Here is a 72,089-nt window from a genome sequence, read left to right as displayed (position 1 = left end):
TATCTATTTAGATCTTGTATTAAATGTAACAACTCAGTATTGAAAAATCTTATGAAAGATTCTCAGAAAACAACAGAAAGAAACCATATAATCGAATTTGGCTGAAGAGAAAGGATACGGATACTAACTAAAAGGAGAGATGAATTTTGGACGGTGGAAGAAGAGAGTGGCGGATCTTCTACTGACGTCATATGTAGTGTAGCTAGTCAGTTGATAAAACGTCACAATGCAATACTGTTATAATATTTTGGACCATAATCGGGTATGATCTCGCATAGTTGGGAGATTCTATTTATAAACGATGCTGCTGGGAACAGAGAAATCGAATTAATTCCCGTTTTGCTACTAAGCAATCAGAAATCAAAATTGCTCCATAAATATTAAATCTTTCTGTAGCAATTTCGCATATGGTTTTCCCGTCTCAACGCCGGAAGAATCTTTTGCTCTGTGGATTCCAACTCGAGAACTGTCTACTGCAAACAAGTCAACTCCCAGCACTTGTAAAACAACGAACCATCGGAAACTGTTCTGAAACTAAACATGGTTACACTTCTAGAAATATCATACGAAATAAGTTGATGATGAGGTTGCTAAGCAGCAATAATATATTTTCGCATGCATCAAATGATTAATGTTGGCATTTTCCCCCGGTATCTTTATAGTTAGAATTCTTACTAGAAAAGTTGTCGGGTAATTAGGAGTGGAATCACAAGAACGCTGCCAGCATATAAGCGAAAGTGTTTGTATGGATTAAAATGGATTCGAACTTGACTCACTCAAGTTTTCAGCCTATGTCGTTAATTACTTAGCCACCATCACATGCCATATGTTGATTTTGACCATGGCTGAAATGTGCATTTAATTTGATGGTATTTATCGGAAAAAAAACTCATTGTTGCATTCGAAAAGTAACGAATTTGGGTCGAAATTGGAACTGTTACCTCCAAAGTACATAAAACAATGTATTGTTCAAATCTTATGTATAGACACAGCAACACACACACACACGCACACACACACACACACACACACACACACACACACACACACCTATTTCGACCGTGGCTCAAATATGCATTTTATTTAATGGTATTTATCAGAAAATAATATCAGTGCTACATTAGAAAACTTAACAACGAATTTTGGTCAAAATTGGAACTGTTACCTCCAAAATACATAAGTCTGTTCGAATCTTATATATATACACACACAAACACACACATAGCCACAAACATTATATATATATATATATATATATATATATATATATATATATATATATACTTGTTTATTGTTAAATAAACATGCTCACATCCCGCTGCTACAAATAGCCACTTGTTTCAATCAAACAACAGATATCATCAGGCAGCTACTTGACAAAAGTTCAATGAATAATCTTATCTTAAGGTTATTCATTGAACTTTTGAATAGTCAAGTCGCTGCCTGATGATATCTGTTGTTTGATTGAAACAAGTGGCTATTTGTAGCAACGGGATGTGAGCATGTTTATATAACAATAAACAAGTATTATCAGCTCTTTTTATTGAGCACTATCTAACAACCTCGTTGAATTCATTAGTCCATTACTTTTGAATATAAAAAAACCCGAGTATATATATATATATATATATATATATATATATATATATATATATATATGGGGGGGGGGTTAATGGAATTACTTTTTTGTAACTCATGTTTTACAACATATATTGTTCGTACACAAGGAATTCAAGATAAAATTAATAATTTCTTTACGCCTTTCATTTCTCACTATCCATCACAGACTCCTATCCTTTCTTTTTACGTCACTCAAGAACTGATGCCCGATTCATGCAAGGGTTTAAAATGGAGTTTAAAAAATGTTCCTAAGAGGAAAACGGTTAGCAAGAGAACCATTATATACAGACCAGCTATAATTTTGCTAATTAGCACAAAAAATGAAAGTTTTAATGTTTGAAAGTAAGTAATTTTGAAAAGATTATATAAAAATAAATACAGATGAAAAAAAATGAAGTATAAGTATGAAAATGTATTCAGACAGTAACAAAAACCAATGTTAGTTGAAATTTCAAAATTTGTTTAATCTATTTTGCTATCCATATTCGTAGAAGTGGGGTAATAATAATCGGTACTCATGGATATTTTAACTCGGTTTTCTGTGCTATTAGACGAGAACCGCTGGCAAAAATCTAGTTCATTTTAACTATTTAAATAAGTTTGAGGGAGGATGATAAATGTTTACTTTTTAATTTTTTAAATCATTTGGCTGAGAACCTGATAAGTCAATGAGTATTAGAATATTTTCTAAAACTACGATTTTCTTAATAAATTGTTCCAGGCGTCTGAAAAAACATTAAGTTATTACCAAGAGAGGAATCTAATAGACTTGGAGTAATATCCTTTTCTGTAATAGGTTTCTTGTGTACGAATTTTTTTTTAATGTATAGGGTAGAACGATAAATGTGTCGCCCTAAAGAAAACGACATTTCAGCTTTATGTTAAAACTTTTATTTTAAAAATTAATTCAGGAAACTTGATAAGGTAGTAGAGCTGACATCTATTCAATGAAGCCGCCTTCAGCCTCAATCGCCGCCTCGATGCGGGTCCGAAACTGATAAGCTCCGGTCGGCGGGTGGCGATGATCAGGCTGACTTTGGTGTTGTAAGAGGTCATGGAGGTGATGTTCTCGACGTATGACTAAACGAAGTAGTTCAGTGGGTTCGGGTCGGGGACGAGAAGGAGGACCAGTAAGAGAAGGGTACAAAGTCGTAGGACTCTTCTGAAACCAAGGCTGGTGTTCTTTAAACTTGTGGGCCGGCACCAAGTCCTGCTGCCACACCAGGTGATCACCACACCCTTCATCACACCCAGGTACACTTTGGTATTGGTTTTCAAGCTGATTACGAAGATGTAAATTGACATGATCTGGTCGTTACGTTAAATTATACCAAAGACCATAAACGTGTGTCGTCCGATGCGTTGAGTTGTACTCTCAAGAGTGAAACAGTCCGGATTTGCATTTTGAAGGTGCTGGCAATGGTCCTGTTGTCATAATGTGGATTAGTAGAGAGCATGAGTTGTACAGTGGCACTCGCTCGACCATTGTTTTAACATTGTAACAATTTAAGACATAATAGAAGGATACCTATCACTCTTGGGATTTGTACAAAATTGGCCAATTAGGAGATGGTCTGCGGCAGCAGCAACAACAACAACAATAACAACAACAACAAACGGTTTTCATCAAATGAAAATAAAATCACGTCCTCTCTATGGCGGCAATGTTTTCGTTCTGTCCTGTAAATATAGTTACACTTATATTGGAACGGAAAATCTGTCAACTGCATTCAGGACATAAAAGAAAAAAATAGTTTCGTCACAACAACAAAAATTATTGCAACCTTTCTTGAAAAAACAAATATATTAAAACTAAAACTACAAAAAAATAAAAACTTTTACTGCAAAAATATTTTAAAAAATAACCTCCAAAAACAATATTGAAAGGTACATTTATAAAATGTAAAAAAAAATTTAACGGTATAAACTTTCACAAAAGCATTTTTATATTTTTGTCAATAAAGTTTATTATTCAAAATAAATTAGGTATCTTGATTATTTTTGTTAATATGTTCTTATTTTGTTTTGATACAACTTGCTAATTATGTTTTGCGTCTCGTCTGACCTTTGCGTTTTTCGTCAGCTCTCTGTTGAGCCTGCACGAACTTCACGGAAACCCGGGTGAAAAGTTGCATGGGTACTAATTAGTCAGATAATATATATTTATATTTTTTATAAGAAAATAAATACGTCCCCTGTCAGCCATTACGGGGAGATAAATATGTCCCCTGTAATCGCAATTCTCAAGCTATTCACATCGAGGGGAAAATGCCATTTCCCTCAATTTTGCATAAAAATTACTTTTAACTATAAATTATTTTCTACCCGATGAATTCTCGTAATTTTTTAATATATTACTATTTTCGACATGACAAATATTGCTGTTTTAGCTTAAAATAACATTTTTTTTTTTATAAGGATTAAGTTGAAAATTCTGCTGGAAAACTATAGTTCGTAGAAGATTTGTTGATTTTAAAAGTTTACATTATGATATGAATATATATATATATATATATATATATATATATATATATGGGGGGGCTGTGGTTGTGCGCATATTCTACGTAACCTGGTTTTGTAAATATAATGTATTTTCAAAATCTCAGAATAAATTATGCGGTTGTTGATTTTAAATATACATACACGCGCATGAGATTGTTATTAACGTGGAAATTGGTTCCGTGACCTTATTTTTCAATTCTCAAGACTCTTTTGATTAACCGAGAAAAACAACATATAGCCTATGGTATTTGCGTATCAAGTGTGCTTGAAATCCAATCGGCAGCTTATAAGTCTATAGCAGAGAAATAGACAAACAGCTGCTGCATCTTCTCTTTGTGATATTACCAATGATGTTTATTTCTCCAGATCGCACTCGGCATTTAGACGCGATCTTATATTTCAACCCTTAGGCTCAAAACTATGTCATGACAAAAGGAATGTGAGTGTTTGGGTTTTTATCCATTTGTATTTCTTCCTCGTTTTAATTTCAATTAACAAGGGAATCTCGCATATGCAATCACTAGTATCTGTTCTATACGAGAAGAAGACGATTATAATGTTTGCCTACGCTGACTGGTCAGATTTGTAGAGCTTTATGTGTCTCACGTCCAAAACTACATTTCATCTTTCCTTGTCTTAAGATGAGGCAAATAAATACGTAATATATTAGTATTCTGGGATAAAGTCCAAGAAAACTTATTAATGCATTGAAAAACCTGGTTAAGATCATAACGAAGAAGCGCCTAAAACGCGTTTATGTCACTGCTAACAGCTCTTAACAGAAATCTCACTATATATATGTTGCATTGTTATGTCTAATAAGGGATTATAAGAGATGACGTATATTATATATTTGTTGTATTATAACGGAGATCGTGTGTGATCGTCTAGTCAGAGTTAATATCGTGTGTGATCGTCTAGTGGTTCAGGCTATTAAATATTAAATATGTCCATATGCCGTAGTGTGTGTGTCTGTCTGGTACATGTATTTTTCAACATATTTTCTGCGTCTTAGATGTTGGTCAATCTGAAATCATCTCGTCTTGGAAGTGAGACTTGGTACCTGTTTTGGACGAAGATTCAATCACTCCAAGAAAACGAATTGGTTTTATAGTTTATTTCACTTTCCAGATGTCTCGCAGAGGATGGAAAGTTAATCCGTTGTTCTTTTCTATACACGTCAGCGTCCCCCCCAAATGAAGGGAAGGAGACAACGGTGAAGCCGTCCGTTCTCTTATAAGTTTAAACAAAATCTCCACGATTCAGATAACCTTATCACATTACTCACACGCAATCTGATCAGCTGATCCTGACTCCCGGTCAACGTGTCTCAATATAATTTACACACCTCTCTCTCTCTCTCACTATCTCTCTCTCTCTCTTTATCCCTTCTCTAACATATATATATACACATACATATATATCTGTATATATATGTATGTATGTATCTCTCTCTCTCTATATATATATATATATATATACATATATATATATAGTAAGTTATAAAATATATATGGCGATTAAGCTACACTGAATATTCCGCGTTTCATCCACTCTAGGACTCTTCAGGCTTATGCGCGAATTTTGTCGTGTCTGCCGTTTTTATATACGCATCTTCTATTGAGATTTTAGTTAGCCAATCAGCTTTCTAGCATCCACCGCGCCCTTCCTATTGGCCAATGAACATCCACTTATCGAACAAAGTCCTATTTGACCTCGGGTTGACATGTTCCTTTGTGTGTGCTCTATTAAGCCTGGATATGTAGTTTAATGACCTGTTTTACATCTAGGTTAAGTTTTTTGTTGTTTTTTAATGTTAGTTTATATATAAATATATATATATATATATATATACGTGTACATACATATATGCACATATATATACATATATATATACATGCATATATGTGTGATCGTTTATGTATGTCCATGTTTATTTGATTAATTTATTTGTTTATTTTCTATTGTTTTTGTTAGTTTTAAAACTATTTTGTATCGATATCCTAGAGTAAATTTTATCTTGTGTACACAGTTGTTCTCTATTTCTCTTCTACAGTTTAATAGATGTTGGGTTCTTTAACGTACAGGATAGCACATTTTTCATGAAGGCATAATCTACATGAGTCGTCTAGGTCTCTACACGTAGTAGCTTTTCTTATTATTTTCCATTCGACTACCGGCGAATGTCCGCTTTCCTTGAGTTCCCAATATTTATTTGCTAGCGTTGTTTTCATACGGTGATTTTTATTGTTGAATGTACTTTTGTGGTCATAATATAAAGTTCTTAAATCTAAGGACGTCATGCCTACGTAATATTTCTTGTTATTCGGGTTTTCCTTCGCAAATAATGTGGACTGGTAAACTACGCTTTTTGTTAGACATTTATTTTGAATTGGGCAAAGTGTGCGGTGTCTACAGTTGCATTTATCTTATTCGTTATTAGTATTTTTATTTCTAGTATCGTTGTGATTGTCCGGGGTTGGTTTATTATTATTATTATTATTATTATTATTATTATTATTATTATTATTATTATTATTATTATTATTATTATTATTATTATTTCTGCTAGTGTTAGTTTTATTTTTGTCATGGTGTCTACTTTTTATTGTTTATTTTGTTGTTGTTTACATTGTTTTTATTTAATATTTTGTTATAATGTGCTTTAATTATCATCTTTAAATTTTGACAGCAGCTGTAGGATAACTTTAAGGTTTTTTTATTGAAAATTTTGTGTAAGGGGTTGGTTGCGAGAAAATGTTTTTCAATATGATCTAGAAATTTCTAGCCAAGTTTTGTTTTTAACATTTGATTGTATGGGGCCGTATACAAAATTATAGTTCTTTTTCTTCTATTTTTAAATTTATTATAGTTATTGGTGTTTTTTTACTTATATTTGATATCGATATTTTTGTATCCACTATTTTTTAGGGATGTTTCATAGATATTGGTTGATCTGTTAAATGAATTTTCATCGCCTCAGTTATTACTGAGTCTACTTATGATCGCGTAAGGAATCTGTTTTATAATTGATGGTGGGTGATGGGACTTAGGGTTTATGTATATTGGAGTAGCGTTATCTTTTAAGTAGGGTTCATATGTGTTTTTTATCTAAACTTAACGTGACGCCCAGGAAGTTTGTTATTTTTATGTTAGCTGATACGTCTGCTTTTAGGGCTTATTTTTTCATTTTTTTTTGTGTATGATTTTCTTAAAGTTTTCTCCTTTGACTTTGTTGGTGTCTTTTATTATAGCTAGTCCGTCATCTTTAAATAGGCCGATATCCGTAGTATCAAATATGCTTATGAGGGTATATAGAATGAATAATCCCTCAAGATCTGATGCCTCTGCATAATCCCTGGCACCCATCGCCAAATCAAACGAATTTGCCATTTTATTATTTATTCATTGGTTATTGTTATTGATTAGAACTGATTTTCTACATTCTTTTATGATGTTGATTTCTTCCGAGGATATATCAATGTATGCCTCGGCAAATTCTAGGGCAATGTTAAAAAGTTCTTCTCATATAGAGGGATAGAAGTCTATGATGTCGAACTGTATAAACGTACATTTATCTTTGTTTTCTATATTTTTAAACCAGGTGATTGCTTCGGCAGTATTTGCCCACTGGTGTAATTCTAGGTCTTGTTAGATTTGTTTGTTTACTTTAGAAAGTATTGTTTTGCTAATTCTACCTACTTTTAGCTTAGTTGGGTTTATCAAGCGGGTGCTTGGATTATAATTAAAGTTCCATTTGTGGTCTTTAAGCAGAATGTATGCCTCTCTAGGTTTCAATTTTCCAACTTTATCGCTAATTTTAATTTATCGGTAATTTGTTTACTTTCAGTATTTATTATAGCTATGTAGTCGCATTCGTTTGTATCTAGTTTTTCGTAGTTTTTTTGTAATGTTTTCTGTGATTAGTTTGTTATATTCTTGTTTATCTATTTTATAAAAGTTTCTAGTTTTATCTGCATTTACATATATATATATATATATATATATATATATATATATAAGTGAAATTGTCTGGGTGTGTCTATGTGTGTGCATTTCCCTCCCAAACAATTCTCTCAATTTTCAGTGTACAGACTCGATATTTTACAAAAGGGGCATATAGACGTGGGAAAATCTGTTTAATTTGGCTGTCAAGGGGTCAAAGTTCAACGAATTGACAATTGAAAACTCTACCAAACTCATCCGCCAATTTTAGATCTAAACAGTTTTAATTTTAGATGTAGGTTACTTGCACATGGACCCAACTTTTTAATTTGATTTGAGCTAAAAAGAAAAAAAATGTTAAGGAGTCAAAATTGGGGTCAAATTAAAAAAAAATGACCTCTGCGGTCCCTACCCAATTACTTAGCCAATTTTGGGTCTAAATATTTGAAATTTTACATAAAATATAATCAGACAAAAAGCAAGCGTTTTAATCGGTTTGAGGCGAGAATTGAGCTGTCAAATGGGTCAAGGTTCGAAGGATTTCACCTTTGTGATCTCTAGCAAACTATTCAGCCAATTTTGGGTCTAAACCTTGTAAATTTTACATAAAGGGTATTCAGATATGCAGAAAGCTTTTTAATGAGTTTTGGGGCAAAAATAGTGCCTCCAACAGGTCAACGTTGAAAGGGTTTTCCTTTGCAGATGTACCAAACTCCTCCGCCAATTCTGGGTCTGAACACTTGATATTTTATATGTAGGTTATCTGGAAATGAGTCAACGTTTTTAATATGCATTCACATATGCACATGATGTTATGAAAAGGACAGAGGGGCCTAGCAAAGCCGGGTTTAACTCCTTGTATATATATATATATATATATATATATATATATATATATATATATGTATGTATCTATATATATACTTTAATCGCGGTCTCTACATATAAACGCAAACATGAGATGCAACACATAGATATTTCATTCGTTCGTATTTGATTAGATTGTTATGGAAATCAATGCATATTACTTGAATATTGGAGAATATACTACTATTAAATGTGATCACCATAGATAAATGTTAGATATAAAGAGAATGAAACCATTGATCTTTTATTTATACTCGGTTCGTTTGAGAAGATATTTAACGTCTTTGAAACTCTTCAAATCATATCTAATACGACGATAAACACACATGCACCTATATATATATATATATATATATATATATATACGTATATATATATATGTATGTATATATATGTATGTATAGATAGATAGATAGATAGATAGATAGATAGTTGTAAAGATACATCAATGGACAACGATTGAGAAATGTATAGATAGGTAGATTTATAGGTAAATAGATTGTCTAAGATGGGCTAAAATTTAGAAAAACCAATATATGAGGATAAATTATTAAAGCATAATTATACAAAAAACTTAAAGCCATACAGAAACATACGTATATATCTACCTATATATAAAAGAGAACGTGTCTGTGTGTCTGTGTATCTGCCTGTGTGTCTGTGTATATTTTCTACGCAATAACTCTCTCAATTTTAAGTCTACAGACTCGAAATTTGATATACTGGGTACTGAGATTTTGGGAAAATCTTTGTAATCCGTTTTCGGCCAGACATTTTGCTGTTAAGGTGTCAAAGTTTAACGATTTGACCTTTAAGAACTCTACCAAACTCCACAGACAATTTTGGGTATAAACACACGAAATCTTAAATATAGGTGCCTTGGACATGGATCTAACTTAGTAATTTGATTTCAGCCCAAACCAATAATGTTAAAGGGTTATAATAGGGGTCAAAGTTAAAAAAAACTTGACCTCTGCGCTCTCTATCAGATAATTTCTGGTTTAAACATTTGAAATTTGACACAAAGGGTATTCAGAGATATAGCAAGATTTCGGTTGAAAATTTTTTGTACCAATAAATAAATTTATGTATGTACGTTTGTTTTCATGCCTGTCTAAAACTTTTGACAGAGGCGACAAATTTTTACAAGATCAGTATCGTTTTTAAGCTTGACCTTTCAGACGACAAATATCGAAAACTTGGCTAAAAACATTCATATCTTCACTTTCAACTGGGCATTTTTCTACAGGAGGCATCGCTTTTTTCGCCGGTATTTTTGAAAGTTATTATCTCCTTTCGATTGTCTAGCCTTAATTAAAACCTACGTCACTCCTTGTTTGGCGGTGGTCGTTACAGCAAAGACGACAGTTCTTTTTTTTTTTCTTTCGTCTCTTTCCTTATTCGCGGTACGGGTGCGAGCCTGTTTTCTACTACCACTTTTTTTTTATTTTGCTCAATACACACATCAAAACACCTGTGCAACGTTGGACTGAAATGCTAGTATATTTATGAAAGTTAAAGTGTCTGTCTGTATGGCTGTCTGTTTACATTTCCCTACACAATAACTCTTTCAACTTTCAGGCTACTGACTCGAAATTTGATATACAATGTACTGAGATTTGGGAAAATATTTGTAATCAGTTTTCGGCCAGAAATTTAGCTGTTAAGGGATCACAGTTAAAGTTTCGACTTTTGAGAACTCTACCAAACTTCTCCGACAATTTTGGGTATAAACACTTGAAATTTAAGATATAGATTCCTTGGACATAGATCTAACTTAATAACTTGACGAGCCCAAAACAATAAATGTTAAGTGGCCATAATAGGGGTAAAAGTTTTTAATAAATTTGACCTCTGCTGTCTCTACCAAATTACTCAGATAATTTCTGGTCTAAACATTTGAAATTTCACATAACCGGTATTCAGAGATAGGGCAAGCTTTTTAATCGGTTTGGGTCGAAAATTTGAGCTTCCAATATATAAATGTATGTATGTATCTTTGCATGTCTGCCTAAAACTTTCAACAGAGGCGACGGATTTTCATAAGATTAGTATCCTTTTAAAGCTCAACTCTTCAGACGATACATACTGAAAAATTGGCTAAAAACATTAATTTCTTCACCCTTAACTAGGAACTTTTCTTCAGGCAATGGTCGCTTTTTCGCCGATATTTTCGAAAGTCTCTTTTCGATTGTCTCGTCTTAATTTTAACCTATGTCTTCTGGGATCCTCCGACCACATCGTTATACCAGTTAATATAAAAATGAAATTTAATAAGTCTTTAGACGTATATCTCCACTGTATATCGATAATCTATGGCTGACTGGGATAGCTTCCGTACATTCATATCTGACCTACCTCTGCATTACATGTTTAAAAAGGATGTGACCTCTATATTATCAGATCTGACCGAATGGTTAATTGTAGGCATAGATCGATTCATACCATCTAAAATATTCCAACAAAAAACCTAACAGCCAGCCATGGTTCTCCCCAGAATGTGCTGCTGTCATCGCGCACAGAAATCACTTTTTCCATTGCTACCAACGTAATAGATGCACTGAGACTAAAGCTGCTTTCAGGACTGCCAGCAACCACTGTAAAAAAAGTAATAAAAAATGCAAGAGAGCTATATGCTCAGTCCGTTAAATCCAAAGTAGCTGAGCAGCGGGTTGGTTTCCACCAGTTCTGGCAAATAGCAAACAGAATCCTGAACAGAAGCGTGCATTCTATCCCAACCATCATTAATGCACCTGAGCTTATCTCGTCAGCATCAGACAAGGCCAAACTATTTGCCAAGAACTTTGCAGCCAATTCTACCCTATGCGATGAAGGCCATCAACTCACCGTATTTCCTCCTTTAACAGGCAACATAATTTAACTATACAACATACAAATAGCTGTGCGAGAGGTCGCCAAGTTAATCAGGAACCTTGATTCGAGTAAAGCAACTGGTCCTGACGGCATTCCAATTATAGTGTTGAAAAAGTTTCAACCAGAACTTGCCCCCCATACTTACAAAACTGTTTAAGCGTTGCCTTAAGGAGAAGTGCTTTCCAGCACCCTGGAAAACCTCATCAGTATTCCATGTATTTAAGAATTCAGGTGATTAGTAATCTCTCTCTCAGTACAGACCAATAAGTCTTCTGTGTGTCATGAGTAAGCTGCTGGAATCCATATTAAATAACGAAGTAGTCAATCACCTCAGCTTAGTGACTCGCAATATGGTTTCCGCTCTGCTAGATCTACAGCAGATGTGCTAACGGTTATATCTCATTGGATTAGTGAATCTCTCAACAAAGGCTTCCTTTTTAGGGTAATTTCTCTTGACATATCAAAGGCCTTCGAGAAGGTATGACATAAGGGCCTACTTAACAAGATTTCCAGCTACAGTATAACTGGAAATGCTTTCTCAATTATGAAATCGTTTCTCTCTGAAAGCCTCATAAGAGTATTGGCTGATGGGCAGAAATCAGAGGACCACAGTGTTAATGCCGGAGTCCCTCAGGGGTCCATCCTGAACACAACTCTCTTCCTGGTCTACATCAATGATCTCCCAAAACAAATACTTAAATCATTCGTTGACATCTATGCTGATGACACGACAATCTATGGCAACACATCAAAGGCTGTAAATGACAAAGTTCTTTTTGATTCTCTCTCCTCTGATCTTGAGCAGTGGGGAAGAGATGGCTGGTTACTTTTAATGCATCTAAAACCAAGCTCCTATCTTTACATCATCAACGCTCTGATCCCCATCTGGCATCAATTGAAACGGATGGCTCTCGTCTTGGGGAGGATCCATGTTTTGACAAGCTTCTGGGTTTGACCTTTACTCCTGCTCTGAAGATCGCTGGGAAAATGGTGGGTCCTTCTACCGCTCCAGAAAATATCTCACTACTGATGCAATTCTCTATATATATATAAAAGTCAAGTGCATCCAAGGGTGGAGTACTGCTGCCATATCTGGAAAGGAGCTGCTAAAAACAGCCTATCCTGCCTTGACAGAGTACAAAATAGACTTCGTAGCTTAGTGGGGGATACCCTTCTCTTCACTGCAATCTCTTTCCCGCAGAAGAGACGTTGCGAGCCTGTCTTTGTTTTATCGTTATTTCCATGGAAATTGCTCGTCTGAGCTTCAATCTCTGGTCTCCCCTCGCCAATCTTTCACAATAAACACCCGTCTAGCTTAAAACACTGTCAATAATTTTCCCCACTCTTTATCTGTGCCTTAACCAAAATGTAGATTCCATGAACAAAGCTTCTTTCTTAGAAGTGCACGCATTTGGAACTCTCTTCCGTTTGCCTGTTTCCCACCTGATTAATACTTGGATTTCTTCAAGTCCAACATAAACAAATTCCTGATGAACCGCCCCAAGTGTAACACACTTTATCAAATCTTTAATACTAACGTTTACTACGATGCTATCCTATTGATTACTCTACACGCAATAACCCTTAACCCCGAGTGGCTTCCGGGCCTTGATAAGTGATGACCTCAATATATAAAAAAAACTACGTCACTTTCGATTTGGCGGTGGCCGTGACAGCAAAGACGTCCTATTTTTTCTCGTTCTTTTTCTCCTTTGCGGTACAGGTTCGAGCCTGCCTTCCTACTACCACTTTTTTTTTATTGCTTAACACACACCGCCAAACACCCGGGCAACGCTGGGCACCCATGCTTTTATATATATATATATATATATATATATATATATATATATATATATTAAGCTTACTATTTTTCAAAGTTAAGGCAACCAGTGAAATATAACGAGGTTAATACAAGAGTGCTCAATACGAAAGTAGAGCAAGTTACGCTTTCAATTTGTCTTTACATAAGCAGTCCGAAACCTGTTCCTGGCTGTGTAGCAACAAATTACTTTTTATGTAAAGACAAATTGAAAGTATATATATATATATATATATATATATGTATGTATATATATATATATATAAATATATATATATATAACAAAATCAATATTTTTGATGTTGTGTATCTTAATGTTTATTTTTATAAGTACATTGACACGCACAATTCTTGAAAGCAATTGCTTAGTTGAGTAAAATAATTCATCAAATTTCAAGGTGAAACAATAAAATTGTCGCCCTAGAAAAGTCGACATGAACATTTCCGTTTTATGTAAACCGGTTTTCCTTTTTGTTGCAGACCATCTACTATTTGACCAGTTGTATACAAATCCCAAAAGCGATAAGAGTCTTTTATCATGTCTTAAAGGGACACAATGTTAAACAAGCGGGATTCGAGATGCTCTACTAACGCATACTATCTAACCCTCGAAGTTATGGCAAAATGACCATTGTCGAAACTCAAAATGCATCGCTAGATTGTCACGAATAACACGGACGTGCTCAGGGTAATGAAAACAAAGTTTGCGGCCAGAGTTTTGGTTTTTGGTGTGCTTTCAAGTCGGCTTGGAATTCAATACTCATATATACCTGGATGTGTGAAAATGTGTGATGGTCCCCCTGTGCAATCAGATAGCCGCTCGGAGATCCTGGGTGTAGCAGCAGCGCTCGGCGCCGGCCACACGTCGAAAGAAACTCAGGCTTGGCTTCAGAAAGAGTGCTTCGGCTTTATATCCTTCTCTCTCTGTCCCCTTCCTTCCTCGACCTTAATCCGCTGAACTACTTTGTTTGATCATACGTCGAGAACACCACAAACATGACCTCGCACAACACCAAAGCCAGTCTGATCGCCGCCATCCGCCGGGTATTCACCGAGCTCTCGCTGACGCTGGCGGAAAAGAAATGCTCTCAGTTCCAGACTCGTGTCGCAGCAGTGATTGAGGGGAAGGCAGATGATTTGACTATATGTCAGCTCTATTACATAATCAAGTTTCCTGAATTGATTATTTTCACAATAAAACGTTCAAAATAAAGCTGTAGTGGTGTTTGCCTTGGGGCGACGATGTAATACTGTGACGCGTCTGATGTTGAATATTAGGTAAGTACGGCACAAGAAATCGAATCTGGCTAATGGGTTTTATAATTACTGATACTTAATTAAAAAAATAAATAAGAGAGCTTTAAATTACATTTTCTTTTTAAGAGATAAACAGAACAAAAGTCCAAAGTTTTGAACAAAAACTCATCGGTAAACAAAAGATTTTATAATTACTGATACCTAATTCAAAAAATAAATAAGAGAGCTTTAAATTACATTTTCTTTTTAAGAGATAAACAGAACAAAAGTCCAAAGTTTTGAACAAAAACTCATCGGTAAACAAAGATTTTATAATTACTGATACTTAATTCAAAAAATAAATAAGAGAGCTTTAAATTACATTTTCTTTTTAAGAGATAAACAGAACAAAAGTCCAAAGTTTTGAACAAAAACTCATCGGTAAACAAAAGATTTTATAATTACTGATACTTAATTCAAAAAATAAATAAGAGAGCTTTAAATTACATTTTCTTTTTAAGAGATAAACAGAACAAAAGTCCAAAGTTTTGAACAAAAACTCATCGGTAAACAAAGATTTTATAATTACTGATACTTAATTCAAAAAATAAATAAGAGAGCTTTAAATTACATTTTCTTTTTAAGAGATAAACAGAACAAAAGTCCAAAGTTTTGAACAAAAACTCATCGGTAAACAAAAGATTTTATAATTACTGATACTTAATTAAAAAAATAAATAAGAGAGCTTTAAATTACATTTTCTTTTTAAGAGATAAACAGAACAAAAGTCCAAAGTTTTGAACAAAAACTCATCGGTAAACAAAAGATTTTATAATTACTGATACTTAATTAAAAAAATAAATAAGAGAGCTTTAAATTACATTTTCTTTTTAAGAGATAAACAGAACAAAAGTCCAAAGTTTTGAACAAAAACTCATCGGTAAACAAAGATTTTATAATAACTGATACTTAATTCAAAAAATAAATAAGAGAGCTTTAAATTACATTTTCTTTTTAAGAGATAAACAGAACAAAAGTCCAAAGTTTTGAACAAAAACTCATCGGTAAACAAAGATTTTATAATTACTGATACTTAATTCAAAAAATAAATAAGAGAGCTTTAAATTACATTTTCTTTTTAAGAGATAAACAGAACAAAAGTCCAAAGTTTTGAACAAAAACTCATCGGTAAACAAAGATTTTATAATTACTGATACTTAATTAAAAAAATAAATAAGAGAGCTTTAAATTACATTTTCTTTTTAAGAGATAAACAGAACAAAAGTCCAAAGTTTTGAACAAAAACTCATCGGTAAACAAAGATTTTATAATTACTGATACTTAATTAAAAAAATAAATAAGAGAGCTTTAAATTACATTTTCTTTTTAAGAGATAAACAGAACAAAAGTCCAAAGTTTTGAACAAAAACTCATCGGTAAACAAAAGGTTTTATAATTACTGATACTTAATTAAAAAAATAAATAAGAGAGCTTTAAATTACATTTTCTTTTTAAGAGATAAACAGAACAAAAGTCCAAAGTTTTGAACAAAAACTCATCGGTAAACAAAGATTTTATAATTACTGATACTTAATTAAAAAAATAAATAAGAGAGCTTTAAATTACATTTTCTTTTTAAGAGATAAACAGAACAAAAGTCCAAAGTTTTGAACAAAAACTCATCGGTAAACAAAGATTTTATAATTACTGATACTTAATTCAAAAAATAAATAAGAGAGCTTTAAATTACATTTTCTTTTTAAGAGATAAACAGAACAAAAGTCCAAAGTTTTGAACAAAAACTCATCGGTAAACAAAGATTTTATAATTACTGATACTTAATTAAAAAAATAAATAAGAGAGCTTTAAATTACATTTTCTTTTTAAGAGATAAACAGAACAAAAGTCCAAAGTTTTGAACAAAAACTCATCGGTAAACAAAGATTTTATAATTACTGATACTTAATTAAAAAAATAAATAAGAGAGCTTTAAATTACATTTTCTTTTTAAGAGATAAACAGAACAAAAGTCCAAAGTTTTGAACAAAAACTCATCGGTAAACAAAAGGTTTTATAATTACTGATACTTAATTAAAAAAATAAATAAGAGAGCTTTAAATTACATTTTCTTTTTAAGAGATAAACAGAACAAAAGTCCAAAGTTTTGAACAAAAACTCATCGGTAAACAAAGATTTTATAATTACTGATACTTAATTCAAAAAATAAATAAGAGAGCTTTAAATTACATTTTCTTTTTAAGAGATAAACAGAACAAAAGTCCAAAGTTTTGAACAAAAACTCATCGGTAAACAAAGATTTTATAATTACTGATACTTAATTCAAAAAATAAATAAGAGAGCTTTAAATTACATTTTCTTTTTAAGAGATAAACAGAACAAAAGTCCAAAGTTTTGAACAAAAACTCATCGGTAAACAAAGATTTTATAATTACTGATACTTAATTAAAAAAATAAATAAGAGAGCTTTAAATTACATTTTCTTTTTAAGAGATAAACAGAACAAAAGTCCAAAGTTTTGAACAAAAACTCATCGGTAAACAAAGATTTTATAATTACTGATACTTAATTCAAAAAATAAATAAGAGAGCTTTAAATTACATTTTCTTTTTAAGAGATAAACAGAACAAAAGTCCAAAGTTTTGAACAAAAACTCATCGGTAAACAAAGATTTTATAATTACTGATACCTAATTCAAAAAATAAATAAGAGAGCTTTAAATTACATTTTCTTTTTAAGAGATAAACAGAACAAAAGTCCAAAGTTTTGAACAAAAACTCATCGGTAAACAAAAGATTTTATAATTACTGATACTTAATTCAAAAAATAAATAAGAGAGCTTTAAATTACATTTTCTTTTTAAGAGATAAACAGAACAAAAGTCCAAAGTTTTGAACAAAAACTCATCGGTAAACAAAGATTTTATAATTACTGATACTTAATTCAAAAAATAAATAAGAGAGCTTTAAATTACATTTTCTTTTTAAGAGATAAACAGAACAAAAGTCCAAAGTTTTGAACAAAAACTCATCGGTAAACAAAGATTTTATAATTACTGATACTTAATTAAAAAAATAAATAAGAGAGCTTTAAATTACATTTTCTTTTTAAGAGATAAACAGAACAAAAGTCCAAAGTTTTGAACAAAAACTCATCGGTAAACAAAAGGTTTTATAATTACTGATACTTAATTAAAAAAATAAATAAGAGAGCTTTAAATTACATTTTCTTTTTAAGAGATAAACAGAACAAAAGTCCAAAGTTTTGAACAAAAACTCATCGGTAAACAAAAGATTTTATAATTACTGATACTTAATTCAAAAAATAAATAAGAGAGCTTTAAATTACATTTTCTTTTTAAGAGATAAACAGAACAAAAGTCCAAAGTTTTGAACAAAAACTCATCGGTAAACAAAGATTTTATAATTACTGATACTTAATTCAAAAAATAAATAAGAGAGCTTTAAATTACATTTTCTTTTTAAGAGATAAACAGAACAAAAGTCCAAAGTTTTGAACAAAAACTCATCGGTAAACAAAGATTTTATAATTACTGATACTTAATTAAAAAAATAAATAAGAGAGCTTTAAATTACATTTTCTTTTTAAGAGATAAACAGAACAAAAGTCCAAAGTTTTGAACAAAAACTCATCGGTAAACAAAGATTTTATAATTACTGATACTTAATTAAAAAAATAAATAAGAGAGCTTTAAATTACATTTTCTTTTTAAGAGATAAACAGAACAAAAGTCCAAAGTTTTGAACAAAAACTCATCGGTAAACAAAGATTTTATAATTACTGATACTTAATTAAAAAAATAAATAAGAGAGCTTTAAATTACATTTTCTTTTTAAGAGATAAACAGAACAAAAGTCCAAAGTTTTGAACAAAAACTCATCGGTAAACAAAAGATTTTATAATTACTGATACCTAATTCAAAAAATAAATGAGAGAGCTTTAAATTACATTTTCTTTTTAAGAGATTGGCAGAACAAAAGTCCAAAGTTTTGAACAAAAACTCATCGGTAAACAAAGATTTTATAATTACTGATACTTAATTAAAAAAATAAATAAGAGAGCTTTAAATTACATTTTCTTTTTAAGAGATAAACAGAACAAAAGTCCAAAGTTTTGAACAAAAACTCATCGGTAAACAAAAGATTTTATAATTACTGATACCTAATTCAAAAAATAAATGAGAGAGCTTTAAATTACATTTTCTTTTTAAGAGATTAGCAGAACAAAAGTCCAAAGTTTTGAACAAAAACTCATCGGTAAACAAAGATTTTATAATTACTGATACTTAATTAAAAAAATAAATAAGAAAGCTTTAAATTACATTTTCTTTTTAAGTAAGAGATAAACAGAACAAAAGTCCAAAGTTTTAAACAAAAACTCATCGGTAAACAAAGGATGGGGGAAACAATGAACGAAAGTTGAACAGATCGACATTTCATATGAAGGAATATGGTATCGAATGACAGGCGACACCGATAATTTAACGGTTTATACATTTATACGTATATATTGACAATCAATCTAACCGGTGCTGGCAAATTGGTATATAAACACGACAAGTTGCGAAGTCGTGTGATCTTCCCTTTTCTGTTTGCTGAGGTCGAAACGTCGAGCTGACAGACCGCCGGTCGCAAGATGACTGACGTCAAGTAAAAATTAAACATTTTTGTATACATATGTGTATAAATATCTCTTCTTTTCGAATCCAATCATTAGACTTATGTCTTCCAGATTTTTATAAATTTTAAATTTTGGAACTGATTTTATGGGAAGATTAAGGCTTGATGATTTTAATGACAATTGAAACATGTATGCACATATGTAGCCAAGATTGTCAGTATATATGAAATAGACTATAATGCATATACATAGCATAAAAGTTTACAAATTTTGAAATGCAGTGCCAATTACATAAAATCATAATATGCAATTATACACTGATTAACTATTTGTACAGGCGTTTATATGCCAGACGTTTTTAGTTACGTTTTCCTGGTGGAAATAAATCAAATTGTCTGTTTCTGCCGCAGATGACCATTTGCTCCATATAAAGCCGGAATGGATGGTTTATAATATATATATAAAGCTGAATGTGTGTGTGTGTGTGTGTGTCTGTCTGGTCACGAATAGGCTCCTATATGGTTGACTATTTAAAAAACAAAAACTGATTAAATATAATGATAGAAGATGTATCAAGACACAGGAATAGGTCTGTTTGATCATGCAGAACGCCTGGTCCACAAAGTATGGAAACAAAACATTAAAAAATTTAAAAAAAAAAACGTTTACAAGTGTTTTTGATATAGATGTACATAATAATACTTTGGTAAGTATGTTTAACTAAAATAGGGATGGTATAATAAAACCGTGGGGTCTGCGTTCGCGCCTGGCCTCCAAAGAATGGAAATAGGCACAAACTTGAATAAAGACTTTTCCTATCTATCTGCGTAAGTATACGTTGATAATTATGTCTCAGTTGGAAGAAATATGGCATAATAAAATTATGGGGTGTTCGTTCGCACCTAATCTCCATAGAATGTAAATATGCCACAAGTTTAACAAGTTTTTTTTTAATATAGATCCACAGAATATTGTGATAAGTGTTAAAGTGTGAACATATATGGTATAAATTATGGGGTTTATCTATTTTATTTTTCCTTTCATCATATTTTGCTTTGGTTTTGATACCCCCAAATTCGAAGCTATCTATTTTACAACCCTTCCTTTTCATAACCTATCATACTTTCATAAATCAGAGTCCATTTTCTGTAGGCTGTTTTTTAACCCAGTCAACGACGGGTACTTTTGCTAGTGTATATATATATGTACGTATATATATATATATATATATATATATATATATATATATATATATATATACATATATATATATATATATATGTGTGTGTGTGTGGATGCGTGTGGTCGTGGGTGGTGTGTGCATATATATATATATATATACATACATATATATATATATATAGATATATATATATATATATATATATATATATATATATATATATATATATATATATATATAATATGGAGGTGTGGATTTGTATGTGTACCTTCGGGCTGCATCTCTTCCTATTTTGTTAAAATAATATGGACACTTTATTCAAGTAAATATTGAAATGCTGATAATCCAATAAACGTAATTCCTCGAAGATTTTCTCCGTTCAGTCTAAATTTATCTACCAGTTCCCGATGAAAACAGAGAATCTCATATGGAGATTTTTACCTACATTTGTAGACAAACATTTCCATGATTTTTATGGAAATTTAAGTACATTTTTAAGAATATATATATATATATATATATATATATATTATATATATATATATATATAACTAGCAGGTAAACCTAACGCTGTTCAAGATTAGATGTGAATCAACACATGTTTCACCCTCCCATGCTTTAATTTTCATCAAAATCAGTAAAATCGCATATTAGTTTATCAATTAAAAACTCATCCTGCAGTTTACGAGTGAAAAATCTCACGTGTCTCCCCGCTATGACTTAGTCCACAATACATTGCAGTATACATTGCACTGTAGAGAATCTACTGTTGATTTTATAAAATTATCTTTAAATAATGGCTTCTCTAAAGTTTAGAACGCAAAAATAAAGTATCACTGTTCACTTGTGCTCTAAACAGACACATTAACTGTGGATTTTATAGACTTGGTTTTTTCCGCTTGTGCGGTGGGAAAGGTTCCTAAACACACTTGTGATATTTAGTTGTATAAAACTGTTAACTTTTACCAAATCGGACTTCCTTATTTAATCGGCCATTTTATTATCACTTTCCTTATTTATCCGTCGCAATCCCATACAAAACCTACGTAAGAACACTTTCAGACACATCAAGTACCTTCGTGTGAAATTTTAAAAAATTCGGCCCAGCCATTTCCGAGCCCATATGAAAATTACTCACGCATATACACACATAGAGACAAAGTTCTTTTCTATAATAGATAGAGAATGATAGGTAGATAGATAGATAGATAGATAGATAGATAGATAGATAGATTTGTTTCTCTGGAGATAATTCCAGATAAGTGCTCAATTATTAAAGAAAAGCACGAATAATAGTGTAATATTTATTTATGCACATCAGAAGATCAGAACAACATTGGTACCGCCGCCATCCAAATGCAAATAAAAAGAGAAACTACAATTGTTCGCCTTGTTAGCTCTTGTGGTTATGACTGTTGTAATTGGTAAAATTAATTAAAATAATTAAATCAGATTACCAAAATATCGTCAAAATCAACACAACGTGCTATCCGCCATTTGCTTAGCAGGCATAGACAAATAATTATAATTTTGTTCCGGTAAAAATAAGTAACATCAAGCATTTTAGGTTCTCAACCCAGGCAAACGAGGGTTAAAAGTGTTTTCGTTTTATTTTGTCGTTATATTTTTTTTTTTGTTGAAAATTTTGAAAAGTGAACTTTTTCTTGGATCTGGGGCGAAAGAAAGGAAAGAACAAAGATAAACGAAACGAAAACAACATTTACAAATAAAATAAGGAGCAGAAATGAAAGGAAGCGGATAATTGTACTATTTTGTCTGCGAAATATATAAAATATAAATATCGTGGGAATTCATTCTCTCGAAGCGAGTGAAGTCGCCCACATATTACGGGTTGCATAATCTTCCAATATATATATATATATATATATGTGTGTGTGTGTGTGTGTGTGTGTGTGTGAGAGAGAGAGAGAGAGAGAGAGAGATTGTGCGTGTGTCTGTGTATGTATGATTTTGCATATTTGTAAGCATATATATGTATATATATATACATACACACACACACACACACATATATATATATATATATATATATATATATATAGAGAGAGAGAGAGAGAGAGAGAGGGAAAATAAAAAGGAACAAACCGTATTATGTGTTCACCAACGTTTCGTCTTTATTTCGAGACTTCCTCTGGGTGAAAAAAATAACGTATATATATATACGGCATAAATCGCGTTAACACCTCGGTTCTCGTAAGATCACAGGAGTTTAGCAACAGTCAGCCTGTTTAGTACCAGATGGGTGACCATTTAGGAATTCTAGGAGCTTTATATGCTCTCCGCTTATCTCGGCATTTGTTTCTAGTGGTCCTGTACATACACTTCACTTGCCACTGGTATTTAACAGTGTCGACTCAGGAGAGGTGTGGTTGGAGATTGCTCACCTTCTGCCACAAACTTTCACGCGCCGGCACCCCCTCGCGGTTATACATAGTCTGTCAAAGATTGAAGAAGCATATATATATATATATATATATATATATATATATATATATATATATATATATATATATATATATATATATATATATATACATGCGTATATATGTTATTTCAGCTTAATATTTTTCAAAGGTTGAACAAGCAATGATTGTTACGAAGTTCATATAAGAGTGCTCAATACCGATGTAGGCCAAGATATACTGTTTATTTGTTTTATATGAGTATTTATATGTCGCTACACATTCATGGGCATGTTTTGATCAACCGGTTACAAGAAGACTAATTAATGCAAGCAAAAATATATATAATAAATAATATATACATAAAATATATATAATAATACAGTAAATAATATATAATATATCATATAATATAATAATTTATATAAAATGACTATCCGTAATTTGGACGGTATTAATATAGAGCTAAGTATTCTTTTCAATTACTAACCCGACATCACGCATCTAAATATAAATCTAATATAGACCATCTGGCTTCGGTCAATTCGTAATTTCTCTCCTCCATTCGTTTTAACCTACTAATATTATATGTAATTTTGATAAAGTGAATACTTCTAAGAGATTTACTATTATCCATTAAAAAACGTAATATAGTCTTACAATTATTGGCCCCAGATAATGCCGACTATAATACGTTCCCATTTATTGTCCCTGTTGATCGATCGATACATTTGTTCAATCTCGAAAGCTACAGGTATAATTGTGCAACACTTGTCTCACAATTCTTTATCGCACCACTCCTGAATTGGCACTGCTTGAGTTCAGTGGCAAGTTGAAGTGCTAGACGAATGCTGAGATAAGTGGAAAGCAAATACTGCGCCTGGAATTCCCAAATAGACGCCCATTTTAATACTGGCCAGGCTCAATATTGCTTAACTTCGGTGATCTAACAAAAACCGATGTGATTGTGCCGTATGAATTCCCGCCATCTACATAGCAATAATATGTAAGTGAGTTATGGTGATAGAGGCATAAAAATCGCACGAAGATATTTAATGTGTACCACTTACAAAATTTATAATGTAATCTTACAATTATTGATCCCGAGCACCACCGACTAGGACACATTGATTCAATTAATAATGGTCTGTTTCCATCATTCATTTGAGATAATATGAATGAATTTGATGGTGAAAATAACAATAACACAAACAGCGTTATATATATATATATATATATATATATATGAAAGTGTATGTGTGTCTGTCTGTCTGTATGTGGGCATGTGTGTATGTGTGTGTCTGTCCGTGTACATTTCCCTACACAATAACTCTGTCAATTTTCAGTCTACAGACTCAAAATTTGAGATACAGGGTACTGAGATTTGTAAAAATCTTTGTAATCAGCTTTCGGACAGAAATTTAGCTGTTAAGGGGTCAAAGTTTAACGATTTGACCTTTCGGAACTCTATGAAACTCATCCGCCAATGTTGGGTCTAAACACTTGACAGTTTAGATATAGGTTCCTTGGACATGGATCTAACTTAATAACTTTATTTGAGCCCAAAATAATAAATGTTAGGGGTCATAATAAGGGTCAAAGTTAAAAGAAAAGATTGTCTCTTCGGTCTTTACTAAATTACTCAGACAATTTCTGGTCTAAACATTTGAAGTTTGACATAAAGGGTATTCAAAGATAGGGCAAGCTTTTTGTTTGGGTCGAAAATTTTAGCTACCAATATATAAATGTATGTATGTATTATGTTTGCATGTATTCCTATAACTTTCGACAGAGGCGACCGATTTGTAGAAGATCAGTATAGTTTTGAAGTTCGACCTTTCAGATGACAAATATCGAAAAATTGACTAAAACATTAATTTCTTCACCTTCAACTGGCCACTTTTCTACAGGGGGGGTCGCTTTTTCGCCGATATTTTTGAAAGTCACTCTCTTCTTTCGATTGTCTAGCCTTAATTAAAACCACGTCACTTCCGGTTTGGCGGTGGTCGTAACAGCAAAGACGTCAGGTATTTTTGCCTCCGTTCTTTTCCTCCTTTGCGGTACATTTTCGAGCCTGCCTTCTTACTACCACTTTTTTCTTTTGCTCAACATACACCTCCAAACACCCGAGGAACGCCGGGCACCCATGCTAGTATATATATATATATATATATATATATATATATATATATATATTACAAAAATTAATTTTGTAATATTACAACAGCTAAAACAAAGGATCTTGATAAAGTTCTTATTTCTCGTCCCACACCACCCATTTCAAAATAATATTAAGATAAATGATTGAAAAAAATTCAATAGTGAAAAGAAACCTAATGTACCTATTTACAATGCCTCCCCGCGGGGCAGAGTTAGACACCAGGGTCGTTTTTTAACGTGGAGAAAAGGTACAAAAATAAAAATTGTCTCAGCCGTGAAGGATTTCTCCTCCACTGAAAGAGAACGAGAAATGGAAGTGCCACAGAACAGATACTACACTTTGATCTTGGCCAAAAGAAACTTAATGTATATCACTTAAGTATAGCGCAATATTAATATTGGATGCAAGAAAAGGCCAAGTAGAACAAATAGACCCGGGCAATTCCTAATTCAATTCCTTCCCGCTTCTCTATTTTATAGATTAAGACCCTATGGAAAGTCACTAGTCGAATGAGGTTTACTATTTTCCCTAAAGCAACAGTAAATATTACAATTACACTACTAACTTTTAAGTTCATTTTGGAAAATATTAATTTCTTCTCCTATACACACCAGGATATTGTAGGTAATTAGTTGTTCTATTATGGATATTGAGCACTTTATATTATAATCTCGGTTCAACTAATAATAGGACAGATAGCTTCTTTATCTCGGGCGATAATGCATTTAAACACACCTTTTCTATTTAGGATATTGATCAAGGTGACCTTCAGAGCACTTCTAAAACCAAGTTCTCTCTTTTGAAAAGAAATCTTCCTTTTTGTGAAGAATGAAGCAAAAGCGGAAAAGGTCTCAGCAGCCGTACTTAAACACACACATAAATTAAGAGGATCTCGGAGCAGTATTAAAGCCAACTTTCACTTATAAAGCTCTGCTGATTCAGAATGAGAATTTTGGTTAGGATTAGGCAATCCTTGCTTCATTATAGGTTCATCACCAGTGCCGATTATGAAGAGAGGCGCGGTTAGTGATTAGACATCACTTACTTCACTATAGACTTATCAACTAGTGAAGTTGAGAAGGCGAATAGGGATTAGGCAGCCCTTGCTTGACTATTGCTACCCAAGCAGTAGCTGTTAATAAAATCCGGAGTAAGCATCTATTAAAATATTAAATTTAAAAACAATTTCTGAATAAAGTAGTAGAAAATACCACAATTAAATGCTAGAGACTCGTCAAGCAGTGACCGTTTCTAAGAGAAAGGGTTGGGGGACAAAGAAAACCGTTGCTTCACTGTAGATTAATGAAGCCGTGCCTGTTCAGAAGGAGAGTGCAGTTAGTAATTAGGCAACCATTGCTTCATTATAGACGAATTAAGTAGTGCTGATTTACAGGAGAGAGTGCGGTTAGTATTAGGCAACATTTGCTTCAGACTAGGCGCTACACAGGCTGGCCGTTCAGGAGAGGTGAGGTTAGAGTTAGGCTACTCTTACTATACTATAGACTCATATGGCAATACTAATAAACATAATTCGAAATTTAAACTTGAAAAATGCTGACAGTCTTTAAGAATATGTTCTTCATTTTGTTTCATATTTATATATAAACTAGCAGGGAGAACCGACGTTGCCCGGGGTTGAATGCCGATCAACGAATATTTCACACTCCTATTTTATTGTAACCGAAATCCGTGAAATCGCTCGGGAGGAAGATTTACATGCCTCCATGCAGTAACTTAGTCCAAAATATACGTTATTCTACATTGAATTCTAGAGAACCAACTGTTTCTTTTATAAAATGATTTTATATAAACTTCTTTCCAGTTTACGGAAAAAAAACGTTAACAAATTTACATGCGGGGTTTGAACCTACAGACCACGTCATGCAAAAAAAAAATCGTAAATTTTCAAGTCTTATAAAATTCTTTACAGTCAATGAAAAAAACAAGAAATTTAGGTGGGGAGCTTGAACCTATAGACAACGTAATGAACAAATTTAGAATTTACACGGCCCGTTGTTCTATCATTGTCGACTTGGAGAAAATGGCTTTGCCGATAATAGATAAATTGAGATAAAGGTTTCGATTATCGATTATCGGTAATTATCGGGAGTATTCTGAGACAAATTAACTAAGACCACTTCCAGACTTGAAAACTAAAGTTCTGTAAATTTTAAAGAAAATCTGTCCAACTGTTTCGGAATCTATAAGGAAGGAACACACACGCAGGCAAAGTTACATTTATATAATTGTAGAGATACGTTAGGAAATATCTACATCAGTAGATTATAAAAATATGGCGAAAGGATGAAAAAACTGTCTTGCATTACAAAACCGAGACTAGTTACTTTAATTCTTTTTTTTTTTAATGTTTGATCTTATATTTTATATAAAGCCGGTAAAGATAATTTAAACTTTGAAGTATGTTGTTTCGCATTTGCTTTTTTCTTAGCGAGACAGACATACATAAAAATAGTCATTTGTTTTCTATATCATCTATATTTTATAAGATAGGAGGATTACTTTTTGCGAGTATATGTAAATATATATATATATGTATATATATATATATATATATATATATATATATATATATATATATATACACACATCTGAATATTGACTCATTGTATACACACACACATACACACACTGATATATATGCAACTTTTGTTATGCTCAGATTACCATATATATTTTTTCTCTTACACAGCGTCAAAATTACAAGTCTTCTTGTCTTAGGCTACTTTATCGGCTTTTCGCATCATTCTTCAACAAGCCATAAAAATAATTGTGTAAATCTTTTAGATGTCATTTTCAGTTTTTGATTTTCTTTCTGCCAATTTTTTCCGCATCCAGTAATATTTTATCTTTATAATTCTACACGTAGATGTATATATTTATATGCATATATATACATATATATATATATATATATATATATATATTATCTACACAATTCTACATGTATATATATATTCTAAAAGATAGAGAGAGATGGCTATAAGTATATATACATATATGCATGTTTACAAGGAAGTCACCATTTATCACGACCGGAACGCATCTCGAGGATAAGGATTACTGAATGTAAGGTGGTAGTATAGTAATCGCTAATAATGTAGACTAGGTAGAATTCTGATTATTTAAGGGGACGGTTCAACAAGAATGTGTTTACATTAGACATGAATGCTACCATATCGTAATCGGTCGGGCAGTTTCGCAGGCGGACAGTTCTTGGAAAGAAGCTTTCCTCACGGAATATTCGTGTAGATTTAGACACGTGTAGAGAGGAGGGGGTTGATTGATAGTGGTTGTAGCTATTCATTTTACACACATAGCCACACACACAGAAACACACACACACACACACACACACACACACACACACACATATATATATATATATATATATATATATATATATATATATATATATATACATGTACTGTATAGGTTTCACAGAAGACTATCACACCGAGAAAATTGGAAATATGTCGGCGATTTGTATTATTATTCATCAGACTACTGTTCTTATCTTGAGCGTGATTTTCAGAACGTTTTGGTCGCTATAATCTCCGGCCTTCTTCAGGTGTATCCTGTCGAACTCGGGAATGTTTCTGTCGAACTCGGGAATTTTGACGGAATTTCGAGCGGAACCCTTTATTTACTTCACGGGAGTAGCGTGCTCTTGTTCCGTCAGCTATGTTGTGAAAATCACACTCAAGGTGAGAACAGTAGTCCGATGAATAATAATACAAATAACCAATCCTCATCTCAAAAATTCAGAGACGTTATGTCGGTGATGTCTGAAAGGAAGACAAAATCAATCGTTTTTTTAGTAAATCTTGCTTTACTTAGTCCCAACTCCTACAGTTTTCTAATGTGTGTAATCATATTCCGTATAATGTTTCAAGCTGACACTCTTTGCATCAAATAGTTAGTGCTATCAAACTCCTATAATTTGTGTGAACTTTTCAAAATATGCTACGTATGACACAACATTTTCATAAACACATACGTTTACGTAGCTTATATTAATATGAAATCGACCGATAAGTTTGGGAACAATAGAAAATTCGAAAAAAAAAAAACACAAAATTTTAACCATTTCCTATAAAGTTAGTCTGTAATGTGTTGTAACAGATTGCAGGCTCGCGTATGATAGCAACAACAGAGACAACAGCTGTATGCAAATGATCGAGGTGACGTCACAGCGAGGAAGGGAAAACGATTATAAGAGCCGGGCAAACATAAATGTGTTACACAGGTGACCTGAGACCGACAGGAAAAGGGACAAAGTATCGCGTGTTCCACACCAAATCTAGTCTGATCGCCGCTATCCACCGAGCTGCTGCCGGCGCTTGTAGAAAAGTCATAATTCAAATTCCTGACCCATATCGAGGCGGTGATTGAACTTGAAAGTTGCTATATTTAGCTGTCAGGTCTACTATATTTAGTTGCCTGAGTTCATTTTTTAAATGTTTAAAAATAAAGCTGTAGTATTGTTTTCGTAAAGGCGACGATTGTAGAGTTCCACACTAAAATCATTTCCGCTGTTTGTAAGTTCAATGCTAAAGTGACTCAACAGTAAAGTTTAATTAGATGGATATATTGCCGGATGTATAATTAAGGATATTACAAGTAAATGGAAAATGATTGATGGAACGAACATACTATTATTGCTAGCAGAACTGTTGAGGTGATTTCGTCTGTTTTTGAAATTGACTCTGACGGAGAACAATCTTGAGAACACTTCTGGAATGAAGAACTGAAAATAAATTTACAATTTGTAAAATAAAAAATGAAAAAAAAGATTCCTCAAATAGAAAGTGGAAGAGCAGTTGCATGACATGATAAATTATCGATAATATCATTCATGAAAAACGGATATTGAACAAAAGTAATAATCTAACGTAGATCTGAAAATAAGCAAATCTATAGAAATGTCTGAAGACCATTAATCAAACGGAAAGATTTAATAGATAATAATGAAAAATTATTTGAAATAGCAAACTTTGCTGCAAAGAAATAATTTTATAAATTGAATTTATTCAACTCAAATAATTGTACATAACCCGTAAAAACAATGCACAATATATATTTTCAAAAACGTCTTTTATTTGGATTGTTGTTTTTTTTTTTGTTTTTTTTTATTTTATTTCTTTTTCCGTGAAGTAATTTTATAATCTTCTTCCAAACTTTTACTTAACTGTTCTGTAGGTTTTTGCGTTTCTACATTTACCAGCTAATAATTCTTTGATAGGAATATAAGTCAAGAGAGTAACTGTATACGCTATAAACGCCTGACAATGTAAGGATGGGTTGCAATCTTATCTGAATATTGGTTTTTGATATTGTATGAAGTAATCTTGTAAAGTTTTCTCATAAACACCTTTATAACTAAAAAAAACTATTTATCTTATGAGGCTGAAATTTCCAATGCCGGTTATCAAAGAAGCTAACGCCTATTCAGAAAATTTTGAACAATTAGAAATTTAAAATATCATTAGAAATTCGATCCTAATTGAATATTTCCATATCATCGTTGAATCCTAAGGTAAACACAATATAGGATGCACGTCTTGATTGGCTTCAGTATGCCTGAAGCAGCAAGTCCCGATGAAGAGAACGGAAATTATACCTACAACTGTGACTTTCACTTTGTCCGTTTTGTTCGACTATGATATCCCAAAGTTAATTCATTTCAAAATAAGATTGCGACCGATATTTGACCTAGGTTGATAACAATTAATCATACGATGGGTATACTACACTTTACGCAAACAGACAAGCAAACATAGTTATAAATCACACGAAAACCATAACTTCCACATTCGTAAAGGTAATAGCAACTTTTAAAGATTGGAATAGAGGCAAATAAAGAAAGAAATTGTAAGCAGAGATTAATAAGAATTTTAAAAATGGGATTATATTACATAAATGCATTGTTTTGGTTTAGTTTGACATCTGTTCCCATCTTTAATTTTATTCTCATATTCTCATATTCTAATCTTGAATGTTATTCTCATATTCTCATATTCTCATATTGAATGTTATTCTCATATTCTCATATTCTCATATCTCATCTTGAATGTTATTCTCATATTCTCATATTCTCATTTCTCATCTTGAATGTTATTCTCATATTCTCATATTCTCATTTCTCATCTTGAATGTTATTCTCATATTCTCACAACGATGTAACTGCGGTCCTTTTTTGGGTGCATTTTGTCAAACGCGGGTGCCCTTTGTTCGTAATACTAAAGAGATGTCTTTATTTAAAGACATATGTCTCTTATTACATCGGTAATGAACTCTTAAGAAATTCGTAAGTTAATACTCAATTCAAATCATGAAATATTTATTAATTAGCACGCATATCTGTTACGCCACAGATGTTCACGGACAATTCTATAATGAATTTTAGAAACATTAAACCTTTTTGTTTCAAATGTGTAGTTTTATTTTCAGAGAGAGAGGGAGAGAGGGAGAGGGAGAGAGAGAGTTTGCATCATTTCGTAAAGGAACGGATTTATACCTAGCAAAAAAAGTAAATCCGCACGTCACAATGCAAGGTGTACAAGAGGTGGTGGAACCATATAGGGAATGTCAATCAATCGACACTGCGCCGGCTAGACACGAAAAAGGTTAATGCACGTTGATGAATATTGTCAGCGACTGGCTGTTGATATTGCGCATTATCAACATGAACCGTATTTAACTGTGTGTCTATTTGGCAGAAGTAATTTCTGACAGATGTACACTAGGGTTTTATACCGAGAATTGCGAGAACATAAAGGTTTGGGAATTCTTTCTTTGGGCTTTACTTTCTACTAATATCAACATATTCAACTGCAAGTTATTTCGACACAATGACGAAAATGGGCGAACGACATTCTGAAGCCGTTTGCTGGGAAAGGCGATGTGGTCGCGTGGCTTACCTCATTCATTGCAGAAGATTGAGGATATTGCCACATTGACCTCAATGTATTTGGAAGGGAATGCTCGAGCGATCTATCCAGAAATGGGGGAAACGGATCAGACTATTGCTGAGAATATTGAAAACCGATTAAAGACCGCATTTTTAGGGAGCGCGTTTGAGGCATATAATAAGCTAAGAATAATTACCTGGACCAGAGTATAAGTGGATGTATATGCGGAAGAGATAAGGTGACTAGTGGGATTGGTTGGACATGCAGGACGCAAACTTGAGAACACTGTTAAACTGGCTTTCGTAGGTGGTTTTCCTTACCGCATCTCTATAGACCTGCAATGACTTACTAGAATTGAAACCATGGAGGGGTAGGAGATTTTGAGCTATGCTAGAAAGCTGCCAAAACACTCCGGTGGACTGAGGACAGTCGCAACCTCGTCGGTATACAATCAAAGCAGAGAGAATCGAACATTGATGGACCGAAGTCGTAGATTTACCGGTAAATGCTTCAGATGTCAAGGACCCCATCTGATGTGAGACAGTAAAGAGCTGCGACCATACACTATTTATTTTCGATGTAACCAGGTGAAGCACATTAGCAGGGTTGCTCTTCGCTTCTGGGAAAGGGGTGTTATTGCACCAGTAGCCACCTCTTTTATATTAAAAAAGCCGTGTGAGAGTGGTTGGCCACAGATAGTGGTCACTTTTAACGGGAAGAGGGTTACAATGAAACAAACAATATAAGAGCAGTAGATGGCAGAGAAGTGAAATGTTGTGGAGGTCGATACTGAGATTGTAGTGAGGAATATGCTGCTGTGGCTAAAAGTGACTGTACTGAATAGGCGTATTGACGTTGTGGTGGAATTTGATAGACCGATTGGGAGGAGCTACCATTGCTAAAGGCCAAGTGACGTTTGCCAATCAGAGCGCACCAAAACTACCAGCCAACCGTCAAAACCGAGGCCATGCCTGATTGAGAATGAGGACTTATGTCTACTTTGATGGTGATAAATGGACAGTAGATGATGCGGTGAAGAGAGGTACTTGCTCTTACATCAAGGATGTACTGGTGAACGAAACTGAGGTGACTGCAGAGAGTGTGAGAGAGCATGTGAAAACATGGATTGACGGCAAAACCGTCCGAGTCATTAGAAAATAGAATGGCTTTAGGATTACAGCGCAATAAGGTATGAAAGTTGACGTTTGAAGGAGGAAAGGAAATTATCGAAGCCTAAGATGGCCAAACCAAGAGAAACCTTTTCTCTGTATGTGGAAAGTTTGTTGGCTATTAAGTTAATGTTGGATAATTGCGAACTGTGTGCCGTTTTATTAAAAATCAGACGGGTAAAGACAGTTGGGAGGATGCAATTTAACAGGAAGTGCTGCTCATGATACAAGAAGCTATTGCAGAAGTGAAAACATTAGGGGTATTATTGGAAATAGAAGTGACTGATGAAGATGCTGCTTGGCTACGATAAAAGAATGATAGCGCCTATGAAACCAACAACATGAGAGCAGTAGATGGCAGAGAAGTGAAATGTTATGAAAGCCGATGCTGAGATCGTAGTGAGGAATATGCTGCTGTGACTAAAAGTGATTGTACTGAATAGGCGTATTGACGTTGTGCTGGGATTTGATAGACCGATTGGGAGGAGCTACCATTGCTAAAGGCCAAGTGACGTTTGCCTATCAGAGCGCACCAAAAATACCAGCCAACCGTCAAAATCGACATCATGTCTGATTGAGAATGAGGACTTATGAGCCTACTTTGATGGTGGTAAATGAACAGTAGATGATGGTGATAACATCGAAACTCGATGTTTTGATGAAGAGCATCAATTTGGCTTTAAATGGAGGCATCAGGTAGTGGGCGTTAGAACAGACTCCGCAACAGCGGCATCCTGGATAAAATCGGAGGTGCCTGGTAATAAGCGGATCAAGAGAAAAAGAGCAGCGGATATGCTTATTAACCGTCGACTTGGAGCTCTTGGATATTAGATCAGAGAATTCGAACTGAAGTTAACTGTCACTTTGGTATCATCACAGAAAAATAAATCAGACGGACTGACCAGAGTGAAGAAAACTTGGCTAAGGAAAGAGAAAGACATGGCTCCAGTGTGTTATTCCGTAGAGCATCTAAAAACCTGCATAAGATGCATCATTCTGGGGAAAAACGGACTTTATACCTAGCAAGAAAAGTGAATCCGCGCGTCTCAATACAAGATGACCAACAGGCGGTGGAACAATGTAGAGAATACCAATCAATAGACCCTGCGTCGGTTACACATGAAAAAGGGTAAGTGCATGTTGAAGAAAATTGGCGCGACAATCTACTGATATCACGCATTATCAACATGCACCGTAAATCATGGTTGGTGAAAAGGTGTGGGTGAAACGATCAAATTCTCGTTGCACAACCCGCTGGGAAAGAGGTACTGTAACTGCAGTGCTCTCCAAAAAATAAAGTGGCAGTTAATCGAAATCCATGTCACATCTGAGATATACGGAGAGTTTCCATGCAAGCAGAGGATAGGAAGGTGGATAAAGTTTCTGAAGAAAAACATTTACGATAGTAGCACCACGAACGAAAATGTCCGGCATGGATGGCGGACTATAAACCCAGTTATTGATGTTGAAGATCGAGGAGGCGTGTGATTAAAAAGCAGTATACACCTAAACTCGTACAACTCATCATCCGTTTCAGAAAATAGATGAAGACAAAAATGGCCGCACCTGCTAGTTATTGACTGATGGTCACGCGAGATAACAAGATTTGGGGTATTATGCAAAAGAGATGCAGTCGGGTTTTCAAATAAAAGCCTGTGCGTCAGAGAGAGACGAGGGTGTGTCTATTTGGCAGAAGTAAGTTCTGACAGATGTGCGCTAGGGTTTTTATACCGGAAATTGATAGAATGAGAATATAACGGTTTGGGATTATTTCTTTGGACTTTACTTTCTACTAATATCAACATATTTAACTGCAATACATAATGCGTTTGACTAAAATCTTGAAATAAAAATCGGCCGCCTTTTATTCTTAGTTGAAAAGAATGACGTAAAAGCGGACACCCAACAGTTAAAAATACGCATTAAATTTACAGCTACTCGCTTTTCAGATTCATAGTTCGTTTTCCCGAACACAGTAAAAATAAACATCCGTACTGCCTGTTATATTTGACTAATCAATAACATTTTTGTGATAGACGGGTTGATAGGTTTTTCTAGCTTTAATTTTCCTGTTTTTCTTTAATATACGGCCATTATTTACACAAATTACCTAACTCCACTTCTACAAAATTGCACCGACTTACTGAAATTGAATCTACGGAGCTGGAGGACATTTTGAAGTATGTTAGTGTGCTAGCAAAGCAGCCCGGTGAACTGGGGTCAGTCACAGAAAAATATATTTCATTATATACCGTAAAAATATAAATTATAATACATTTAACCTAGGATAATTATTATTTTTATTAGTTATGGCAGTAGTATTAGTAGTAATAATAGCAATAGAAGTAGTAATCTTATTATTAGTATTGTTTGTTCTGATTATTGTTACTATTTCCTGTTTTACTGTTATAGTTATTATTCTAAAAACCTAGGTCATGGCCCCCATTATGCCCCCATCATCGTCATCATCATATAAATTGGCAGTGCTTATGCATAGTCTATAAATTCCAATATATCGGGTCTACCGCCTCAGGTAAATTATCTCTCGATGTAGAACTCAACAAGCGCATCAGAAAAGCGTCCATCACTCTTGCAAATTAGACAAATTGGGTGTGGAAAAATAAAAATCTGATCACTCCCCAAATGTCAACATTTACATAGCTTGTGTTATCAGTACTATCCTGTACGGCAGCGAAATATAGACAATTTACAACCAGCAAGAACAGAAACGGAGCACATTTCACATGTGAAGATGGCTGATAATTCTTGGAATTTCTTTGGAGAGACAAAGGTACAAATTAAGTTGTGCTCGCAATGGCTTGTATCCCTTCCATGTTCATCCTTATTTGTCAAAGATGCATGCACTGGGTAGGCCATGCGGACCACATTGTTAATGGGTGAATAAAAAAAAGATAATACTACTGGCAAAAGAATAATTGTTCCTTGTCACCTCCGCTATATCAACGTGTGCAAACACGACATGGAAGCACGTGATATTGACCCTACCAGATGGATGACTCCACGTAAAAGTCCTCTACACCTAGAGACAAACGGTAGCAAAACACCTGACCACTGGGGAAATGTCTATCGAAAAACGGACGGAGACCGAAATACAATTCAGGAGGGTCAGTCAAACAAAATTCAACAGCCACCACTACGACGAACTGATCTTCACCTGCTTTTCACGGAGGTTATCTCCAGAGTGTATGTTTTTCACATGCTTCTTTTTCCGTTAAGGGACTTTTTCTTTTTTCTTTTCCTTTAAACAATGTTTTACTGTCAAGAGTGTTTTTATTCATAATCTCTGAAGAAATGCTGGTTTTTGTGAAAATTTTCAACCGCCACAATGTTTGAAATTATCGATTTGGCATGGAAACAATTGTAACGTAAAATGAAATATACTACTTGTTGCTATCAACACCTTTTTTGAAGACTTGATTTTGCTTATACGGTATATTAATGATAACACTGGGCTGCATCAAAAATGCAACATCCATGACAATATCGTCTTCTAGACCAATTTTTCGTGCTGATCATGATGGTAGTAGTCATTTTGCTCGTAAGGTTCTAGTTTATGTGTTACAGCGTCATATACTGCGTCGTATATTAATATACCTTTTTTGTTGCAGATCAATTAAAGAATGGCACGGACTTGCAAAAACCACCCTAACTCATTTTGCTACATCTGCGGAAATTACACACTTTCAAGACAGAAGCGCAAAATCACTTCTACAGTGAAACAACTCTATCGTGCCTACTTTGGCATCGAACTTGGACATCAGGATAAACCATGGGCGCCACACATTGCTTGTGTGAAGTGTTTCGCTGGTTTATGCCACTGGAATAAAGGAAACCGAAAATAAATGTCATTTGGAATACCAGTGGTTTGGCGGGAACCTTCGAATCACCATGATGACTGCTATTTTTGTATGGTGAAACCACTGGGAAGGAATGGTATAAGTTTGAAATACATTAAATACCCAAACATTCCGTCAGTTACGCAACCAGTACCACATAGTGATGTTGTTCCTGTGCCAAGACCTCCTGAGATTCGTGAACGTACCAGTGCAAGTGACTCTACATGTGATGACAGTGAAAATCAGGATGTTTATGAAGATATCAGTGGGACCTCTGAGAAAAGCCCTCAGTTATTTGAACAGAGTGAGCTAGATGACCTTGTACGAGATCTTGGTCTGTCAAAAGAATCTGCACAGTTGTTAGGTTCAAGGTTAAAAGAGAAAAATCTTTTGGCACGTAATACACACTTTGCACAGTATCGGCATCGAGAGCAGGAATTCGTGCAGTACTTTACCAAGTCCGATGACATGATATATTGCCACGATGTTTCAGGTCTTGTAGAACACATGGATAAAGAATACCATCGTGAAGAATGGAGGCTCTTTATAGATTCCTCCACCAGAAGTCTAAAAGCTGTGCTACTTTTTAATGGTAAAAACGTAGCATCATTGCCCATTGCTCATTCTGTTACCCTGAAAGAAACCTATGATACCATCTCACTTCTTCTTAACAACATACAATATCAAGATCACAACTGGCTTCTCTGTGGTGACCTAAAAGTTCTGACCATTTTGTTAGGAATGCAGGGGGGCTACACAAAATACCCATGCTTTTTGTGCTTGTGGGACAGCCGTGCAGATTCCGTACATTACCGACAAAGGGAATGGCCACAACGGACGAAATTTGTTCCTGGCCGCCATAACGCCAAAACACTACCACTTGTACCACCAGAGAAGGTGCTTCTGCCTCCCCTTCACATAAAGCTGGGGTTGATGAAAAATTTTGTGAAATCACTTGCGAAAGATGGAGAAGGGTTTAAATACCTTTCCAATAAATTCCCTCTTGTCAGTGATGCTAAAGTACAAGTTGGCATATTTGTTGGACACCAGATTCGTGAACTTATGTCTGATACCGGATTTAATGAAGCACTGACACCTCGTGAAATAAGAGCTTGGGAATGTTTTAAGTTAGTTGTGACAGGGTTTTTCGGAAACAGAAAATCTGATGACTACAAGGAACGGGTTGAGAATATGCTTCAAGCATACGAGACTGCTGGCACACGCATGAGCATCAAAATACATTTCCTGCACAGTCACCTTGACTACTTTCCTGCTCATTTGGGTGAATAAAGTGAGGAACAGGTAGAGAGGTTCCATCAGGATATATCCGATATGGAGCGCCGCTATCAAGGCAATTGGAGTGTGACCATGATGGCTGATTTCGGCTGGTCTCTTCAAAGAAGCTGGACAACATCTCCTGCAAGGCCAGCGCACAAGAGAATGTCGCGAATGCGTGCATTTCAAGGGGAATAGCTGCTTTCTAACTTCAAATTGGACGCATTCTTTACAATGAATCTGATAAATATTGTGCCAACTGTTACAAAAAAATGAGAACCTCCTTAAAAAAAATGGGTATGCTTTATGCGTTTACTATGCGAAACTGCAATGAAAAATGTTAATAACATTTCTGTTGCAAATTTTTTTTCCAAATGCAGCCCAGTGTAATATGATAATTTTGTGGCTTACTTTTTAAGTCATCTCTTTTTGGCTTAAAACTTCTTGGTATATGACTATTTACTGGATTACACAAATATATATATATATATATATATATATATATATACATATATATATGTGCATATATATATATTGATGTATGTGTATATATATATATATATATATATATATATATATATATATATATATATATATATATGTTTGGGTTAACTATGACCTTTTTATGCAAGGATTAAGCAAGGATAAATCATGCAGATTATTTGCATGAATACAATTACACCTAATTAACTCAAGAGTATCATCCCATAAGCAAACTGGAAAAAAACTAATAGGGAATTAATTAAAATGAATGTTTAAAAGAATATGCAAATTAGCGAGATCATTTACAGATAAATGAATTACACGACGCATATATGGCAAAGTTGCATTTTCTTTTTAAATAAATAGTAAAAAGGGGTTTTAATATGAATATTAATACACAAAATAACAAATTCATAGGAATATATGTGTGTGTGTGCGTGTGTGTAAAAATTGACTCATCGACAATTTTATCGTTTAAAATATATACACAAATATATATATATATATATATATATATATATATATATATATATATATGATGAGAATAATGGATATAGTATCCGACGCAATAAGAAATAAAAAGGAACAAACCGAGTTATGTGTTCATCAACCTTTCGTCTTTATTTATTCATCCAGAGGAAGTCTCGAAATAAAGACGAAACGTCGATGAACACATAACTCGGCTTGTTCCTTTTTATTCTTATATATATATATATATATATATATATATATATATATATATATATATATATGTTTGAACGATAAAATTGTCGATGAGTCAATTTCTAGATGAAAACCAAAAGATATCAAGGAGCAATTGCATTTTTGTATAGATTTTCGCTTTGATATTGTATGGTTTCCATCTGACAATTGTTTCTGAAGAGGGAAGTTCATGTGACAACGTGTATGTGATCAAGTAGGTTCTTAATATGTTTTTTCTTAAACCAGCGTAAGATATTTTCTCTGAAATTGGCATTAAATCACAATGCGACATAACTTTATCTTTCTACACACACACACACACACACACACACACACACACACACACACACACACACACACATACATAAATATATATATATATATATATATATATATATAGTATTGTGTATATGTGCGTGTTTGCGTGTGTGTGTGTTTGTGTGTGTGTGTTTGTGTGTGTGTGGTGTAAAAGAGAGTGGCTGGGTTAATGCATGGGTGTGTGCGTGTCTGTAGGATTCGTCCTCATACTCATTCACGTGTTCTCCTTTTTAATCTCGCTATGCATCTTCAGATCTTCTCTTTGGCGTTTTTATAGTTTTGTCTTTGTTTTCGTTCGTGTAACTCGGATTTTAAAAGGATTTTATAAACCTATTGACAGACGATCGTTCCATTTTTTTATTTATTTAATATTTATCTATTATTTTTTGCTATGTTTTCCTTTCAGGGCTTGGTTGATGCCGGGAAGTGGTTTCTTTTTTCCGTTTCAATCGTTCGAAATCGCTCAGCTGCGAATCAGATAAAGATGCCTTTCAAAAGATCCCGCTTAAAATCGGAGGGTGGCATGGGTATGGGTGTGGAAGAGAGAAAACAAATATGAGAATAATAAAAACAATCAAACGGTAACTGGAATGAAACCGAAGAACAAACGCGTTGTATCAATAAGGAACGTTCAGCATGTTTAGAAATAAAATGACAACAAAATGAGTTGAGGGTAGAGATTTGCAAAACAACAAAGTCGAAAATTTGTACAAATATGATTTACGATTTCATGCATATATCCATATAAAATCTGAGTAGAGATTGTATTATTAATATATATATATATATATATATATGTATATATATAGCACGTAAGCTACACAGAAGCGTCCATGTGTCAATCTCACAGGAAATCATCAGGGAGCTAGATAGACAGAAATATTAATGTTTCATTCTCGCAATAAATTAATCAGTTGGGATGTGTACCTACTTGCCTGGACATATTTTCAATCTATACAGTCACGCACACACACACACACACACACACACACACATATATATATATATACACACAGAGAAAGAGAGAGAAAGAGAAATAACAGGAAACAAACCGAGTTATGTGTTCGTCAACGTTTCGTCTTTATTTCGAGATTACTACTGGAGGAAATAGAGACGAAACGTTGATGAACTCATAACTCGGTGTGTTCCTTTTTATTTCTCGATTTCGTCGGAATTATATTTTCATTATTCGCATCAGACATATACACATATATATATATATATATATATATATATATATATGTGTGTGTGTGTGTGTGTGTGTGTGTGTGTGTGTGTGTGTGTGTGTGTGTGGCTGAAGAAGCAAAGGTTGACGTTCCGAATAACTATTATTTTTATGCAGGATAATACTTCTTTCGCGTGCAGTAAATAAAAGCAAAGACTTCTCTTGTCTGCACAACTTCACTTTTTATTTTTGAGTAAAAAACGCCGTGAAATAACGCTAGATTTACTTTTATCAGCTTTCTTACGTAACTTTGTAGGGTCGTTGCAAAGTTCTTCATAGTTTGTTGGTACCTTCCAATCATTTCCGATATTTGGAGGGTAGTTTTATTTTTGCTGGCTGTTCTGTAATAGTACTCTTTTCAGAACTACTTAAACCACCTTTCCGACCCATTTTATTGACGAAAACAAACTGTCTTGTTAATAATTTAACACACCTCAAATACCATGGATTCAGCAATTACGATAGCAAGTTGTTTACTTTGCGCGGCACAGTACGAAAATTTCACAGAACGCGCAGTTCAGCATTGCCAACATTTACGAAGCTTTTGATACGAGACTACGGTAAGTTACTGAAACTAATAGAAAAATTTTATCTCGCAATGTATTTGTAAGACGATTGCGTGTAAATAACTTATATGTAATAGGGAAATGACTGATGTAAAAAAATGCAGAAAGTATTAAAAATTGTTTATTTGGATAATTTAAACGCGAAAAGGAAACAATTGGGACGCTGAAAACGTACACAGTAAAACAATATGTTTTATTGTCATGTTGCTTATTTGTTTATGTACGAATGCGCAAACGGAAGTCGTAAACCGGATTTTGGGTTACAACACCCGTTACAATGTAATTTGAGTTTAATAATTATATATATATATATATATATATATATATAGAGAGAGAGAGAGAGAGAGAGAGAGAGAGAGAGAGAGGTTATGTGCCGCCTAAAGTATTCTGTCTTTTATTAAAGGAGCACAAAAAATAGTTTAGCATACAAGTCGTTGGATAATTACCGGGGTAACGCCGGTTTTTATGAGTTGAACGACACCGGGAATAAAAAAGCGAATTCAAGTAACAAAGATCCCTGCAAATACTAGATTCCCTAAAACAACAACAGGACAAAGAACGGACCTGTAATATAAATATCTCGCATAATTTTTTTCCGAGGCGCTGACACAAGACGCTTACAAAGGAATATTGGAATCCGGTCAATATAAGCAATCGAAGGACAAACATATATAGATGAGAGAGAGGGGCACGAAATGAAATAATCACCAAATCACCTACCACCTTATGCACATTTCACTCTCTCATCCAGCTTAGTTGTAAAAATAAAAACAGTGGTTTTCTTATCAGCTAAATGATTAGTTTGTTGTTATTAAACTTATACATCCATACGCATTTGAAAAAAGTGAACCTGATAAATTTATACATACATTTTACACTCTAGCTCGTAATACAACATGGTGTGTGATTATCACTTCCGTTTTATACGTTCCCTTTCTCACAGATCACATGTTTGTTGTTAGACTCTACTTTATCATTATTTTCATGTTCTCCCTAGAAATATTCACTTAATTCACAGAGACCAGCCACTACTGCAAAGAATGTTCCTTTCTCCCTGTATATAAAACAAACGGAGATTTTTCCAAAGAACTTTTAATCTGTGGAATACTATATCACAGCACCTTTTCTCTGCTACAACACTGTAGTCGATTTCAAGCTCAGCGTTAACAATTACCTGTTCAATAGGTAAATTGTTTAGCAATAAAATGCTTCCCTTTCCACCTAGCATTTTTAATCCCTCATAGTAGTGTTCATCAGAGTCCATTAACTTCTATCTGTGAATGACCTTTGAGCGTTGGTAAGTGATTATCCATTAAAATAACAATGTATATGAGAATAATTTAAGTCGCATAATATTTTATGATTTTGACAAAGAAAATTTCGTTTCCATACGCGATCGCATATTGAGAAAAGGTCCTGATTAAATACATAGATGTTTTACCGATTATAAATCTGGAATTATTGTCTGCGAACGTAATAATTGACGAGGCCGTGCAGTTCAGTATAGTATAAAATCTTTGTGTTATGACTTAAAGAACACACTGCAATATCAGTTAAGGAATTGGCAATATAGCTTTCCTTAAACAGTACAAGAGATCATCGACATCTTCAACATTTTGAAAAAAGATTTATGAAAATATATTTATGGCAATCAAGCAACTTAGAAACTTTCACGTTTTATACTTGGTAATCTTAGCCTGACGATTTCCCATGGGGATGAAACGCGGAAGCCACTGCGTAGTTTAGATGTTGTAAATATATTTTCATAACATTTTATTTAGCTCAGACTCACGTATTAAACATTGTTATAGTATATACAAAAAATCGATACCTATAATAATATATCTCGTTATAAAAGTTTTTTTTCTTGGATATGGGAAATTTATATATATATATATATATATATATATATATATATATATATATATATATATATATATTTAGACAAATATTATTGAATAGCACGGAATTATTCTGTTTTACAATTTTCCTTTTTATATTCTCCAATCTCCGAATAGTCCTTTTTGTGCTCCTCTCAGATTCGGAGATTGGAGAAGATAAAAATGAAAATTGTAAAACAGAATAATTCCGTGCTATTCAATAATATTTGTCTAAATGAGAAAATGCTGCCCAAATATACACAATATATATATATATATATATATATATATATATATATATATAATATTTTTCGTGATCAAGTGGTTACTATCGCTGATTATCAACTAGATGGTCGTAGTCCAATCTTGCATGGCAGCTGGCGATTGACTTACTATACTAAACTCCTGTGCTTTGGCAAAACAGTGTGTCTATATAGATATATATAAAATACGTTAATCGCTTTATTGAAAATTAGTAAAAATATCATTTTTTCACTAAATATACGTCACAAAACATTAAATCGTATTATCGAAGGACTGATTTAAGATTAGTCATTTCCCAAAATTGTATTCAAATCCATGCGATATTCAAGAAGTAATGACATTTTATTCTTTATCAAAGAATCTTTACCATCTATCGCTTTATGCAAGTCTCTTAAAATGTTGTTTTAAGGCAAAAATACACTTTCTAATCATAAAAACTTTTTTATTATATTTTTTCTGACAAAGAATAAAAAACAAAAGCACATCTTCGCGGCTAAGTCTCAAATAAATGAATTATTTGCCGTATATCACCCATTTAAAAATGTAAAATTTAAATAACTTTTTGTCCACCGAGGAAGTGAATTGTTTGAGCTGAAAAGAAATTATGGCTCTGGCGACATCAACTATTTCCCTCAACAAGACACCCTTTGAAGTAAGTTTTTTAATATCCTCATAAAGTCCTTTCCAATATTGGCCAGAGATGTTAAATGGGATTAAATCTGGAGAATATCGATTCAAGGAAGGTTACATTGTCATGCAAAAACAACATCTGAAAGCGACGTGACATTGTTCGGTCATCTAGCCATGGCGCCAATTGATAATTAAAATGATTACCTGTGTACGCATTGCTAATAAGCTTTACACCTTCTGACACTCGGAATGGTCCATCAAACTTATCCCCAATGATTCCCGCGCAAAGCATGATGCCTAAATCTCCGTAAGAGATCGGAATTCTGTTCGAGTTTTAACATTTAGCCCATATATCCGGATTGTCAAGAGTAGCCCGTGTCTTATCCGTTAATAGGACACGTTGGAATCCATTTTCATGTAATACTGTGTTTAAGCCATTCGTTTCCCCATATATTGTCTGTTCAATGGAAACCTTGGAAAGGGTTTGATATCCCTTGCTATCTGATTTAACACATTGCATCGGGTATGCCTGAACCTTGGAGCGATTCCAGCTCTTGCAAAAATGGAAGCTGTTTAGGTTTCGGTTGTCTTCTTTATGAATCTTCTGAATATCACGATCTGGGAAGTGTTCTCCTGGTGTATTTATCCTTTCTGGTATTGTTTGTTTTTTCAGGAGTGAACCAAGATCCTTGATCCCTTTCCAGTACATTGGTTAAATCATTGCTGGATAACCGTGCTGAGAGTACGGCAACAATCCTTTGCTTTTCGATAACCTTCCATTGCCGTTTGTTTAACATTGTAAGAGATCTGCAATAAAGCCATGGACAGTATAAATTCTTTGGTTATATATAAAACGCCATAACTTCGTGAATATCGGATGGGATTGAATAAAAGAGAAAGCAGATGTTCGAATTGAAAATAATAAGACAAGAAAACACATCTAGAGACCTAGACGATCCATGTAGATTATGCTTCCATGAAGAATTTGCTATCCTATACTTTAAAGAACCCCAACATCTATTAAATTGTAGGAGAGAAATAGCAAACAACTGTTTACACAGGATAAACTTTATTCTAGAATAGCGATAAAAAATGTAAAAATCAACAATAACAATAGAAAATAAATGAATAAAATAAACATACATATACATAAATAAATAAAATAAACATACATATACAAACGAGGCCACTGACTGGTTCAAAACTGCAATCGAAATGCATGTTCCCATGCGAAAATTTTATAGTAAGCCCCACTGTTCCCGATCGGTTACTTCGACTTGCGCAACTGCCATTGCTCAAAAGCAGCATACATACTGCAGATTTAACCGACATAAGTTCAGTTCAAACAGACTGAATTATATAGAAGCTAGAAATAGTGTTAAGAAAGAAATAGCGACAGCTAAGAGAGAATTTACGGAAACCACTAAAAAACGCATCAAAGCACAAAAACTAGGAACTCGAGACTTCTGGAAAATCTACAACAGTGTAGTAAATAATGGGCAATCAACAATTCGCCCACTAACCAACAATCACAAGGTCGTCTCCTCAGCAACCGAGTAGGCTAACATGCTTGCCAGTCGGTTTGCCTCAAACTCCACACTGGACCCTTCCAACCACCTCCTACCTGACTTTCCTATGCGGACAGACGCCACGCTAGACGATCTGAAAATCACCCCTGCTCAGCTGCATGCCATCATAAAAAATCTTGACACTTCAAAAGCATGTGGACCCGATCTCTCCCAGCTATGCTATTTAAAAAAATGCTCAGCCGAAGTAGCTCCAGTTCTCTCCAAACTCTACAACAAATGCCTTAATGAAGCTTGCTTTCTGGCCTATGGGAAAACTGCTTCTGTTGTACCAGTATTCAAGAATTCTGGCGAAAGGATTGACCAATCAAATTATCGCCCCATTAGCCTCCTCCCACTTTTTGCCAAAATATTTGAGACCTTAATTAACCATGCTCTAGTCCATCACCTTACAGATGCTAAACTTGTGACTTACCAAAAATATGGATTTAGACAAGCATGTTCCACAGCAGACATCCTAACTGTCATCTCTGAACGTATATACCATTCACTGGACAAAGTGGGGGAGGGAAGAGCGGTAGCTCTAGATATATCTAAGGCTTTTTACAGGGTATGGCATGAAGGTCTCCTCAGGAAAATTAGATCATACGGTATCACTGGTAGAATACTTAACATAATTAAATCCTTCTTAGATAAGAGAAAAATCGAGGTTGTCCTCGACGGTCGTACATCTAAACAATATGATATAAATGCGGGAGTGCCCCAGGGTTCTATCCTTGGACCTCTATTGTTCTTGATATTCATAAAAGTACCTCCCCGATAAAATTGCCTCTGAGATGGGTATATATGCTGATGACACTACACTCTTTGGCAGGCACGACAGGAAGACGAATGGACACATTTCTAAAGAAATGGCAGAAACACTAGAGGAAGGCCTCTAATCTGTAGTGGAATGGGGACAAAAATGGCTGGTCACGTTTAATGCCGCCAAGATTAAACTAGTTTCATTCAATAATTACAAGAAACCCTCTCTACTACATATAACAATGGCCAATGACTCTTTATCTAAGAGCACATCTTTCAAACTCCTTGGCCTAACGTTCACAGGAAACATGAGTTAGAACATTGAAGGCATTGCCAGGGCCGCTGCAAGATAGGTGGGCTCTCTCTACCGTGATAGACAACTACTAACACCCAAAAGTATCCTGTACTTCTATAAGACCATCATTCGCCCATGTATGGAGTATTGCTGTCACATTTGGGCTGGTGCATCTGCTACTAGTCTCTCGCTCCTTGATAAAGTTCAAAAGAGAGTCGCAAACCTGATAGGCCCTGAACTGGCATCTAAGCTTCAGCCTCTGAAATGTTGCATCCCTCTGCCTGTTCTACAAGTATTTTAGTGGTGAATGCTCTGACGAACTGCAATCACTTGTGCCCCACGATGTGAGCACCCTCGACAAACCCGACAGGCTGTTAAAACCCACTGCCACACTGTGGAGTTTCCTAGATGTAAAAGATCTTTCTACTCCAATAGTTTCTTCCCCAGAACCGTTAAACTTTGGAATTCCATTCCAGGTCCCTGCTTCCCCAACAGTACTGACGTGCAGAAGTTCAAGTGTAACGTGAACCGACATCTTGCTGCCCAAATCCCTACATAGTACCCCAGTAGTTGTTGCCCCTGATAGTGGATATGGGATTAGAACAACAGTCTAAAGAGCAGAGTATATTTTAATGTATTAGTAAATCTATTAATACAATTAAAAGAAAAGAAAACTGCTCGTTGTTATGCAGATATATAATAAGCTCGATAGGCATATATATTCAAGAGATATTTTAATATTGAGTAAGATGATTGATAATTTGTAATTAAAATTAAAAAATAAAAATCGGTTTCACAAGGAAGAACAAACAAAATCAATAAATTGTACGATCGTTTCGTCTAGACACAAATTTAAAAACTCAGTAGAATGTGCGTATATAAAAACGTGAGATAACCACAACTCTTCGCATAAGCTTGACGAATCCTAGCGTTGATGAAACGCGAAGTGTTTTGTGTAGCTTAATTGCCATATATATTTTTATAACTTACTACCTAGCTCTACCTATGTATTAAGCACTGTTGAAGTTTACGCATAAAATTATACTTCGTGTATTAATTTATGTGATTAAATGAAATAGTCATACATTTTTTTTCAAGTTTCACCCCGTACAAGGCACAGTGCTACTTTGAAGCAGGGGGCTACTATCAGAGATATAATTTGCAGGAGCATTATGAACGGAGATAAGTAGAAAGATGTTTGTTAATATTACACTTGAACTTCTGCATATCAGTACAGTTGGGAAAGCAGAATCCCAGAAGGGAGTTCCAAAGTTCCTGCATTTCTGGGGAAGAAACTATTGGAGTAAAAGGCTTTCTTGTACATGGGATCTCTACTGTAAAGGGGTGAGACTTAGTAGCTTGTTGGGTTTGTCGGGGGTAGTTACGTCGAGGAGGTACAAGTGTTTGTAGTTCGTCAGAGCATTCACCATTAAAATATTTGTAGAACAGGCAGATGGATGCAATATCTCGTCGATGGGACAGAGGCTGTAGCCTAGGTGACAGTTCAGGACCTATCAGGTTGGCTCCTCTCTTTTTAACCCTGTCCAGGAGTGAGAAACAAGCAGCAGATGCACCAGTCCAGATGGTACACCAGTACTCCATACGTGGGCGAATGGTGGCCTTATAGAGGTACAGGATACTTTCAGGCGTAAGTAGTTTTCTAGCACGGTAGAGGGAGCCAACCTTCCTTGCAGCAGCCTTGGCAATGCTCTCAATGTATCTATTCCAGTTCATGTTTCCTATAAACGTTAGGCCGAGGAGTTTAAAAGAAGTACTTTCAGGCAATGTGTTTTTGGTCATTGCTATTGGTGGTAGAGAAGGTTTCTTGTAGTTATTGAAGGAAACAAGCTTAGTCTTGGAAGCATTGAATGTGACCATCACTTTTTGTCCCCATTCCACTACTGATTGGAGGTCATCCGCTAGTGTTTGTGCCATTTCCTTAGATATGTGTTCATTTATTTTCCCCTCACATTTGTTATAGAGAGTGGTGTCATCGGCAAATATACCCATCTCCGATACTATTTTATCAGGGAGGTCATTTATGAATATCAGGAATAATAGAAGTCCAAGGATAGACTCCTGAGGTACTCCCGCATTTACATTATATTGTTTAGATGTACGACCGTCGAGGACAACTTGGATTTTTCTCTTACTTAAGAAGGATTTAATTACATTATATACCATATGATCCAATTTTTTCTCATAAGACTATCGTGCCATACCCTGTCAAAAGCCTTAGATATATCAAGGGCTACCGCTCTACCCTCCCCTGTTTTGTCCAGTGAATGGTATATACGTCAGAGACTACAGTTAAGATATCTGCTGTTGAACGGGCTTGCCTGAATCCATATTGTTTGTCAGTCAGGAGTTTAGTAGCTGTTAGATGCTTGACTAGGGTTTGATTAACTAAGGACTCAAATATTTTGGCGAAAACCGGGAGGAGGCTAATGGGGCGATAATTTAGTGGGTCAGTTCTTTCATCAGAATTCTTGAGACTGGTACCACAGAAGCGGTTTTCCAGCAGTCGGGAAAGCAAGATTCGTTAAGGCATTTATTGTAAAGTTTGGAGAGAACTGGAGCGACCTCGGCAGAGTATTTTTTTTTAATAATACAGCCGGGATGAGATCGGGTCCACATGCTTTTGAGGTGTCTAGGTTCTTTATAAAAGCATGTATCTAAGAAGGGGTGATTTTTAAATCCTCTAGTGTGGCGTCTGTCCGCAAAGTGAGGGAGTGGTGTGCCGGTTCCAGTCTGGAGTTTGAGGAAAACCGACTAGCAAGCAGATTAGCCTTGTCAGTTGCCGTGCAAGCAACCTCATGATTGTTTCATAGTTGGGGAATCGTTGACAGCCCATTATTTACTACGATGTTATATATTTTCAACAAAAATCACGGTTTTCTAATTTCTGTGCTTCGATGAGCTTTTTGGTGGTTTCAGAGTAATTTGTCTTAGCTGACACTATCACTCTCTTACAATTATTTCTAGCTTCTATATACTTGTTTGTTTGCGCTGGACTTATGTCGGTTATTTTATATATATATATATATATACATATATATATATATATATATATATATATATATATATATATATATATATATATAGTATGTTCAGCAGGTTTTATGAAAAGTCAGAAAAATGAAATTAAAATTAAGCTTTATTTATTTTTACTACTCATGCTTACGTCACACACAATATATATATATATATATATATATACATATATATATATGCATATATATATATATCAGTGCGAGGTAAGTGGCTACTATTCTAGACCATTTTTTGGGGAGATGAGCGAGATGTCGCTTTGCATTACATTTTCGCTTCTGCGTACAGTGCGATTATGGTAGCATATAACAGGTCTGAAATTTTCAGATCATCAAGTGTAGCTTTAGTCCACATAATAGAAATTTGAAAATATTTGTTTGTAAGGTGTTAGGTGGAGTTGGAGGTCAAATCACTCGGCAAGCAGTTTATCCCTACTCGATTGCCGTGCATGCGATCTTCTGGTTGTCGAATAGTGATGAAATTACCAATTGTCCTTTATTCACTACACTATTATAACTTTTCCATGAATCACGAGTTTCTGTCTCCGGCGAGTCCGCTTTTTCGTGCTGTTTCGGCATGCGTTTTTTTTGACTGAGCACATATTTCTTGTTTTCCCTAGAAATATTCACATTATTCTACACAGATCACCACTACTGCAAAAAATGTTCCTTTCTTCCTGTTTATAAAACAAACGGAGATTTTCCAAAGAACGATTAATATGCGGAATACCATATCACAGCACCCCTTCTCTGCTACAACATCGTTCAGTAAGTAAATAAATAATTTTGCCTATTTGTATTTGACTGATGACTTACTAACCGGTGGAATGCATACTGTCTTTGTACAGTGGCAGCTGCACAGTTTTTAGTGAACTATTTAAGAGAGCGGGCCTTACTGTAATGCTCCCTTATGGAAACATGTACTTCAATACCCGCTTTGCACTATTCGTGTGTCTATTGGTACACTGTTAAGAGAGAGAAATAATATTTGTTCATTAGGAATCTCTGGTGTGTGTGTGTTTTTTTGTTTTTTTTTTGTCTTTTTGTTTTTGGCTTCCGAGTCAGCCCTTTTGTAGTACATTGTCTTTATGTGAAACGGCTCCACACCTTGGAAATGAGATTTAAGGGTGCTGTCTACTGATATAACTAGGTAATCTGCGTTTTTAGTAGTCTACGGGTATTAATCACACAATCCCAGAGTACTGTTGTAAAGAATAGATTCAGAATTGAAGTTGGCTTGCCTTCACTATCTGGGAGGCGGGTCGGGAAGATGACTGTCTATGTAAAAAATTGAGTTATAGAGAATTGAATACAGTGTCCAGCTGTATCTTTGTAACGAGGACCTTAGCCTGTTTTTATCATGAACATAAAACTCACCAAGCACATGTACAGTAGAGTTAGTATCCAATAGGAGTACTGAATCTATACTATCAGAAACATGGTTGATTAGCGTACAGTCCTGACTAGAGAAAGAACGGTAACGAAACTATAAGTAACTAACGCTATGTTGAAAGGCTAATCGAAAACATATGATGATTTAAGACGTTACTCCTTAGTCAAAAGGAGGGTGCTACGAATATAGACTCCAACTACATGCATAAATCTGGCCGAGTCTCTAAGTCGAAGAGGGGTATCCTGTCACGTTTAAGCAATTAGAGGGGATAAGGGAGTCAGGTTACATTTTTCCTTATTACTAAGACATCTAGTGAATTTACTAGGAGATGAGAGTTTACAACACCTAGCTTACTTCTAAACCCACGGATATTTGTGAATGTGAGCCTCAGGGAAAGTGGTGAATCGTTTTAGTCCAGCGGTTGTCCGGTTTGATATTATAGTCTTCCTCATTTATTGTTTCTTCTAATGTTAAGTAGAAAGCAGAAAGCGGAATAATTATTGTGAAGTGAGAGTATAAATTATAAGTAAAAAATGCAATTAAATGTAATTCATTAGTTTAGAAAATGTACATTGACACATAACTTTGGAACAGGGACAACACATCAGTAAAATTATCACTGCACCAACACGATTATTGATCATAATAATAGTCATAATTTGATCATCAAACATAATTAGATTATGAGACATATCCGAACATAATTGGATCTAGCATTATCATGATTAACTACAAGACTATCAACACAAACCACCCAGGAAATGTCAAGATATTTTTAATTTTCATTATGGTAATGATATTGATAACATTTATCAGATCAAATCACATCTTGTAAGATCGGCGACAACGACGAAATCCAGATTCTGACAATATGGTCATCACTTGTACAAGTTACACCGACGCTGTCTATTATCTATTCTAATCCATAAGTTAAACGTTGTTAAAACAACCATAACCTCAGAGAACACCATCAACAACTTGATAACTAAATAATGTGGATCATCATTATAATAAAATGAACACTAGAATCACTACGAATAAACGTTAACATTTACTTAAACTAAAAACTATTGTCAGTGCCATTGCTTCCCCCGCCCATCTCCATGATAAAAATAAACTGTTCTTCCTTCTAATTCCCTTTTCTTGTTTTTCTATATACACAATCACAAAAACAAAATCAAAGATAACCACTACTACTACTACTACTACTACTACTACTACTACTGCTGCTACTACTACTGCTGCTGCCTTCTCCATTTTATTTTCCGCCATCGTCACGTTTTCACATTAAATGGAAAAACAATCTCCTCATTTTTCCTACTATCATGGCCTCTATCACTATCACCAAACAAACTCAATTAATACAGACATACCAAAACCATAAGGAAGAAGCGCGTTGACTAATGAGGGACGGACAAGCAAAAACGAGAATTCATTGAAGAAAACTCTCGAACTACTGCAGACTAACGAGAACGCGAATTAATAACAAAAGACGACTTCATATTTGACGTGAAAAGCAAAGTAAGCGCTAGTAGAAGGAAAAAAACAGGAAAACATAGTTATGAAGAATGTAATCAAATATGAATGATATAACACAGTCACGACCCGAAAGCCAGACGTACTGACCGCATTCCGCCGGCAGGCCAATCTCTCTTCGCCAACGCTAAACGTCTATTTTGTTAAATAAAAACCAACTATATTATACGAGCAATAATCTACCATTCATCCAATAAACACAACATTACTTCGGATGTGATAAGGTGTTGATAAATATACAGTTAGAAGGAAATACACACGAGTATCAAAAAATATTCACTTGTATGTAACACAACAAATACCAAAACTAACACAAGCAAAATCAACTATCTCAAAACCAATACAAGCAGACACCAATCATCTCAAAACAAATATGAGTAAAAATAACTATTTTAAATCGAGCACTAGCTAAAACAATCGTGCTAAAACAGCATACACCAAAACCAATACAGCAAAACAAACACAACGTTAAACAACTTACATCTAATAGAAGCAAAATCAATACTCTGAAAAGCAACTCAAGCAAAACACTTATCACCAAAACCAACACTAGCGAAACGGTCATCTTAAAACAACCTGCACCAAAACCAATACAAGCGAAATAATTCTCAATAAAACAATACCAGCACAAAAGACGTATATCAACATTAATATAAACAAAATATATCATCTGCAAACCAACACGGGCAAAGCAATTAACAACAACAACAACAGAAACAAAATCTCAAAATATACACAAGAGAAAAAGTATCTCAAAGCAAATGCAAGCAAATAAACCATTACCAAAACAAATACAAGGAAAAACAGCAACTGAAAATCTATCGCTATCATCATCTTCAACATAAAACTCACCATCAATACCAAGACTATCACTACAACGTACACTATCCAGTAACATCACGCGGAAACACATTAAAAATGCTCAGTATTTCTATTACTAATAATAGTACTACTACAACTACTGTTACTACTACTACACATTACATGACCAATATTACTTCTAATATTTCAAACATCACACTTATCACAAAGCATTGCCATACTGCCACCAACGCTAATAGCAATATGAGGTCCTCTCTATCGTTACCACAGCTATGAAAACAATAATATTAGAAATGATTCTTTTCGATGTCGAAAGACAATGGATAATCCCTGTAACAGTGCTCGTGGTTAAAATATATAATAAAGCAATAGGTGCTAAATCCCTAACTGTATTTCTCTTAAAGTTGCATTACATGTGTCCAATCGCAAATGTTGAATCAATGCTAAGGTAAATAGGACAAAAGATCGGTGTATTTTTTACTTATACTAGTTGCGCAACGAGAGCTTGAAATTCTAGTCTCCCCTACCATTTTATACTTGGATGGCATGTTAATGTTCTGATTCATACAGTTCCCAGAGAAATCGAACAAAGCAGGTGGGCGCACAGTATGCATTTCTAACCTTTACTCGACATTAATACTTAATGAGCATGATAATCAGCTGTGCTAACAAACAATACTAGCACCGACACACATCATCTACACATTCTGACGTATGACCATTATCGTTGTATTCATCATAATAATAACCGTCTCTATCCTTTATCAACTAGTACGATTACGCTGGCCATCGTTACCATCCCAACCCGCTGTCATCGTAGCATTATCTACTAATTAACTTGAGGCAGTACTTTTTATCTCGCGATCAATGTTGTTATCCGAGGACAGCCTCCATCTTGATATCATCATTCTTCAGTCCGGCGAGATTTAGTGCACAGTCGTCATTCTTCTTCGTCATAAAATAACTCGATTCTCTTTTATATAAAAGGTCATGAACTAAGTTTAACAGCAGGGATACACAGCGTTGCTGCTGCATTATAATAATATTGGGAATGTAATAAATAAAAAGAGCGTAGAAATAAGATAGTTTAGCGAAAACGTATTTTTTTCATCACCATCGTCAGATTCCAGAGTTTAATGAATGGTGCTATCCTGGAGGAATTTGTTTGCTTCGATAATCATCTAGGACTATCCCTTTACTTAGACCTGAAATAGAATACTTATGACAAATCCATTGCTATGTTTGCAGGAAATATTGTCGGATCTTTATATTGCTCAAGAAAGTACGTTAGTTCTGACGCAATACTCGACATCTATGCATGGGGTACTCTTACCACATCTAAGATGGTGTCGGTCCCTATTGACAGAGTACATAATCAACTTCGAAATCTAATGGGGATGATGTTAAGTATTGAGACATTATGATGAACAAAGATGGCGGTAGTAAATCAAATCGGCGAAGAATCGATGCAGTCACGATCTCGAGTGTTGAGTAATTCTTAATAACAAAGATGGTGGCAAATAATCAATGCAGTAAAGATTCAGTCGTTTCAAGACAGAGGCTGACAGAGAACTAAACTGAATCCGAAATTCGATATTTTAATTGAGGGGGGGGGCTTCTGATTGGTTGATTGTCCTAACCGTAAGTTATAAGTAAGATCGCCGAAATCATTGGGGGTCATACCGTCATTATAAGTCAAAAACATTTTAACAGATAAACTCATAGGAAAGACGTCGATATTCTTTCTCTATAATCTCTATATTTTCATGATAGATATCCGCTAGTTTCCCACTGTAAAACATTCACAGCAAAAACAGCACTGTAATAATTTTTCTTTTCTTTTTTGTGTGTTTACAATTACACAGAACTATCAGTAACAAATTTCATTCATCTGTAGAATTAAATACAGCTGGATTCAATGTGAGAAAAATATTGTTGGACAACAAACATAAATAATCAAATGCTGATTATGTCATTCATAGTTTCCAATCACATCAAATACTTTCTTATATATCGCAATCTAAAAATCCGATTAACCATTAATCTTGAGTAACATCCAAATCTCATAAACAATGAATCATCCATATTAGAAATAAACCATACGTAGCCTTCCAGTAATAGGTTAATTCAAGATAAATCATTTACTTTCAAAATTCCTTTTGAGATGAGGATTGTTGGCTGGTTGGTTGATTTTGTTTTACGGCATATCAACCCTTTTCACGTTATTTAATGCCGAATCCAGTGATTTTGAATAAAGTGTATTTAATAGAATATATTAGATTTTTCTTTCAAGTCAGTTTCTATTTATTCCATTTTGGGGACCCTAACTGGTACGACCACTCCGGGTCAAAGTGGACCTGGGAGCAATTGCAATTAAGGGGTTGCTCATCACTCCCCAAAGCCCGTAAGCTGGGGCCCCACCATCGGTTATAGTTGAAGGTTATATCCAGGACCGAGATGAGGATTGATCATTTATATTGTGTATATATATATATATATATATATATATATATATATATATATATATATACATATATATATATATGTATACTCAATATGATTTGAATCGTTTGGACCATTCTTATATTAGTTCAGCCGATGAAATTTGCTTTCCTCTTCGGATTTATCTTTTCGAACGTTGGGATATCCATATCAAATTTGGGAACCTAAATGTATGCTAAAATTGCCCATATTGATATCTGGAACAATGTATAAAGGCGTTAATTAACAATCAGTTCTAAATAAAGTCTTCCGTAGGTTTAAGGTCCTACTCATTTCTACATGTGATAATAATTAAGAATAATTGTTGTGAAAACTCACCCATATGCAATTTATGAACTCTCATAAGGGGTATAAATATATAGAGATGTCCCACCCTTGGACGTCTCTCGTTGTGCGCCAATCGAAGTTTCGCCCTCGACAATCAGTCTAACAGAAACTTTGCAATTTCCGTGACATTTAGTTGTTGATCTAAGGTAAATATACTGGGTATCCCTAGAAGGTCCAATTCCTCCGGTTTTGCCTTCTGTATTTCGGAGGTAGCAGGTGTATTGTTTGTTTTCTGAGGCGCCTTCGCCCGGAAATGTCGACGCGGCTAGTCAGACATTTTTTTCCATAATCGGAGTGCTCCCTTTTTAGAGGCGCTGGCTCATCCATACCACCTTCCGCTCTTGTGTCACATTCGCTGTTGTGGAAAGGTTGCAAATACTGGCTTTCGTAGTATGCCATATTGGCACTAGGATCTTAAACTGTTGTCTTCTATCTATTTTCTTGTAAATAGAAATATTTTATTTATAGACCATACCCTTGTCGGAGTTTTGTAGTAAAAAATATTGATAATATGTCTATTGCAATTTACTCATTTTGCAGTAGATAATTTATTTCTGCAGACAAAAAAGTTCATTGATTTACCAAGTGTGTAAGAGTGATAATAAATTTGATTATAAAACGAATATACACTTGGATAATATTGATAGATGTTGAAAATCTAGAGATTCAGCAACGTTTCCTTCTTTAAGTTACCATTTATTCACACACACACACACACACACACACACACACACACATATATATATATATATTAATTTTTATTACCGTCTTAACACATAGTCGCTCTGCAATATTTTTGAGCAGTCTCTTCAAGTTTTTACTAATTACCAGTTTTATCAAATGTAAATATAAATATATATATATATATATATATATATATATATATATATATATATATATATATATATATATATATATATAGCCTTTGAGATTTGATAAAAAAAAGCATTCGACCACCGGTCGAGTGTGAGGAAAAATTTACTCGCCCCAAAATATAATAGTAAATAATTTTACAATAATTCAAGAAATTACCGTGTGTATAATCTAACAAGAAAATATTTGTTTAACTCTTTTTAATCAACTTTGTTATTACTACAAACATGTCAGTAAATATTCAACAAAACGTTAAAATACAACACCAGTTTCTTTATATAGCTTCATTCATATTATTGTTCCATCGAAATAAGAATCATTTCTTCGGATACTGATACGTATTATCAAAATGTCAATTGAAATATAAATAATTCAAAATTGTGTTTATTGGTACCGTTAGGAAACGAATATATCTAACTTTATACACAAAGAAAACATAATGTAAAATCACACCCTTGAAATAAATATATTTTAAAATGCAAAACAAATATTAGAGATTCATTTTTTCATTAAAACATTTCAATATGAATCTCTGATTGAAAAATATTCTGAAACACACAATCATCCCAGCAGCTCAAAAGAATCAGAAATAGTTACTTGCAATAATTACTGAAAAAAACTCGAAGCGAGATCATAATAACAATGGACATTTAGCATCATACAGCATTGAATATTTCAGCGAAATTTATATAGATTAACCTAGTAATTAAATAGCTTTGTTAATGAAACAATAAAGATTTTTTTATACATTTATTCTATATTTTTATTTTTACAAGGCAACTCGAAATATATGATGTATAACATGTTACTAATAATCAGCCGTCTTGATATTTGATGTGTTTACATTTTTATAATTTAGGTAAAGATTTGTTTATATCCTGATACATTTCTATCGTCCCTGGAATAAATAATACTTGTCTACGAAGAAACAAAACTGAAGCGAAAACTGATTACTTACTTGTTGTAAATTAAATTTTCGGTGCGTGATTGACGGAACGATGCGTGTTTTCCTCTTTCATATGTTCGTCTTTACTTTTGTAAGCATGAAGTGTATGTAGTTGTAGCGTCGAAGAAATTTTTTCCAAATGAATTTCAAAATCAGAGAGCTAAATGAAGGCGACATTTTGATTTTACGCCGAATCTGTAAATTTGACCTCTTGTTGACCTTTAGCGTTACCACTCTTTTTTCAATACGATATTCACACGGTCTCACTGCTAGAGATGAAAGAATTCACAAATGAAGAGACATAGGTCATTCTAAGGCAGCACATATTTGAGGATCGTGAAATAAATGAGTTGTTCCCGTTTCTTTATTTAAAGAAATTTTATCGACTGGCGAGTGATTTACGACTTTTAGTCGCCTAAAGAAATTTTCAATCGACTGTGGCGGCCGGTCGTGTTAAGTCTCAAAGTATATATATATATATATATATATATATATATATATATATATATATATATACATATATATATATAAATACATATATATATATATAAACGTTGAAGTTATGAATTCGATATTTTCCTTTAGCATGGCCGACAATAATAGAATAATCGACCCCGTAGAGTAAATGAAGGATTCAGTTCTAAATGTTGTGAAATTAATAACGAATACGAAACAGTCCGATTTTTCTCGAAATAGAAATTATTTCAAGCAGATACAAATATTCTTACAAAATATATCTGTAAAATTTTTCAAAGTATTGTGACTGTGATATTCTTCTATTTGCCTTAGTAAATGTTTTTTGCAATGTATTTTCCTTCTTAACTGTTATATATTTCTAAATTAACGTTAAAACGAAGTGATAAACGGAACTGAATTACCGCTGTGAGCAAATCATGATACTTCCACCGTTTTCAAAATGTTTCTAATACCTGGTATAAGTCAGCTGATGGAAAAAGTTTGCTGAATAAATTAATGCCACATGTACTATATTTACAATTCAATTAATGTTGGCAGTATCAATGTAAAAACATATGGACTAATGCTTTCTAAATTAATGCTTCCCGTAAAATCCAAAATGTATGATGTCTTTATATTTGGTTTCTTGCTAGTGTTATTATTATATATTTTTATATGCCGTTTCACGCATACATAAGTTGACACATCATGACCTTGTGAAAATCTTCAAATATAATACACAAAGACGCTTAACTAACAGTGTATGCAATAATTTTCCTTTAATTTAAATATCCTGATATATTGCACTTAGTCAATTCTCCGTGTTGGCTAATGATTTATCTTCAAAATATTTGAAATTGATTTATAATTGTTAGTTATTAGAGACTATCTTTTTAGTTATTCTATTATTTGAACTACACAAAAATATTTAATTTATTTTACTGCGGACTATTATCCTCATCTTTTTAGCTGTTGTTTCACGACGTTTCGGCCAACTATTCCTCTGTCCTTCGTCAGGTGGTAACCGCGACGGGATGGGTACTCCGACTCTTCTCACTGCATTCAAAGCAATTACTTTATTTATTACTTTACTTAATTAAAAATTTTGAAAATATGTGTATTGTTTGTTTCCTGGCGCGCCCTCGCCCGGAAATGTGGACGGGGATAGTCAGACATTTTTTCCATAATCAGAGTGTTCCTTTTTAGGAGGCGCTGGCTCATCCATACCACCTTCCGCTCTTGTGTCACATTCGCTGTTGTGGAAAGGTGGTAAATATTGGCTTTCGTAGTATGCCATATTGGCACTAAGTACTGAAATTGTCGTCTTCTATCTATTTTCTTGTAAATAGAAATACTTTTTTCTAGACCATACCCGTGTCGGAGTTTTGTAGTAAAAAATATTGATAATATGTCTATTGCAATTTACTCATTTTTCAGTAGATAATTTATTTGTGCAGATAAAAAAGTTCATTGATTTACCAAGTGTGTAAGAGTGATAATAAATTTGATTATATAACGAATATACACTTGCATAATATTGATAGATGTTGGAAATCTAGGGATACAGCAACGTTTCGTTATTTAAGTTACCATTTACACGCACATACACACACACGCACACACACACACACACACACATATATATATATATATATATATATATATATATATAGTAGCAAAAGTACCCGTCGTTGACTGGGTTCACAAACAGCCTACAGAAAATGGACTCTGATTTATGAAAGTATGATAGGTTATGAAAAGGAAGGGTTTTAAATTTGGGTTGAATCTGGGGGTATCAAAACCAAAGCAAAATATGATGAAAGGAAACATAAAATAGATAAACACCATAATTTATTACACCATACCTGTTCACACTGAAACACTTATCACAATATTCTGTGGATCTATATTAAAAAACCTTGTTAAACTTTGTGACATATTTACATTCTATGGAGGTCAGGCGCGAACGAACACTCCATAATTTTATTATAACATATTTCTTCAAACTGAAACATAATTATCTATGTATACTTACGCAGATAGATATGAAAAGTCTTTATTAACGTTTGTGCTTATTTCCATTCTATGGAGGCCAGGCGCGAACGCAGACCACACAATTTTATTATACCATTCCTATTTAAGTTAAACATACTTATCAAAGTATTCTTATGTACATCCATATCAAAAACACTTGTAAACGTTTTTTTTTTTAATTTTTAAATTTTTTATTTCCATACATTGTGGACCAGGCGCGAACGCAGACCCCACAATTTTAATGAACCATCGTACTGCCAGATCAAACATACCCATTCCTGGGTCTCGATACATCTTCTATCATTTTATGTAATCAGTTTTTTTTAAATAGTCAACCATATAGGAGCCTATTCGTGACCAGATACACACACACACATACACACATATACGAAATATATCTGCTTGAAAAGGGCTTATTTAATTCTTATTCATATTTATATTGATTCTTTACTTTAAAAAAACTAAAGTAATTACGTGTTTACTTTTTTAATATTAAATTTTGCTGTTTCGGATTATTTTATTAAAGTAAATAAAGCTTCATTATGTTTCAAAACTGTTTTTGTTTCTTTGTTTTTCGATATTTCCTCGATATTATTTAGTAAGAGTGTTTAGCAGAAAAGCCAACAAACGACTACCTTAAAAAATAAATATACAAGAAATAAATGTTACCAAAGTCAATAAAAGTTCAGTTTATGTTTTTTTTGTTTTGAAATAGTTTTTAATGCTCTTTACTTGAAATAATTTCAGCGAACCGAAATTAAAACGAAATTTGAGGCGATAACTACTTAAATGAATGTTTATATAAACTACACATTCCATATTCGAATATTCCTCAAGCACAAAATAACGGAAAACATTAAAATATGTTTATAAATATTCCTTACGTTGACGGAACTCTCTTAAATTGTTAACACAGAATGCTCAGGGGCCCCTCCTTCAAATTGAAAACGAGGCTCTCCATTTCAAAGTCGCTGCCATTTTTATTTTTTTTTCACAACGGTTCGTGATTTAATTTTTTTTTTTTTTTTTTTACAAACTACTTAAAAATACAAACCAATGAACTTTTCTACCATAAAAGCATCTTCTATTTACTATGGTAACATTTATTTCTTGTATATTTATATTGTTATATATATAACATTTTCTCTTTGTAAGGAAAAATAATTTTGTTGGTCACTCTTGGCTACGAATGGAAACAAAGTTGATATAAAAAAATATATTTTTGCGAAAATTATCTTTACTTTCATCATATTTTGCTTAGGGTAAATTTTTTGACTATCAAAACCTATCTCTTTACAACCCCCTCCTTTTCATAACCTATCATACTTTCATCAATCATACTCCCTTTTCTGTAGGCTGTTTTTGAACCCAGTCTACGACAGGTACTTCTGCTAGTATATATACATACATATATATATATATATGTGTGTTTGTGTGTGTGTGTGTGACTGTATGTGTGTGGTCACGAATAGGCTCTTATATGGTTGACTATTTTAAAAACCTGATTAAATATAATGATAGAAGATGTAGCGACAGGTACTTCTGGTAGTATATATATATATTTTATAAAGCTCCCCTCTTTGGTAGAGCACTCTCGTAAATTATCTTACTCGCTACTTAATTTAGCTGAAATAATGCGAAGCTCGCGATTTGTTTACAAACAAACGTTTGAGCCCTCTACGAGTAGCGGACGGATGTTTATTTAAATAATCGTTCGGACAGGTTAATTTCGGCCACCGATTCCGTAGTCAAGGGGTAGAACTGCCGACTGTCATCACGACGGTTCTAGGTTCGATCCTCGGCTTGGGAGAGGTGTTAGTCTAGCGGCACTGATGAGTTGTGAAACAACGAAACAGGTCTGTATGTCGATGACTAAAATATATTTTATAAAGCTCCCCTCTTTGGTAGAGCACTCTCGTAAATTATCTTACTCGCTACTTAATTTAGCTGAAATCATGCGAAGCTCGCGATTTGTTTACAAACAAACGTTTGAGCCCTCTACGAGTAGCGGACGGATGTTTATTTAAATAATCGTTCGGACAGGTTAATTTCGGCCACCGATTCCGTAGTCAAGGGGTAGAACTGCCGACTGTCATCACGACGGTTCTAGGTTCGATCCTCGGCTTGGGAGAGGTGTTAGTCTAGCGGCACTGATGAGTTGTGAAACAACGAAACAGGTCTGTATGTCGATGACTAAAATATATTGTATATATATATATATATATATATATGATTAAACTCCGGGATTGTTGTTTGTCTTGAAATTATTTATTTTTTAAATAAAATGTTGTATTTAATACCATTCTTAAACCAGTCATATGTCGTCAGTTATTATTAATCATATTCTTGATACCACGTGTATTAGGGATTTTATTTTCCACCTTAAGAAGATTGCCACTTACGACACACACAGACATATATATATATATATATATATATATATATATATATATATATATATATATATATATATATATATACGAGCAAACAGTTAATAAAACATGTTAAAAACACTTTGAAATGAATTAGAAACATATTTAATCTGAAAAGGAAACACTATATATATATATATATATATATATATATATATACTAGCAAAAGTTCCTGTCGTTGACTGGGTTCAAAAACAACATACATATATGTATATATATATATATATATATATATATATATATATATATATATATATATATATATTCAGTATGGCGTAATGGAAAAATAAAAAAGTATTGTAGCTTCTCTTCCAATTTTCGCATTTTAACATGTCAAATCACATTTCATTTCATGTGTGTGTGTGTGTGTGTTTGATCAACACTGTTGGTGGGGTGGTGTTTGATAAACACTGCTGGGGAGCCATGATGTGATATACGGTTTTGTTTGTAAATCCCCGAAACAGTGTTTCATGGTAAACAACTGATGATCCCTTAAAAATAAATTATTAGTACTATAGTAATTTCGAGAGCGAGTTGATGCAGTGATTTGAGGTGATTAAATGACTTACTGACTAGATGGTTATCTAACGAATGATAAAAATATTTTCTATATTTTTAAAGGTTAAAAACTTCAAAGACTATATATATATATATATATATATATATATATATATATATATATATATATAATTAACCAATATCCTTGCATGTATTACACAATATATCTCAAATTTGTTCACATTCTTCCATCTTTTAATATGAAAAGTTTCATTTTTCTTCTGCAAATAGAGTGTTGTTCATTTCCTGTCGTTGTAGTTGCAGATTCTTCTCGCAAGCATGTAATCTCGTCATTTTGCGTATAAATTCATTGATTAAGAGTAAACCGAATTAAGAGGATGCAGAGATTTTAAAAAGAGGTTAATTGAAAGAAAATGCTGAATACACCCGTATAGTGTGGTTAATTGTGTAGGAGAGAAGCAGAAATTCTAATCCTGTAAAAATATTTCGATAGATACAAACAGACAGATGCGTCCATAAAAGCACGCGACCCTCAAAGGGTAATTCCATCATTTATTTTGCGATCGTTCGCGTCAATACTCAAATAATAATCTCTTTAAATCACTTTTTATCGCTGTAATCCTAAGTAAGGTGGGATATCGTATGCATATCATCCTCAGTATTTCGCTTTTCTTACTTTATCCTTTATCTTCCTTTTTGCAGACAGGTTATCGATATTGTTATGACAGTTGCAAGCAAGAACTTTAATTATTTCTGTAATATTAAGTTGAGTGAATGTTTAAATTTTGATTTCAAATGGTATTTTTTTCAGATAAGTTTTCCTTATAATACCATTATGTTATATATCATTTTAAAATGCATTTTCTCTCTATTTAATCATTTAAATTACAATCGTTTCAAAACAATTTTTTTTTCTTTTCTAGAACCATCAATACAAAATGGAAAAACAGCAAATTCGTACAATTTTTTTTCAATTCAAGCTACGCCCTAAAATTGCTAACACAGCTTGCGATAGCAACGAGGGGTTTGGCAAAAAACACACTACTGAACGCACAGTACAATAGTGGTTTCAGAAAGGTTTTGCCGGGGAAGAGATTCTGGAAGACGATGAGCGTAGTTATTGCCCATCGGATGTTGACAATTAAAAGCCTTACTAGAAGCCAATTCGCGCACAACTGTTCGAGAACTTGTTTCTGAATTAGACGTAATGTATACGACGATTTTCAACTACTAAGAAGTGATTGGAAAGACTAAAATAAACTTGACAAATGGGTGCCTCACTAATTGAACAAAAACCAAAAAAAAAAGCATTGTTATAAAGTGTTATGTTCCCTTCTTTTACTCAACAACAGCGCCTCGTTTCTCGACCATATTGAGACTTGCGATGAAAAGTGGGTTCTTTATGACAACCGGCGACGCTAAGCTCAGTGGTTAGACGCCGATGAAACTTCGCGAGACTTGCCGAAGCCAGAATTGTACCAAAGAAGGTCAGACTGAGTGTTTGTTACCGGTCTTGTTCATTGCAGTTTTTTCGAATGCAGACGAAACCATTACGGCGGAGAAATACTGTCAACAAATGCATGAAATACGTCAGAAACTTCGACCACAATACCCAGCATTAGTCAACAAAAAAGGTTCAGTTCTCCTCCACAACATTCCTCGACCGCACGTTGCTAAACAGATTCTGCAGGAGTTGAACGAATTGAGCTAAAAACCCTGGTTCATCCGCCATACTCTCCAACCCTCTCACCTACCGACTGCTTCAAAATTAATTATCATCGCGGTGCAGTCTCCTGAAACTCTTAACCATTATCTTTGAGTGGCTTTGATGCGTAGTCGCCTTTGATACGTAGTCGGACATGAGTATAATTTTTTGCACTTTAAAATTGAACCAGTCTCGGTTACAAAGTGTTTTATGTGATCCTCGAGGCGCAACTTCGTATCGCACACACTTCAGATGTCACAATTCGCGGCGGAAAATATGTGCTTGACATGCAGGTTCAGCGAGGCATCTTGCAGCAGATTGTCGGTACACCATTACGTCGAGCACCGCCTTGTCGCCTACCCGCCAGGCGAGTTTATTCGAAGGAGCATCTCCCCTAGTGTATTAAATGTGCCCCCCAAATACCAACTTGCAAATTTCTACGATTTGGCACAGTACATACAGTGCATAGCTTTTCTAACTAGTCCTCGATCTGGTACTGACCAGGCTCATTATTGCTTACCTAGTGACCCTCTTATGAAAAGACGATTCCGTGGTTCCGCATATGAGCAATGGCGGGGTAGCCGCACACATTCACCTGTTTTTAAATCTATACCAGCCAACGTAATACTTGTTATCTGACAAGATTAAAACCGTTCCTGTAAAATATCCAATAAAGTGTCAAATTTGGTGATAGGCATCACTCTCGAAATTGCAATTGACGGTGGAACATTTTACGAGATTACGAAACAACTCTTAATTCCTAGAATAGCTTGTAGCAATAATAAAGTAATGTTATAAATACTCTACGTTGTCCGTAGTTTCAATCCATTTATGAAGATATGCTATTACGAGAAGATCGAAATCAACAATGCTGAAGAAGGCACTGATCAATGTGAAGTCTATTTTGAAAGTGAAAAGAACTCTCTACCCGCAACCACATGTCTCAACCCAGACCTGGAGTGCGTGTCCATGCGTTTCTGGCGGCTTACATTTGAGTTTGTAACAATGGCGAAAGCAGCAAGACAGGATGCTGTGAACATTTTTTTTTCCTGCCTCGGTCGCATGAGGACGATTTTTAACAAAAGAAAATCGATCGATTTCTCCGAGTTTGATCAGTAGCTTTTATTGATTGTGGAAGCCGACAGTTAATCGAAAATCCCTTCATCGTTACATTTCCGTCTTCATTATTTGCTAATTAACTTGTCCTATTTTGGGAATTGCGTCCTTCTGATTCATCTGTCTTTTATTTCTTTTCGTCCAATCACTTCCTGAATTTCTTTCCGTGCATTTTGTGTGTATTTCTTTCTTTGTGAAATAGTTTCTTTTTAACTTTCTTGTTTTACAACTGATTTTATTTCCGCCCAAGTCTTGCCTTTTCCGACATGTATCAATTCATCTCCCACTTCCTCTTCCATATGCTCTCTCTCACTCTCTCTCTCTTTATTACTCTCTCTCTCTTTCGTTCTCTCTCTGTTACTCTTTCTCTTTCTTATTCTTTATCACTATCTCTCTCTATCTCTCTCTTTCTCTTTCTCTCTTTCTATATATATATTGCTTTTTTTACATCAATCTGTCTTTCTTTTATATATATATATATATATATATATATATATATATATATATATATATATATATATACTAGCCTGGGTGTCCGGCGTTGCCCGGGTGTGTGGAGTATGTGTTTAGCACAAAAAGTGGTACTAAGCAAGCAAGCTCGAACTGGTACGCGAAGTAGGAAAAGAACGTGAAAGAAAAACGTGACGTCTTTACTGTTACGTCCATCCCCAAACCGGAAGTGCTGTAGATTCAAATTAAGGCCAGACAATCGAAAAGGGGGGATGACTTTCGAAAATATCGGCGAAAAAAGCGCCCCATTTCTAGAAAAATCCCCTCTCGAGAGTGAAGAAATTAATGCTAAAGTTTTTCTATATCTGTTGTCCGAAGGGTCGGGCTTTAGAATGATACCGATCTCGTGAAAATCTGTCATCTCTGTCGATAGTTTTAGGCAGACATACAAACGTACATACATACATGCATACATTTACACAGAAGGTTAGATTTATATTATAGAGTGTTGACAAAACAGCTACATTACTAATACGAAGATTATATTTATGTTATTATAAATTTATTTCAACGTATATAAATTTCTAAATGTTTACAGCATCTGTTTCGTAACGCGGAAGAAATTGATATTATTATACACACACTGAATTTGTTTCCTCGTAAACTCATCAGAAAATTTTTAGTTTTGCACGTAAAAAAAAGAAAAAGTTATTACTATGATCACATGACACCGGAACATTTCGAAGAATAGTATCAACACGTGGTATAATATTGAGGCGATATATGATTTCATAAAAGAACTAATTAAACCTTGTTATCCGTATTAATATAATGTTGTGATATTGTTTTCATCAACACAGACAATTTATTATAGAATAATTTATTTATTTTTATTTAAAAACAACTAATATTTATTTTAACAATGTCGTTAACTACTTTTCTTAGTATTTTTTTCTGTAAAAGTCTTAGATATACTAGGTTTAAACTTAATTATTACAATCAATAAATATTTATATTAGAAATATAACTATGTTCCTACAAAAAATCTATAGTTCGATATAATTTAGTCAGATTTAATTAACATTTTTCTTCATTTAAAATGATGTATTTATTTCTCAGTTATGTATGCTGCAAATTTAGTATAAGGGTCTTAAACATTAGACGTATACTGAATTACTTTCCTTAATGAGTTAATAAAATTATTGGTCCTCGATATGACCTTAAACTATATCCAGTGGTGAGGGCCCCAGCTGGCGGGCTTTGGGGAGTGTGGAGCCACCCATTAATTGTCATTTCTCCCAGGTCCACTCCGACCCGGAGTGGTAGTACCTGTTAGGGTCCCAACTATGCGTTAAATAGAAACCGACTTGAAAACAACAAATATATTCTATCAAAAAATGTTTCTTCAAAATCTTTGGATTCAGCATTAAATAACCTGAAAAACAACCAAACTAATAAAATTATTATATTGTATGAATTTTAGCTGTGATAATTAAAGATTTATTTTGTACCAATAATGCTATTATATTATATTTCGATTATTTAATAAGTTCAGTCTAACTGAATTTTATTTAAAATCCAGTTTTCCATCAAACATAACCCATTATATAATCCATTAATTTACATCAATTAACTAAACTAAGTTATTTCCGGGATTCAAAGAACCCATTTTTATGTGAACAATTATATATTCTTATATATTCTTATATATTCTTTCGTTAATTCGTTCCAGTATAAGCTAAAAATTTATTGAGGTTGAGCTAAGCAATTGGTTGGTGTAAATACTTATATCAAAAATACAATTCTGTACAAACATTCTTATATAATTCAATGATTTTGGATATATTAAGTTTATTCTTACATAGGTTTTTTTTAAATACATTAATTATGCTCCATAATTTACTTGCTTGATTTCCTTTAATGGTTATTTGCTGTAACAATTAAATAATTAGAACCAATCACACTATTGTTATATTTAGCTGATTTAATTGGGTTTTCTAGCATTATATTTTATATATTGTACTATATTGTAATGATTTAAGTCGAAATAAAAGAATCGAAGGTTTCTTTTTTTCATTTAAAGGAATCAAAGCAACGGCGAACTCCTCCTTTCGCACCAAGTAAATATTGGGTAACCAATGTCGACCGCCCCAGCGGCGCCCCACATGCATAAATCTGACGCGGTAGCCACCACGGGCAACAAACCTTCAGCGTCCTTCCTTTTTTCACACGTTATCTGTGTTTCATCCCTTTCTCTCTTTCTCTCACTCTCTCTCTCTCTCTCTCTCTCTCTCTCTCTCTCTCTCTCTCTGAAAGACACAATGTAAGGGAAAAACATCGCATAGTAGTCGGTAGAAAATGAAAGGAGACTCATTATTAGTCAGCTAAAAAAGAAAGGAGAAGAAAAAAGGTTTTCCGGTAAAATGAAGGAAGAGAAGAGAAAACAAGATCTACAAAGACTTTTGGAGTGGCGCCGCCGTTGGGACTAGATTTCCTTACGTTGCTCATTAAGCCCCGCCATAATGGGGCCTTGCGGCATCTGTACCCAGATCAAATGCGCCTACAGGGTTTCTGTGTAGCAAAAAAAGGAACGGATACCTGAAAATAATTACGTTTTGGTTAAAAGCTGAAATACATATAAATGTATATATGTATAAATACAGATATCTACATCGGAGAAAGGCGAATGCGCTTATAAATTTTCCAACGTTGCGGAAAAGTACGGCACCCTTAAAATGCATACGCTTTGGTTAAAAGCCGAAATAAATATTTGCATACGTATAAATACAGATATCTACACCGGGGAAGGGCGAATTCGTTAAAACATTTTCCAGCACAGCAGATAAAAAGCAGATCCCTGGAAATTGTTACGCTTTTTTTTAAAGCCGAAGTACGTGTAAATGTATATGTATAACTATAGAGATGCACACCAGAGAAGAGCGAATGCACGTACAGACTCTCCAATTCAGCAAGTTGCGAGCCTATCCTTGTTTTATCGTTATTTCCATGGCAGGTGCTCGTCTGAACTCCAATCTTTCACGAAAAACACCCGTTTAGCTGAATCCACTGTGAAAAAATGCCCCCACTCTATATCTGTGCCTAAATCAAAACGCGGATTCCATGAACAAAGCTTCTTTCTTAGAACTGCACGCCTGTGGAACTCTGTTCCGTCTGCCTGCTTCCCTCCGGACTACAAATTGGATGTCTTCAAGTCCAATGCTAACAAATTCCTAATGAACCGCCCCCTTAATTAAAAACTTCATCAAATCTCCACACTAACGTAATTTACTTGCAATAAACCTTATCCCTGAGTGGCTTCCGGGCATTGATAAGTGGTGATCACTGTGTAAAAAAAAAAAAAAATCAGCAGAGAACAACACATGGAAAAGAAAAATGCCAAGACGTTGGGTTATTTCTATTCCAGACGCACCCCGGAGTTTTGCGGCATATCAACCTCATGCTATGCGCCTTAGTAATTTATATGGGAATGACGATGAAGAACCACACCGTAAATTTCTTGTGTCGATAAGATAACCCAAGAACATTCAAGAACAAATAAAAAGGAGAGAGAATGGAACTAAAACGTAATGGCGATATAACATCTAAGACAGTAAACGACCAAGTTCTCTCCAATTCTCTCTCCTCTGATCTTGAGCATGTAGTACAATGGGGAAAGGAGTGGCTGGTTACTTTTAATGCATCTAAAACCAAGCTTCTCTCTTTACATCATCAACATTCTGATCCACATCTGGCATCAATTGAAATGAATGGCTCTCGTCTTCAGGAGGCCTCAAGTTTTGACAAGCTTCTGGGCTTGACCATTACTCCTGATCTTAAACGGAACACATACATCAAATCTGTTGCCAAGGCCGCTGGAAAAATGGTGGGATCTTTCTATCGATCCAGTAGATATCTCACTGCTGATGCTATTCTCTACCTATATAAGAGCCAGGTACGTCCAAGGATGGAATACTGTTGCCACATCTGGGCAGGAGCTGCTAGAAAGGACTTGTCCTGCCTTGATAGAGTTCAAAATAGACTTCGTAGCCTCGTAGGAGATGTCCTTTTCTCCTCCTTGCAACCTCTATCTCACAGAAGAGATGTTGCGAGCTTGTCTCTGATGTATCGTTATTTTCATGGAAAGTGTTCAACTGAGCTTCAATCTATGGTCCCCCCTCGCCAAACTTTCACAAGAAACACTCGCCTAGCTGTAAACACTATCAATAATTTCCCCCACTCTTTATCTGTGTCTAAACCTAAACGTAGATTCCATGAACAAAGCTTCTTTCTTAGAACTGCACGCCTGTGGAATTGTCTTCCGTTTTCCTGCTTTCCGGCTGACTACAATATGGTTGTGTTCAAGTCTAAAGTAAATAAGTTCTTGATGAGCCGTTCCATATAAGTTATTAAATTTACCAAATTTTCATTACTAATGATTACTTTATTGACCAATTTCTACTGTACACTCTTTATCCCTTATCCTTGAGTGGCCTCTTGGCCTTGATAATGAGTTGATACCTATGAAAAAAAAAGAAAGAAAAAGTCCAATGTGAACAAGTTCTAATTGAATCGTCCCCCTAAGTAATCCAAGTTTCAAAATTTCCACTGTTTACTATGCTAAAATCACAATGACTAATGTATACCTATTAACCCTTATCCTCGAGTGGCCTCTGGGCCTTGATAAGTGGTGACACCCTTGTAAAAAAAAAAAAA

This window comes from Euprymna scolopes, chromosome 25 (genome assembly GCF_053919585.1).
Source record: "Euprymna scolopes isolate OS-2025 chromosome 25, ASM5391958v1, whole genome shotgun sequence".
Taxonomy (NCBI): Eukaryota; Metazoa; Mollusca; class Cephalopoda; order Sepiida; family Sepiolidae; genus Euprymna; species Euprymna scolopes.
Note: the sequence above shows the minus strand (reverse complement) of the source record.